The sequence below is a fragment of the Echeneis naucrates genome, chromosome 14 (assembly GCF_900963305.1).
Source record: "Echeneis naucrates chromosome 14, fEcheNa1.1, whole genome shotgun sequence".
NCBI classification, from domain to species: Eukaryota; Metazoa; Chordata; class Actinopteri; order Carangiformes; family Echeneidae; genus Echeneis; species Echeneis naucrates.
Window position 1 is genome coordinate 15,236,482 of NC_042524.1, and position 62,394 is coordinate 15,298,875.

Sequence of the window (62,394 nt, forward strand, 5' to 3'; positions counted from 1 at the left end):
GTGTGGTGAAAGAACACTGGCAGCCAGAGCTTGGAAAACCAAAATTAAACGAAAAACATGAACATAAAACCACCAAGGCTGTGATTTTCCCACGTTTGTTCAAATTTAGCATGTCGATGTCTGTAATGGAAACATGAGCACGCTGACAGTAATTGGTTCCTACAGCTATCATGAGAACTATATTTGGCTTAATGCTTTAATCCTTATTTGCTGCATTAAGAAATATAAAGCTCCATTCAGTCTGAGCGCAGACTGCTCCGCTCTGTGTGGGTTTACTGAGAATAATCTTATAAAAATGCACAAGCCATGCTTCCATGAGATTTGAGATGCCCCAGTAAAGCACAAGGAAGATCAGAGGAAGAGAGGGGTAGAAAGGGCTGGCTGACCCTGACTGGGGTCCCTTCTCAGATGGAGAGCTTGTTGTGAAAGTCAGTGACAGCCCAGAGCGCACAATAATCTGCCAGATCAGATGCTGCTCAACTTAGTTTCTTCTAGACTATGACTTGTAGCTTAATTATCCCCGTCTGTGGGACACGAGCCATCATCCTCTTACCACGGTTATCACTGAAAGATTGTGATGTCTAATTGACTGCTGGGTTGTGAGCGAGAGGTAATTGCAGCTATTCATGCATCTGATACATTTTGGTTAAATAACCTTGATTCTGTGAAAAGAGAGATGACTCTTCTGTAGATCAGACAGATGTCAGTTTGTTAATCTCACACCACATTTTGTTTCTAAACCTTCTTTTTTCTTACATGCTCTATGTATGTTTTGTAAAGTACAAAATATAATTGCAAAATTCAAGTGGAATAACCTGACAGCTGACCTACATTTGTGCCAAATATTTTCATTACAGCTATTAAAGGATTAGTGTCATGTTTGATAAGAAGATGAAATGGGAATTGGTCAAGGTCATGAACCAAATTTGAGTCCACTTATTGAAGATTAATGGCAAACTACATGAAAGTGTGTTCAGCAAAATGAGTTCTGATGAGGAAAATGGTGTCTTGAATATGATGGTGTAATAATCAGCAGGGCCACAGTCTGTATAGTGAATTCTTAGCTCTCCATCAGTGACTAAACTTAAGTTTGACTTTAATGAGGGAAGTTTGGTTCCATAGGTTGAACCTTTCTTTATGCCGTTAGATGCAGACATGACTAATATGAATGTTTCTCTTAATTGCATGACGCTTGAAAATATCAGCTCCAAAACTGTTGATAAATGAAGCCAAGATAAAAGCTCCCCCATCTTCATCATTAAACTAATGTTGTAACCTGCAGGAGCCTTGTTGTGCATAGCGTAGAGTCTTTCAGTATCTTTTTGAGCAACCTTAAACCATCTGGTCTACTTTTTTCCCCCACTAATTATTATACAGTGTCCACCCGACAACGTCTTCATTTACATTTTAATGTGTAGGGTTAATAGATTTATTCATTTCATTTGATAGGAAGCATATAGTTCAACATACTGACTGGTGACAAATTAAAAGAAAAGTGAACATGGTGTCAACTCCCTGCTCGGCTTTTTTACATGCATAGTATAACTCTAATAAAGGCTGCTTTTATCCTGCAGTTAATCCTTACTGTGGAGGATTTTTCATCTGTAGTTAATTTGACTTCAGCGTGTGTGTGTTGTGTGTGAGTTGACAGCCCCTTACAAAGAAACCTGACGGTCCAAGTTTAGATCGATGGTATTTTACAGCTGCCACTCACCATGCTCCTGGTAAACGCACTGCCTTCACTTTGGATATATGTGGAAAGAAGCTCTGAGTACAGCCTGTTGGTACATTTGAAGGCTAATTTGAGAAAACAAACTTGAGTGAAGCTCTCAAAGCCCCTTGAAAGTTTCTTTTTTTTTTTTTTTTTTTTTTCAAAATGTGACAATGATGGCAAAGGACAGGCTTCTTGTCCATTATTTTCAGAGCCTGAGGATGGGCGGCGAGAGAAGTCTGAGCCAACACCTCCATTAAATATGAAAATCAGAGTGTACGATTAACTGGGCTGGGTGGGTATATACTGTCTGATTCGTTTTAAGCAATTAATGTTTGTTTTCAGTTTTCTTGAATTTTTCTCAACATGTTATCAAATCTGAGTTGCCAACCCAAGATTATCCCTCATACTTTGAAATCAAAGCGTGTCTGAATGGCTCAAACTAAATAGATAAAGCTTACATGGAAGAAAGCGAGATACTGGGATATTTCTAAGGTGAATCATTTACAATACCATGGTGATAATACATGTTTGGACCTAGGCCTGATCAAATAATTATGAATTATATTATTTATGTTTCCAGGGTCAGGAAACGGGCAGCAAACACAGCTGCAGACCCCTCACATCCTGGACATAAACTCCTTAAACTTCTCCCTTAAGGCAGACGATACAGAGCGCTGTTTGTGAGAACCAGCTGCCACAGAGAAAGTTTCTGCCCCCAAGCTGTCACTCTGTCACACTTCGCAGTCAGAGTGCTGAAGTACACAACTGTAGTACACAACAATAACACACTGTTTATTTAATTCTCAGGTCATTTGTACAAATGCACTATTCAATATGCACAGTTAAATTAAAATTTAAGGTAATTTTTTTTTAGACTTTAATCTCTCTCTCGTCTTTCTCATCTTACATATTTACTTTTATATGTTCATATTTTTACTTTCATCTGCATCTATTTCCTATTTTAAAATGCTTGCATGCTGAGAGCAGAGTGAACCAGAGTCACATTCCTTGCTTGTGTGTATGCACAAACTTAAAATAATTCTGATTCTGATTCTGATTGTCATGTGTTCAGCCAGTAAGTGTGTAACCAAGTGCTTTAATCATTTAACCTATCTTTATTCATTCTACCACAGAGCAGCCGTGAACACTAGATGCATTGCTGTAAAAGATACCACTCAATAAACGAGAGACTTCTTTGATTATATTTCTGCATGTCATCAAACATCAGGAGGGGATTTTTACATGTCTGGCCTTGTTATTTTTTGTTGTGTCTTTGTTTATTTTTATTGATGACTTTATCATCTATTTTTATCTACCCGTTTATCTCATCTATATCTTAATTGTATTTGAAAAACAATTTAAACCCACCATGACGGAAGATGCTCATAAAGTGACGGGCTTGATGATGAGTGCGTGGAACATCACCTCTGTGGTGACAGCTTCACAAGCAGAGCTTTTTGATGATGGAACCATTGATCTCTGCGTGGGATAGGATGTCCAGGTGTTTTTTTCTGTGAATGCTCAAGTGCTCTACTGTCCAAGCAACAGGAATGTCAATGGCAATGATGTAATCTTAATATATATAATACTTCCTAACACTAAAGAAATGAAAGTTAATATTCTCATGTTTTTTTGACTACTTTCTTGAGCACTCGCATAGGCTGAGGCTTTGGGCAGAATTCATTATCTTAATGAATTGAGACTTCGTAAACCTGCTAGCAGAAAGGTAGCCTTCAGCAATTGGGGGCCAGTTTTTTGTATCATGGAGTAAGTTTCTCAGGGACAAGTGTGTTACTAAATAAAAGCTGTGGCTAGATTCTATGGATCTCACAATTCTGTATAAGTGGTCTCAATACAAACAGTCCCCCTTTGCCGCTGTTACTGCTGTTGTGAGTCATGGAGGCTGAAATGTGGAAAGGTCCAGACTTTTGCAGAGCACATACTGTAACATCCTCAGTTCAAGTCATGTCAGGGACCTTTTCTGTCATTCCCCCACCCTCCACTTATCCCCAGCTGTCCAATAAATGACCAAACATCCACCGAGGCCCCTGGTGGGGCCTGGCTTTTTTTTTTTTTTTACAACAATAAAACAAAAGCTTTGTCTTGAACACAGTGATCCAGGGCAAACTGACCTGTTGTCATCCTGACTCTGCCATGTTTTTTCCATCACTCTGCCATGTGACTGAACTGAATAAAGCTGAAAAACGCCCCAAAACAACAAAGTGTGGGTGGATTTATCACCTTTAAATATTAGAAAACGGTGACTCGCATGAAGGCAGGGTGTATAAATACCACACATATCAGCAGCACCACCTCAACAGACAACAATTGTAAGCCATTCTGTTCCAACAGCAAAGAGGGATGGCTAAAAGGGACCCCAGAACTACAGCCAAATCCCAACATGGGGAAATTGGCTTGGAGAATTCCTAATAGTCTGTGCCACTTTCATGAATTTACAAACCAGAGGATACTGGCCTGGAGTGTTTTCTTCACAACAGGTGCGATAAGCTGAAACAGTCTCTGAGTCCATGGGAGAATTGCCCTGTTTTTATTATTTAAGCCTCAAAGTAAGCACAAAATTGAACCAAATGAATGCTGGAGGAGAATATGCTACACCTCAACACATCATTCCTCACTCAGTCATAGAGTACCCGCGGGATGATCCCTTGGCATTTTGATTGATGTTAACACAGTGATAGCCAAGTAGTTTTCAAATTTAACCTCTCATGGGCCTGGTCCTATAGTGAAACAGAGCGACTTTCTCATTGGTATTTGCTTGTTCGTGTGACATTTGCCGCCAAATCCTGTCTAACCAAGTTAAAAAAAAAATAAAATATTGGTGTTTGGACCCTGGCCCTGTATTGGTCATAGCAGAGAGGTTTCATGCTTCTTCCTGTCATGGCAGTATGGTTAGCTACTCTTATTTATCAATAATAGCTCAAAAGATATTCACACCTAACCATTAGGAGAAGTACGCTTTCTGTCAGCTTCCCCTTGTTTTTCTGTGGGATGTCTTCAACATTAGGCCAAGGGGATATCCAAATTGAATATTAGAAAATGGATAAAAATAAACACTCAATTTGTCATGGACTAAAACAAATTTGAGAAATAGCTTCTTTTTTAGTGGATAGGCTAAAACTACGGAAATAATGAACAGAAGAACAAAACAAAAACAGAATACAGAAATACAGCTTAGTTGTTGAAAACTCCTGTATCAAACAAACAATACAGTCATGAAGAGAAATCATAAAGTGCGTGTTTTGAGAGTAAATACCTGACATACCTGTTAACACTGCTCGCTCCTCCCCCCACTGCCTTAGGGTCGTGCTGGCAGACACATGGAGCTCAGATGACAGGCTAAACAGACTTGAGCGGCAACACTACTGGGACACCATTGTAAGTGAGAAACAAAGGGACAGTTATAACCACAACCCCTGAGAGGGAGTAGTTGAAACACCTGGACCTGGAAATCCATTGTGGAGCTGATTCTAGTTACCTGGGAGTCTCCTAACCTGTGTCACCAGCTAACTTCAGTTAGGCTTAGCTGATGACAGGGCACCTGCGTTGAGGTCACACAACTCTACCGCTGCTGGATGATTATGTTTGTTGTGTTTTATTGTGTGCAGAAAAGATGAAGTGTGAGTCTCTGCCATAGTTGTGAGTGTTCTCTGTTTGAAGAGTTACCACCTTTGTGTCGATGTCAAGCTTTGTAAAAGTATGATCTGTGGCTGTTGTATTGTATCGCTACTGAATGTACATGTGCATGAGACAGTGGCTCTATGAGCTCCTATAAGCAGCAGCGGTCAGCTTACATTCAGCTATTTGAACTATTTAAACTGCCCACATGTGCAAATTCAGGACTATTTACAATTACACACTACAAAACTAGTCCATTAAAAAGACAACTGGGTCAGTCTGCCACCGCTGAGACTTGCAGACTTACGGACTTTCAGTATCTCTCTCAGCTCACGTAGGACACCCAGGTACTTCAGAAATACTAACATCCTTTTTAGTAGCAATATTTAAATAAGATGTAACCTCTCAAAATGCCCTTGCCTACTTGAATATGTACTTTTTTATGTGGACAAGGCAATTACAACGGCAAAAACAGAAAGAACACAAAACATCAAAAGACACAGCTTACAATCATACAAATATATGTTATTTTATTGAATAATATTCCATATTAAGATCTCTCCTTTCAATTCATATAGGAGTTCTTGTAAAAATGTACACAGGTGTGGTGGGAAACATGTAGTGAGGGCGAATCGAGGGCTTGGTACTGAGAGGGTGTCATTCTTAATGAGCCAAAGAACTGTGGTGTATGCATGCGTTGCAAAAAGAAAATAAAAAATCCATGTCAGACTCCACGATAAACAGTTACTGTTGCGTATCACTGCAGTGATTGCCTTTGTAGCCTGTAAATAATCTTGATTGTAGGTTGTTGGCCCGTTGAATTAATTTCCACTCCTTGAGTGCAGGCTGTTAATTCTCAATGCATATTGCTGGTTCTCTTTCCCGCTTTGCGAAGTAGTTTAAAAAAAAAAAAAAAGAAAAAGCCATGATGTTACTGCTGCTCCCTTTGGCTCTTATTGTAAGGAGTCCAATGTGTCTAAATCCCCGGTAACACTCGGGAGGTGCCTGAGGATTCAGGCCTGCTCTCTGTGGCTAATCCTTGCCAAGGCCCATTTTTATTTATGGCTTCTTAAAAAAATCTTTTGATATATATATATATATATTTTTTTTAACCAATGTCAGTTTTTTTTTTTTTTTGGAAGACAAGAAGATTGGCTTGAAAGACACCCAAGTCCTTAACAGGAGGAGAGGGAGGTTGTGGGAACTTTCTGGAAGACTTGCGTGACTAAAACTCTGGAGACCACCAAGGTCATTGCTGCGTATGGCAGGACACATGTTGGCTTCAGCAATGGTTACTCTGCTGTTTCCACTTGAATAAATTGCATCCCATAAACACACAGCTCAGTTGCACAGTGGGATTCAGTTTGGGTGAAGTTCACTCAAGAGGAGACAAATCATTTTGGATACAGTGCTGCCGTCTGAACACAAAAACACACCTAAGGGAACAAATGTTTGGGGAGAAACAACTATTGTCTCCTCCTGTGGAGGAAACCTGACCAACCAGAGCAAGACTATTAAAAACCACACAGATTATTTTAGTGTATTTCTACCCCAAAAACAGAAAAAAAAAAAACCAACAAAAAAAAAACGACAATGTACACTACATAGACTGACATTGCACACTGATTGCATTATTACCAAAACATAAATGTAAACTGGCAACATTCTGTACATTTAGGTGGTCCAGACAGGTTTTGTTTGTACTGTATATTAATCAGTGGAGTCACCTGAATACATCCTTCACATTGGTTGCATTCTTCAGAAAAGGAATATCAAGAGCAAAACTACCACACAAGCACAAAATAAATCCTGCGTTTCTTATTTAACCCCAAGGAGTGAGCATTGGAAAGTTTTTTTTTTAACTGTAATTTAGGAACTGATTCATATGGATTTTGCATAATTCATTTGCCACAAAACATTGGATAAATCTCAAACTGCCTTTTAACCCCAACCCTAACACCCTTTGATATCCTAAATTAAGTCACCCTTTAGCAACCACCTACTTCCATTAGAGGGAGCTAGTTATACACAATAATTTCCCTTTAACTTGTCAAACTGCTTGGCACGCATTTCATCTGCATATTTCAAACAGGGTTTGAACATGATGGCACCACGGCAGCGTGTGTGACATTGCACCGACACTGACTGCAGCACATCTGAATGTTACGCTGCTGGGAGCTGCGTTTTTTGGATAGTGGTGAGCAGCTGATAAATCACATCGGTCTTTTAGACAATTCACTGAAGGATCGTGTGAAATTTCGGCACAAGGAAAAGGGCAACCGACCAATCATCAGACCACGTGTAAAGAACGGCCTCTCACCACGGATGCACATTATTGTATGGCGCTGTACTGTATAGTAGTGGTAAAACGGTAGACTTACACTGTGATTAAAATGCATTTTTGGGTCTGTATATAGTATGCTTAAAATCAAATGCTTCCAAGATTTGCTCCAAAAAAGCTCCCTGGATGTTGGTTAGTTGTAGAGTGCAATAAAAGCTATAAATTCCTGCTGCGATTCTCAAACACTGGTGATGACTCAGCTGCAGTTTAGTGCTCATTATTGCCTGTTAGTCTCCGTAACTTTTTAAAAATTAGGGGGATTCCCTGGTTGTTTGTCACAACCTTCAAAAAAAAAAAAAAAAAAACTCCAATGGATTTTAAATGTATTAAGAAGTGAAGCACCAGTACTTACAGGGTGCGATGTGCTTCCAGATTTCTAATGATTTGCTCTTTTAGAAGGTCTCTCTTGGTGCAGGGGGTTTGTGTCATTAACCCAGACCCCTCGCAGATATGTGTCCTGCCGCTGCAGCTCACGTTTTCAGAAATAAGAGGAAGCTTTTTGGCAGATCCAGTGTACAGCTACGAGGAAATGAAAATAACTCATCCGTCTCTTGGCGTCCAGCTGCCTTCTTGGGGATTTAAAGACAGAAGTTGAACAACAGCACTCCGAGTTCATTATGAACGAATAGATTTCCCTCCGGCTGACCTTGGGGAAAATTTTGCACCCATCGCAGGGTGGCTGTCCTCTCATTTATGTTTTATTGAGTCTATCGATCATTGTTTCAATCTCATGCCCTTTCTTTTTCTCCTTGCCTTTCTGTCTTGTCTTACCTTACTCTTAATCACAGACACACACACACACACACACACATTCACTCACACAGACATACACAGATTTCATAAACTCATTGTAAGTATACACCTACACTGGAGAAACAGTGCTGAAAAGAAAGTAAATAAGCTGTAGGATGTGAGTGAGCAGAAGTGTGTAGAAAAGGGATTACTTTAAATCTCTCATGCGTGGGCACACAAACTATTATTGCACATTACCATCTCACTATCCAGGATCTGTTGAGCCCTGATGTCCCATAAACGTATTCTCAATGGCAAAACAGAGCACCATCTCACTTTTTCATACAAGAACAAAACTCCTCTTAATATTTCTTCTACGCGATGGCCAACTTCCTCAACACACCCCCAGCTGCCATTATCTCCTGTAGCATTTAAGAGCATAGCTAGTTTCATTCAACACCTGCATTCAAGTTGCCTTCATTGTGCTTACTTAACTTCCCCACCTTGCTCCTACCTTGCATGCATTGCAAAACCTTTCCTTTTCTTTATCGATGCTCTTACATTCTACTTTATTCCTCATTTCACAGTCAACATCGGACTGCTCCACATTCACTCTTCTCGTCGGTCTGACAACTTACTGTGGCACCTTTTGGCACAATAGTAAGCACTCGGCACTGTTTGGGATTAAGAGATCTATGGAGGAATTTAGATTTGTCCTTTGTTTCATTCTTCAAGCAACGAGATTCAAGCAACCGATTTATCTTCGCAAAATATAAATTGAAAGAGAGCAAATAAAAGTAAAAAAATAAAATAAAAATAAATAAGTTCAACAAAAGAGAAAGTTATTAGTAGTTGCATGCATCTATATAGACTGAGAAAAGAAGTGCCGATAAGTCTTATTTTGAGAGTCCCCTGCTGTCACTCAGTCACTGCTTTGCACCTCCAAGTGCTTTCCTTATATAGAACAGACTTAGGATCAACATTGAAATGTGAACTGGCATGAAGAAGCTCCAGATGGAACACAAACACTGAAAACTGTATGAGCGCTGACAGCTAAAATAAGCCTGTAACATCGTATACTACATACTGTGCTCACACTTTGCAGTTAGTAACGCACAGTTGGAAACCATACCGGGAGTAACCGAATGCACCGAGGAAAGGACGCTTTGGCTCATCAGAAATAGATTTAAAAGTCAAAATTCACTGCAAGGACAAAATATCAAAATTCAAAATGAACGATAATTCCCCCAGGAAAAGTGCAGAAAATTAAAAGAGTTAATGGAAAAAAATGCAAAGCCCTCCAACTAATTTCCTCCATAGACCCCCTGTCATAAATAGCGTACAGTGCTTTACATGCATCTTTGTCTTACACTCATTATCATATTCACATGCTGCATAAAACCCTGCCAAGAATCTTGCTTACTTTACTGCAGAAATTCCTTATCAACATTCTTCAAGAATACACCTGCTAATCCTTCACTCTCTCTAAATGACTGCCTTCGTGCACTGACCTCTTTGCAATGCAACACACAATTTCAGACTTGCTTTTCCTTCAATACAGCACATTCACTGAGCCTCTGTGTCACATTCAGGAACCCATCTTCACATTATGTTACCATTAAAATGAGATACCCTCCCCAATGCAGCAAACTTCAGCTTTGGCTGCCATAATAAGCATTTTTTAATCTCCCGACACTCTTTACCTGACATAGCTAGAGACTTCCTGCTGTCTTTGTTTGTTGGGGGTATCCATGCACGTTCATTTTGACTGAACATTGTGGTGACACTTTTTTGCCCCCCTCCCCCCTGCTCTCTCAGTGTCTAACCAGAGAGGACAACACCCAACAGCAGACAGCGCTGAAATAACCTGACAGCTCCCATTTAGTAGCATCATCTTCAAACAGCTCGTGGCTTATTTTTCTAATAGGTCTCCCTGATTGATAAACCAAGTGCAAGTAAAAACATTAAATAACAGCATCAAGCCAAAATATTAAAATCAATGGAAGTATGTTTTGGCGATTCAGTCTCCAGGGGAGGTTGCCCAGTGATCCTCCTTTGTGGTCTTTGTTTCTCTCCAAAGTCATAAAAATGCTGTGATGTTCCTCCACTTATTCACAGACACATCAAAGGACAAGTTGGCGGTCACGTGCAGCATCTCTATCTAACCTCTGCTCGGGCATTCACTTACACACAGGATCATACGTGGCATCTGTTCTGAAATAGTCACAGGGGTTAAAACACAATCAAACCAACACATTCGCCCAGACAACTACATTTTTGTGGGTGATTCTTCCGTGAGGTGATGTGATAAAGCCAGGGAGTGGATAAGCTGCCAGACATCCTCAGAATAACAAGTGCTCCAGCTCAGAGGCTCCTCTGGCTTTGATGTTTGGCTTCAGACCTGGCTTTATGCTGACAGCAGATGCCGAGTGAAGTGCACACTACAGCTCCTTTTTCATGTGACTTGGGTTCAGATCCACCCTGGATTTAAAACATGACCCAGTTGTTCATTTGTAGCTTTTAATGAGCTAGTGCAATAATAAGTGGTCACCTGGCGGAGCAGGAAGGAGTGTGTTGCTCACTCTCTCATTCATTATCATGCTCATTGTTATGACTTTTTTTTTTTTTTAATTATTATTATTCCTGCATGTTTGTATACATATTGCTCAGACCTTTTGATCCTATTAATAGGAATCAGGATTAAACCTGAAGTCGTTTTAAGATCCGTGTTATGGCTCATCTTCCCAGGAAGAATATTTTCATTTGATACTTTTGGCAGGCAGTGCATACTCACTTTCAGCACCATCATTTCTAACACTGTCACCACCATGCTATTGTCTTCATCTCCTTATTATCACCTTAATTTCATTTTACAGACTTTCCATAGTTGTGTCTTTTTTCCATCTGGTTATTACAAATAAAAGATTAAGTTCAAATATAAGAGCAAAATGCAAAAGCAAAGAACAAAATTTGGAGTAATTTTTTTTTGCTCCGCTGACCTGACCTGACCTGACCTGACCTGACCCAGGCTTCCTGCCGTTATCGTTCCTCTTTGAGCTCTCTCATCTCACTCTGAGCTTTAGTTGACCTTGGTGATTAGCTTAGCTGGTTGGCAGATGGTGGGTGGAAAGCTGGCTGAGCCACGCTGTCACCAACTTTAGGGCTCAAGAGGGGGACCCGTGGGTGAGGATTATGGTGCAGAGTCCGTGCTGGATGAATATACAGTATAACGGGGGCAGACAGTTGGTAGAAAAGATGAAATTGTCAGCAGGACAAAGGAGCTTGGGTATGACAGAGAAATGAAGGAGACTGTGCATTTAGGACAGCAAAGGGGGTAGAGAACAGTGGGAGGGGGAGGCTGGAGTAGCTCTGGCATGGGTGCTGGGCTTTCTTTCTGTGGTGAGTGGTGAGGGGGGGACTCCTCTCTTAGGCCTTCTTGGCTGCTGATGGACTGCTGACCCTTTATCCCTCAGCATCCTATAGTGCACTTCTGGATTATGGTGGCCAGTGAGGGCCATTTTCCTCAGCCACCCTCAATGCATAATTGGTGACTGTTTTCCCAGTGTCACTGCTGCCCTGTGTCCCACCCTCCGTCTCCTGTGCTATGAGGCATCAGCCTTGGGAGCTTCTTTCTGTCCATTCTTTAAGGACGGCGAATCTGATGTCTTCACTGTCTTCCGAGGGGGACTCACAGGTTCACTGGCGAGCTCATGCAGTGATGGCTCCTTGTACATGGCGACTGTGAGAAAAAGATGGGGAGGGATAATGATTAAGTAGGTGACAAATGGCTAAGATAAACTGGTTATAATTTTGCTAAAGTTACACAAAGGACACGAACCCTCTATGACTTTAGGCAGGAAGTGTGCAGCTCCTTTGGTCTTCTTTACTCGGTTGCCCTTCATGACCTGGCCATCACGATTGATACCGATATACCAGGAGCGACCAGACTGGGTCTGGCGATACAGCATGGAGGAGTATGTAACGTAGTAATTCTCAAACACACTCTCCTTGAACTTACACTCTGGAGTGAAGTGCTCCTGAAAAGCAGAGGCATGGTCATATCAGCAAGCAATGCACGAGAAGAAAAACAATGTGCAAATGCCATAGAAAAAATAACATTTTCTTTGTTTTTGTTGTTATTCTTTGAAAATGATCTATATGTGTATATATGGATGTATATGTAAGTACTAGAAATACACAAACAGTGAGAACAATTAATTAGATGACTGTTTCCTGGGGGAAAAGGTGAACAGAATTATATCTGGACTTGTGTTTCTTGGAAAGAACGAACAACCTGGTCCTTTGGGAACAACAAAAAGAGGGTACACACTATACAATGAGATACTGCATTAACATCTGAGCAAAACATAACATCCCCAAAGGAAGAGAGCGCTGAGGATGAAAAGCACAGAAACACTGACAGCTACATCAATACTAATTAAATCTACAAACATAAATTACAAACTCCACATATAAAATACATGATTCTGACATACATCTGCTTCAGGGGATTCACATGTTCAGAAGACAAATCTGCTGAGTCTGTAACGAAAAAATCTTGCAGCTAATGGGTTCAGTTTTTAGGAAATATAATCCTGTTCTGAACCAAATTCCTTTCAAAAAGACAATTGTTACGTTTGACGTTTTCTTAGAGTTATTATTTGTAGATGAACAGTTGAATTACCTCGATACCAAAGTGACATTTTGTACCAATGGTGGTCAAGCTGTTGATGTCTTATAGAAGAGCACTGCCTGCTGAAAGGGATCATTGTGATTTGCATGAAAAATTACTTATTATCAGACCTTAATCATCATAGTTACTATTTAATAGGTTCAGTTTTGGGTTATCTGATCTGGGGATGTGTGAGGTGGTTATCTGTTGTCACACTAGTCCTCGTAATGTATTCAGATCAATGTTCTATGCGTTCCATGCGCAAATAATAAATTAAAATATAGTAATAATTATAATAAAACAAATATTTTAGACAATTATATATATGGCCACAGTAAAAAGCTAATATGTGTATGATTTTTTTTAAACATCTCCAGCTTTTTATATTGCTGTAAACAGCCCTTTCCTCTGGAACAAAATGACAATATCCCCAGAGACGGGCTGTTTGACAGCAAGGGACAGTGTTGAAAAATTTCTAAATAAAACAAACTGATATTAGCTTTTTTAAGGGAATCTTTTTCCAATTGCCTGTAACACATTTTTACAGATGGCTCTCTCCGTAACAGCTCAGCCCAGCTTCTGTTAGCTCTGGTGCTTCCAGCTGCTCTACACTGGGAATCTGAATCTAATGCTGGTAATACATACCTCACACAACCCAACATCAAATAACCTGAACACCTGAAGGCATGGAAATATTGTGGTCATGGTTTTTAAAGGACAGTGGAGGGAACTACTAAATCCTCATACACACCAAAAACTTCTGATCAGGGTTTGTAAATACATGACTTTATGTTAAGGGGTTGTGAGTTCTTCAAAATTTTGGACAGAACTTATTATTCTAAACTAAAATTGGACTCATTGGTACTGTACTGTAAACACTGCAGATACTTGAGATGTGATTTTGCCAGTAATGACAATGACAATCTAATGACCCTAGGAATGTAAAACTTGAAAAGAGGAAGAAGGCAAGTACCATAAACAGAAACACAGATTATCCGGTGCGGGTACTGACCTGTGACTGGTGTGTGGAGATATTTTTAAATTTTGTAGTTAGTTGTAGAGAAGCCCGTGTGGAAACAATGCCACAGAGCATTTCAAATCAAACAAGGAATCATTTCAAACTCATATAAGTAGCTCAGGGCAGTAAGGCAGCATAGTGGTTAGCACTGTTGCCCCACAACAAGAACGTCACGGATTCGGTTCAGCCTGGATCCTTTCTGTGTGGAGTTTGCATGTTCTCCCTGTGCGGGTTTCCTCCCACTGTCCAAATTATCATGTTTGGGTTAACAGGTGACTCTATACTGTCCGTAGGTCTGAGTGTGAGTGTGAGTGTTTGTTGGTCTCTGTCTGTCTCTGTGTGTTGGCCCTGTGATGGACTGGTGACCTGTGACCTCACCCACAGTGAGCTGGGACTGGCTCCAGCACCCCCAGCGACCCAGAAATGGATAAGTGGTAGAAAATGAATGAATAAGTAGCTTGAAGTAGGGCTTCAGGATCCATAAAGAGAACTGAGAGTCAGTTAAATTTATATTAACAACATGTCCTCAACATGTCCGCATCCTAAATGCAACAATGTTCACAAAGGCTAATGTTAGCTTGGATAGGCAAACATGGCCATGGCTGGCTCCTTCTTGTCAGCCAATTCATACCACTTCTTGGAGACTGGTTATATGAAGGTGGATGCATGTGTGCATGAAGCAGTACTATAAATTATCATTTTTTGATAAGTGTCTGGTATTGCTACATCCCTATTCAGTTAAAAAGGTTGTAAACCACTGAATATAAGTAGAAAAATAAATTCCTATCTCTTTCCCCAAAAGAAAAGTATCCCTTTAACATAAACAACCTTTAAGTACTGTCAACAACTGGCTAAATCTGAATAGATATTGAAAAATCTAATTATTCAAACTTGGATCCAGTCCAACAGATGAGCTAGTCATTTTAAATGATCACTTTCCTGCAGCACTTCCCCTGCCTCTCTGTCCTCAACATAAGGACTACTGAACCCTGCATAATGTTGACTGGTGATATTAACGAAGAGCGACAGATATACATCTCTCTTAGTCTCCATCAGGGTCTCGGGCAGGGTCCTTTCCCTGTCAGAGAGCAAAGCCAATCTGCTGGATTGATTAAGTGAGAGCAGCAGGGCAGAAATGGCTGAGCGGAGAATTTCTCTGAGACTCCGGACGACAGAGGAGGGCCAAAGGATCACAACTTGGCATAGGCAAGCTTTAATAAAGAGCCAAAAGTAGATTGAGAAGACATAAGAGACCTCCAGTTTCACACTTATCACAGATCATCACCTTTCTCCTTCACTAGGAGGCATCATCTTTAGCTGAAATGACAGTTCAGGACTTTGTGCCCTTTCTGCATCCCCTCTTGTCCTTCTGCTCCACCACAGTTTATGCCCATTTAACAGCTGTCTTCTCACCATAAAAAAAACAAGCCCCTACCCTCACCTCGACTAACTCTCCCACTCCCACTGCCACCACGTTGCACTGCTATTTTAAGATCGTGGGACAGGTTTGATATCTCTTGCTGTGCTAACACAAAGAGGATGGGATCGATAGATGATCTGCTTCATTCATTATTAATCAGGCCAGAGAGCAAGAGGGTGGGAAGTGCGGGAGACAGAAGGGGAAAGGTAGGAGAGACAGGAAAGGGAGCAGAAGATCACTTGGAGAGGACAGAGGGGTTGCTGGGTAATAAAGGAGATTAGTAAGAGAGAGAAGCAGAGAGAGCTGTTCTTATGCATCTCCCCAAGGGCCAAATTGCTGGGCCAGTGAGGGCTTTAGTTGCCAGCACCCCATGATATGACACTCATGCCCCTTTGGAAAGAATACCCATCACTCCAGTAAAATACCCTTCAGCTCAACTTCTAAAATGACACCAATGATAACCCCTCTCCCAAGTCATCCTATAATTACCCTTCATAATCAGTCCTCTGAAATTAGCCTAACGATGCAACCCACATCTTCTGTATATCATTCAAGTAGTCCCAAAAGGCCTAAGAGAGGAGGGTAAGGCAATGAAATAAATGTCCTTAGAATCACAAAAATTTTCATGATAACCATACACAGAGGTCAATATACTTGTCTCTGACTGATACAGATATGATGCAGTAATTAATCTCAACGCATTCTACACTCACACTACAGAGACCGCTGTGGGGTCATCACTTAAACCGCCATCACTGAATAAATAATTAAGATGTGTTAAGAGTTGCAAACATCTAAGATGGTGGCAACTGCTCCCTCCCACGTGGTTGGTGCTGTTGTTAGAAATGAAATGAAAACCCCTTTCTCCAAGCATGACCTATTGAGCGACTTTGGTGGCGTCGCTTCCATCTGAATCCACATTCAAAGAACATCTTTGTGATGCAGAGCACCATCCCGACTGCCCCCGCCTCCACCCCCAGCACCCCGCCCACCCAACACACAGACCCACCTTCTTCGTCCCTCATGTCTGATTTCTACCATCTTCAGGAAGCTTAACTGGCCATGTCCCCATTAACTGGGATTGGACTACTAAATAAGGATAATACTGATATGACACACTGTAGGACTCGTAGGGCAGAGGTTTCCTGAATCTGACATTGCCTTGTCCTGCAGGTAATTAGGGTGGAAAAGCAGGAATGGAAGTTAAGACTAAAGAGATGGAGAATCCATGAATAATGCTTAATATTTTGTCTACTTCCACTTCATCATGCAGGCACAAGCATGAAATCAGAGCTAATGCCCCTGTAAATGTAGCTCCAGCCCTGGTATTCAGAAGCGTTTTTAGAATTCTTGACATGCAGCTATTTGCAGTCCCCTATTTAGACGCGGGGGTCACAGTGTCATTCAGACTTCCTGCATCTATTGACTGTCCCACCAGCTCCCTGGGTATACTATGGGAAGTGAAATCTGTGAAATCTGCGAAAACTGCCCAACTGCAGTAATCCCACCATATTCCCACTGTGCTGCATTACCGCTGCAGCAAACCACCCAAATGTAAAGCTCATTCACAACAATCCTTTGTTACGTAGACACGCATGCACGTAATCCGCATGCATCGCACATAGCCACCAGCAGAGCATGTTGCTGATGTTGATGCTGAGCCAAATGTAGATGCACTCTGACAAGCCACATTACATAAGTCAATAGGGCATAGACATTCTTATTAAGAGGGCTTTGCAGAGGATGAGACTGAAGGTTAATACCGTCTAACACTGCATATATACGGCCCGTCTCTGCTTTATGATAGCCCAGGGAGCCCTGATGCATGACAAGGGAGTAGATGATAATGTGTAGGGACTCATGCCTCTGCTGTGTTGACTGACAGCTAGAAGGCCGGTGTCAATAAACAGCAGCTAAGAGAGGAGTGGGAAGTGACATTTCCTTCTCTGACCCTGTGACAGAGGTGACCAGCTGCATGCAGCTTTTCATTTTATGCGACAGAGAAAATGGCTGTTGATGGTGCAGCATCGTGACCATGGCTATTTTGGACCTCAGAATTCTAGAGTTACATTCTACAATGCCCCTCAGACAAATTTGGAAGGAGGAAGCTGGTAAAAGGTAGGTCATGAGTCTATCAGTAAGAACAGCGTTCCCCCTTCCTTAAGTGCTCTTAATTGGCTGCCTGACAAAATGTCTTTGGCTTAAAGTTTCTGCATTTCATCTCTTTCCTCTTGCCAATTATTCTCTCTGGTACTTTTTCTAATGCCCACATTTTCTCCTGTCCTGTGATAAAAGCATTGCTATTTTGCTGCTGGTGTTGTCCTGCATCTCAATGCTACCCTCCAATGAAAAGAATGAAGCGGAGAAGGCATTTCATTCAGAGGTCTTATACTCTGCCCCTTTATATCTCTCACATGTCCACGTGTCTGTCTGATTCCCTCTCTCTGTCCCAGGCCTACGCAGATAACAAAGAATAATATATACTGTGCTGTATTTATTTATTGCATTAAAGGCTCCTACATGTTCTGCAACTGTTTGTTGCCATCTGTAATAGAACGATGCTCCCAGCTCAGCCACAGCAGTCAAATTAGAGCTGAGAGACTATGCAGGGAAATTCCTGCAATGTCATAACAGCTGCAGCCTCCTATATCTGACAAGCCTTGGTGTACATGAGCTAATTGATATGTATCATGAAGGTCCCATTTCATTCACAATCATGAATGAGTGGCCTGACGAAAATGAAAAAAGTAAGGGGAGAATTCAAAGTGACACGACACATTCCACTATAGATAAGATGGATCACTTACTTGGATAAATTGAAACTATGGAGGAGCCTAAATCAATTGATTATTTTCTTTATTGATTAATATGCAGAGGAATTGTATAAAATTATCTACCACAGTTTCCTAAAGCCCGGGGGGGGGGGGGGTCTGCATACTGCCTGATTTGTTTGACAAATAATTAGACATTAGACATTAGACCAGATAAAAACAAACAAAAAAAACAAAACAAAACAAAACATTGTAAATCCACATAAGTGGAGCTACGGACAATGTAAAAATTTAGTCCACTTGCAATTCAGCTTCGGACGTCCATCCACTGGGACTGAGTGCACGAATGACTGGCATGCAGACTGTGTCAGGATAGATGTTGTGACAGTCCACCAGCTGATCGAGATTTGAGCCGGTGGTCTGTTTGGCCTGTCTGCCTTTGCAGTGATCCTCACCAAAAAATGTAGTTTCTTCACTGGAGTAAATGCTGCAGTCTCCTTCACCTGAATGCTGCCTATATCACTCTGCCGTCTCACGTGTGGTTGGGGACTGTGTCTTTGTAAAAGACACTGGGAGTGTGACTTTGTTCTCTGCTTAGAACGCCATTGCACCACTGTCTACACATAGAAAAGAGGTATTTGCCACTGCATCATTGTTGAAAATGTGTCGATAGAACCTTTAAGTGACAGCTGATGTGAACTCTTGGCATCAACATTTATTACCTCTGTGCGGCACTCAGTGGTGTGTCCAAATTATTTTTTGACACCACGCACTAATTTTCACTTTGAGATGGGGTGTGATACTCACACCAGAGCCAGCTGTGGTACAACACTAGCAAAACAAAATATGCTTTGGAATTTGGTTGGCTTTAAGTTGACTGATTCTGATCTCTACGATAAAGATTTCAATCGTGCACAGACTTGCAAAGTGTAAAATATGCAAACATCTGCATGAAGGCAATAATACCTACAATAATAGACCAAGCTTATGACTAAATCTTAATTGGCAACAAAATGACTCCTGTGACCTTGTAAACACTCATGTAAGTTTCCTTCAACACAAACCATTTTCTCTCCCTGTCTCGCTCTCTGTGCATTTTCCAGAGCAGATACATTATAAAATGGGGCAGGAATGTGCCAAACTCTATTTTCGGATCAGGACCAGCCATTTCCTGTTGTTACTTACAGGTAGAGAAGCTGAGATTTATGTCTGAGGGAAGGCGGAAGCTGACTTCCGCAGTTTGTTTACAGAGCCAGGCCCAATAGCCTGATCATAATATGTTTGTTGGGTGGGTGTGAAAGAGGGATTCAAAGGGGACCTGTGTGTTATGTAAGAGAAAAAACAAAAACCATCAGTAAGCAGCAGAAGAAGCAGTATATGCATTTAGATGAGACGGTAGCTGGAGGGAAGTGACAAGCCACTCTGTCAGTCACCTGAGTTTCTCTGTGGGCGACATCGATTTGCTTAGTTATTATAAATGAAGCCATTCCTTGTTGGAGTCACATACTCCTTTGGCATGCTTTTAAATGTAAAAAAAGAAGAGAAAAGAAGACAATACAAACCAACTCCAAGAACACAAAGATGTGTATAAAAAAGGGCCAGCTTGTGTCACCTGAACCTCCCACTATACTAGCAGATTAGCACATCAGAGACACTATGGAGAATAATACAGGGTCATAAAGTCAGTCGTGCATGATTTTATATGAGGAGACAGCTGTTGTGCACCCCCTATATCAAGTCACTCTTCAGCTATATGTGTGCGCATATGTGTGCATGTGTGTGTCAGAGAGAGGAAATTCTCTAAAAGAGATCAGTGTGGGATTCAGGGCAGCTATTGATTGCTACTGAGGAAATCCCTTCTCCTCGCTGTTCACTGGGGCAAGGCACCAAAGTAATGCATGCTAATCAGCAGCTCAGAAGATAATAGGAGATGGGGTATTTTCCATAATTCAAGATTTAACTGACATATATACAGATGATGCTCTCTCATTTACATCTCATATACAGAAAAAAAACACTGCATTCACGGTTTTTGCAAACTATTTCCCATATGATCTGTTGGAAGCAAACACACAATATCCACAAATGTAGACACATGTGGTAAATAAGCTGTTACTTTTTACATTTAGCCCAAAATTACAACCATATATAACCCATGGAGCCATGGGTAGACAGTGTTGTGTTACCATACTACACACTCATGCCATTGCGCTGATTGAACTGACCATCCTGAATGACTCACCAGCTGTTCACACGAGCTGCAATACTTTGATATGATTCTTCTAAAGGCAATGGTCGGTGAATTAGCAAGGATAGTACAGCGATGCTTTTAGCTCTGCCTGAGGGGCTGATCAATCTGAAAACCCTTGGAACGGCTACTTGTGCTGTTTGAGGTGCTGAATGGATCAATGTTCCCGAAAACAATACCTGCGGCTAATGTGTCCCGATTTTATGTTGTGCATTTTTTTCTGGCTTTACTGAATAAGGCTGTTGTGGCTAATTGCTTGATGTTTCTCTGGCACTTTATCAGGCATAATTGAAATGATAGTTAAGAGCTAATGAAGTGCTTTGCAGTACTGAATAAATTAGACAAAACAAGTCATGACACTAACACAAGAGTTCTCTGTCTTTTCTCACCCTCCTGCTCCTGCTTTACTCCACTACTTTTTTTTTTTTTTGTGGCTTATAGTATCACATTAACTGTTTGGCAACATTTTACACTGGAAAGGTCCACCAGTAAAAAAGCAACATCCGAATTACACCAGGCTGTAATTTGGAGGGGTGGCACTTGTCTTAGAGCAACCAGTGACAGGATGTATTTTACAAGGCTGACAGTCAATTTAGATAATAACTGATAATAACTCTATCTGTTCATATTTCACAATGAGCTTAACTTGAGCATTGTCATACAACAATGACAGCAATGATATTACATCCATTGCAAGAAGCTGTTTTTTTTTCTTTAAATACAATGGTATCGGATCAGTGCTCTCTATCAGCTAGTACAAAAGTTCTGGTATCAGATTTGGCATCAGGAGGCAGAATTACAATCAATCAATTGGAGCTACTAGAAACTTGGCTTCAAGTGTTCCTATGTTGATTGTTGTATCGAAGCTTGTCACATCTTTCGAACTGAAGCAGTGAGTTGATTACACAGGATAAAAAAGAAATCTAAAACTTTCTCATGTACATAAACAAAGGCTGTTCAAACACTGACATAAACCAGTCTGTTCATGTAGATTCCTATCATTCAGATTAAGAAGAAGATCATTGCAAATATGTTTTCTTTCTTCTATTTCTTTCTATTTCCTCGTGCTGGATCCAAATCTCTCAGAAGTTTCTGCAGTCGAGAGGCCCCAGATTCTCCAACTGTCCCAGACATGTTCAAGTTTTACACCCACTCCGTCTCCATTCATCCCTCTTCTTCTCAAATTGTTGGTATACTAATGCAGGTCTGGCAGGATGTCTCCCTAACCTTTGCACCACATCTATCTGCTCTATCACCTCTCTTTTCCAAACATTCATGTACACCTGCACAGAACACATAAGAGTATTCAAAAGCCTAAATGTCTATCCTCAACTCTGGGAGTGCCAATGTTACAGCCATTAGCTATCCTACAACATATACACACACAACATATACTGCTCTGCATGGCAGTTTCTGACACTTTGGTATATTGTTATTTTAATAATCCATCTTTAACCGCTTTTTCCGTTTCCCAGTTGTGGGTATTCCTGAGCACTTAGCCTGAACCAAATCCACCAACTCTGCTGTTAGAAATACATTTTAATAACATGATGGTTGAAATATGAAAATAGGATTCTTCTGTACTGTATACACTTGTACTTACTGAGGTGTAGAGGTATCCTTCACTATTCATAGCGAGGTACAACCCTGTCTTTGCCCCTTGGATTGCCACGATCCGCAGTCCAACTGGAATCAAGTTGAACTGTGCTAAATTGGGGAATGAAGTGGGAAGGGGAGTGATAGGGTGTCGCAAAGAGAGAAAAGAAGAAACTCTTAAGATTGCGATATAAATAATAATACTGACAGAATATACCATTCTGTCTTGAGAGGTCCAAAGGCTGAAACGCTGCAGTATCACTGCTGTAGTTCTCTTCAGCCCAGATGCTGTGACCTCTCCGAGTTTATTTTTCGGTAAACACAATTCCATGTCACCTTCAGTTTGCTGTACACTGCATCAGAACATGGTTAATAATGGAGGTGCTCTGTCACACCAGATAAAGTTTAGAGCAAAGACGGTAAAAAGCAGGCAGGAAAATACTGTAACTGGACGGGTTAAGATTCAACTCAGCATGAAATAGTTGAGGTGTTTGAATGAGAGAGTGTGGAAGGTCAAACAGGAAACACAAAAAAATTATACTATGGAGGGAACACTGCATGAAAACCTAATTTAGATTGCTGAAGGTCAGGATGAAAATTCACGTAATCGTTTTAGAATCACTTCGAGCTTTTATTTGGGTTTATAAAGAGACTAAGTCAGAGATCTGCTGATTACCCTTCTCTTGGCCGATTCTGATTTTCCTTCCAAGAACATTACTGACTGCCATACATTTGGGAATTTTCAACTGCGTGCTTCTGTTAAAACAGACTATTAATGTAATAAAAGTATAGATGAAGGTTATCTCTCTCAAAAAAAAATAAAAAAACTAAATCCACGTGACTACCTTCTGCTTACAACTCTTCACTCTTGACACGGCTCATTAACAATAGATGATTATTATTATTGCTGCCATTAGCGAGATAGCATCATGCGAATGCGAGGTCAGCAGTGTGGCTGTGCAGCAGTGTAGCTGCTTCATGTTGTCCTTTTCACTTTTCCACAGCTCACTTTGGTCTCAAGCCCAGACGGTGTATAAACGTCTACATAAACTCAGGAGCTTAAAAGTGAAGCAGATACTGAAGAGCCTTGAACCTGTATTTTATCGAATGAGTATCTGGAAGTGGAGGGAGGGTCACTGTTGTGAATAGATGACAGATGTATAAAATGCCCCTATTTATCAGTGGATTTATTAACTCAGTAAAAGCTTTTTTTGCGGTCTTTTTTTAAATACCGATTATGGTTTTCTATTGAAATTTTAATCTTATTGAGTACACAGTAAGTCAGATTCACCCTCACTCCTCCCCAGCGCCACCTTCTCCTCCTAACATGGTTTCTTTGGTTATCAAAAAATGAAGACAGTGACAGTCAAATGACAAACTGGAGGCTTGAAAACGACAGCTCACAAACCAATGGGTGACTTCACAGCAGGCTGACACTTTCGACAGAGCTTTGTATCTTCTCCACTGTCTAAGATGAACTTCCACGTCAAATGCATGCTGCATACAGTTTGCAGCTGCTCTGTTGTGCGAACCTTTGTGTGGTGTGTCAGTGTAAATCTGATTAGCACATTTTAACGTGGTGTTCCTCTTTCTAACAGTATAAATGAGAAGAAATTTGACAGATGAACTGCTAAAATCCTAATTTCAGCTGCAGGGACCTATATCACTTTGGACATCAACTGTGGGTCTGTTTAACTCAGTGAGTACAGTGCAGCATTAACTCTGTTAAAGTTGGAGATTTGGCTCCCACTGAGAGTATCAGCTGTTCCACACTTAAGATGAAAACTGCAGGTGTTCTGCTCAGTTCCTCTGACTGGTGCTAGAGAAGGGACTGTGAATAATTTGATTAAAATGACACAACATGACCAGAAGCAAAGACATGTAGGCTTTACACCAAAAAAAAAGGGAAAAACTCACAAAATGAGCTGCTTTCATCTCTTGTGCTGTCCATGGTACCGTCGGGCTGCATCTGCAGGTAATATCCATGTTGACTGTATAGCCGGGTAACAATGCCTTTCAGCTGTGGCTCTGCAAGGGAACACAGGAGCACAGCGTTGCATTTGACAGGTAGCATGGAGCGATGTCAAGAGCAGAAGTAGTGTTCACTGATTTACACAACCTGATAAAGGAACGGATTAGTCTGATATGTCAGAATTTAAAGACACTAACCACAGATCTGTTTTGTTGTGAAATGAGAACAATGTTTATGTATGTTATCTAAAGCTTAAACAAGAATTTAGTATTAAATTATTTAGTATTAATGGTTAGTAGGGTAATACTGAATTTTTAATTGGTACTATTATATAGTCAGAATATTATTATTTTTATTGTAACTTCAAAACTAATATTACCAATACCAATTAGGATCCTAATGCTCTCAACTATCAGGTAGACCCTTATAGAGCCGAGGTACAACAGTGGCTGTGTTCCATCCTGCTGCGTTAAACTGATCTACAAACATTACATACAAGCCTTGTGAACTCACAAAGTGAGTAAGGTATGTTAATATGCAGTACTTTATTTTAGGTGCTGCTCTTTCATCTCAAGTATATAAATAACAAAAGCACAAACTGCCTCACAAATCAAAGTCACATGAAAGGCATCAGTGTTGAGGCTTAAGGGAGTTTCACCAGGGGGGAAGATGTCTGGCAGATGAGGCATGAGAATGATTGATCTCTGTTTGCTATTTATGTTGCATGTTTCTTGCTTGAAGTTACATTTCTTTCTAGAGTTGGAAAAATGTTGAAATTGTAGGCACAAAAATTTGAGTTAATGATTTTTGTAACAGTTTCTTTGTTAATTAGTGAATTGCCCAAGGGGGATTTTGGGATAAATCCCTTCACTCCTGAGACTATAACAGACAGTAAAATGAATATAAAACTAACCGATGAAAAAAGTGCATCTATAACTTAACCAAATGGATCTGTCCAAAGTCCCGCCACCAGCAGTATTTTTAGCTGGAGCCATCAGAGGATGAAGTCAAGTGAGAGAGTAAGTCTGTCTCCTGCTAAATAAAAGATATATAATCAGGAGAGCTGGGTGGTGGATGAGAGGATGGAGGGTTAAGAGACTGGTTGAATGTTTTATGAGCGGAGTCCCTGCAGTCTACTTTGGGTTCATTTGAGAAACAGACAATCTTTGCAGCAGCTCTCAGTGCCACCCCCGTACCTTATAGCCAGTACCCTCATATATGTGTTGTGGAAATCTTAAGTTGTCTCCTGAGTTCTGCAACTTGCTGCCTCTTTGGCAGTGTTACTCTCCCAGCAAGGAGAACCCCAAAAGTCACCCGGATTCATGTAAAGCTCAGTCAGTTAGTATAATCAGGGCCAGCCAAGTGACAAGTCTCCTCAAAGCATTAATAAGGGAAATGAAACATGATGAAAGAGCTGTTTATAACGGAGCTTCTGGAGGACTGAGGGCCACATGGGCATTCCTCCTCTGCTGAACTCTATCCATGCCCCCACACACACACCTCTGGGAGGGACCTAGGGCACTGTGCAATCTGCCTGTGTTCTCCAGACTAGCACAAGGAGCAAGAGAGTGACAGAGGATGCAGGAATGAGATCTGTAGGACTATTTCCCAAAGGAAATGTGCCAGGGTTGAAACATCAGTGCAACCGTGACCTACTCCCATTGTTCCATGCATGCATCTTTAGCACTCCCTGTCCTCTTGCTTTCAAAGCTACATGTCAAAACATTTCAGCATCCACTTGTGCAATCCCTTTTTTCCCTCCCCCCCCATTTCATATTCTTTGAGTTATATAGGCTTTCATCTCACCTAATAACATCATACATCATCCAATCAGAGCAGGAAAGCTGTTCATTACTTCTCTCTACATATGCAAAGGACAAAAAAATGAGAGAGAAGAGGAAACAGGAAGATCAGGGAGGAAAGACGTGAGCTGGGGGGACCGCAAAGGAACAGTGAATGAGACGATACCGTCATTTCATTAAGAGTGACGGCTGTATATCCACGAGAAATGGCACATTCAGGCAAAGATTCAATAAACGGTTCCTACAGTGCGGTGTAATCAAAACTCTCCCGCTCAGTGTCAGGGACACTAAAACTAATGTTTCACTTAGGAGAGCTGGCTTTAACATACACATCCTCATCCCAACACCAACGCAATAAATTCTGAGTGTAATAAAAGTGTGCTGCCCAAAAAAAATGTTATTCATAGATAATTAAAATGAGGGGGGAAAAAAACTGCTCATTTGGACTCTTGTGCTTTATTCCTTTAAAAATATTGCAAATTTCACCTATTTGGGCCCAACCTCATATTTGCCAGGAGTGGTCTAGTTGTAGTAATGCAGAACTGGAAGGTACATTTAACATTTTGGCCTCATTTGTCATAATTGTAGGAGCTTAACCAATTTGTATATTTGAATGTATAATTATAAAAAAAAATACTTATTTATTTACAGCTGCAGTGATGAACTGACTGATAGAAATTAATTAATTCTGACAATGGTAAAATCCAAATTAGAAATGAAAGTTTATTGATGACAGCTTCTTAAATATCTTTCGTTCATCTAACATTCCTGTAAACTGAATATTTTAGGGTATCGGGCTGTTGGTTGCGCAAAACAACATATTTGAAGACGTGATCTTGGTCTGCTGGAAATGATCAAGGGCATGTTTCACTATTGTCTGACATTTTCAACAAAGCAATCAATTGATTCATTTAAAAAAAATCTGTTGTTATAGTGATGGCGTAATTGCTATTTGTCAAGCAATGACAAATGTGCCAAAGATTATCTTGTGTACGTTGTCGGGCTTTAAACTTTTAATTGAGCAAAACGACAATGTTGTGATAGATGTGAGAGGTTACACAGAGTAACATTTTATGACTTCATACATGACTAATCCAATCATAGATTAATCAAGAAGATAATCTGATAATGAAAGCAATCATCAGCTGCAGCCTGAACTATGGCCAATGCAGCTGCCATGGTCTGTACAAGCAAAAATGCATGTAGCGTTGACTTTTTTTATTAATTTGCCGGAGGGGAATAACGATGACATCATACACTGCGTGACTGATTTAAGAATAAACCATTCTTGATTTTGGTGCAGTCTGACAGGTCCATTGGCTCACAACCATATTATATAAAAAAATTGTTTTGCCTGATTATCCTCATGTTTGCATCTGCCATAAATTTTTAAGACTTTTTTTTTTTGCCTCTATCAAGTCGGTTTGGCTATGAGGCTTGTAACAACATGCAAATGAACAAAAATGTGCATAACTGACTCAACTTAATGTCATCAAATAGCAGAGATGCACTACATCCCCATGCGTATTATGCCAACTGCTCCCATCTCACTATCTTGACCGCATCTGTGCAGATTATGCATTCACACACACCCAGATTCCTTTTTTCCACCTTTGTTGTTTGTTGTGAAGTACGTTGGCATCAGGAGTGTGTACATCAAAATAAACAAAGCTTCAACAAGCACTGTTGCCTGTGTAACATTACAATTTCATCATCAAATACAAATTAAAATGAAGTACACATCACACAGAACAAATATACCTCTGCCAAGGTCAAATTAGTCTTTTGAAGGAGTGAAAGGTTGGAATGTACAAATCCAAAATACAAATATCTTCCCTAAACATGATCGATGAATGCTGATCTGTGACCAATGTTAAGTAATGTAACTCACTGGCAATGTCTCTTTTCATTTAGAATAGGTAATATTAGACAATATGGCAACATTTTTGAACAACGCAGCTTTTTATTATTATGCTACATGTTTAATGAATAACCACTGCTATTATTTTTGACATTCTGAAAACAAAAATTTGTTGAACCACTCGTGGGCTATTCATTGGATATTTATCATGTTAATTGATGGTGATCTAATTATATATTTGGGTAAGCAACTCCATTGTTTGAAACTAGTTTGAAAAAAAGTCATAAGATTGTAAATACTGTGCTGCGTTACAGAGAAATAATAATAAAAAAAGTACAATTCAGTTTAAATTGAATCAGTTTTACAAAATTTAAATTTGTATGTAAAGCAAGACTTTCAGCAAAAGAGACACTGACTCTGAACATGCTGGAGCAACCAGTAAGCAGAACATAAATGTAAGGTTTCATGCTATGTGGCTATTTAGGTTACTTGCATGTTTCAGAGGATAACCCATGTTAAGGGCAAATAATGATGGGTGAATGTTGCCTTCAGAGTTTGTGTCCTGTCTTCTCAAGGTCTTCCTTTAGCCTTTTGAAATGATCTGACATTTTGTGTTCCCTGCCTGACTACCAGTATATAATAGTTGCTGCTGTTCATCATACCAAGTCTCTATGACCAGTTGTTATATCAGAGCCACAGGACTAGTTTTTTTAATGATGTCTGTTTAAGTGGCTATGCAGTTTGATTCTTTTTTCTCTGTGACCAAGACCAAAAGGTTGCTCATCGAGTAATGTTTGGTCAACTATTTTTAGGCAGCCATACTTTATCAAAGCAGCAGAGTGCCTCAAAACATTTGTTCCTTCATTTCCCTTAATGCGGCTGGACGGGATCTGCCATTAGACCTTCTCTGCCCCCTAAATTCACAAATGACTTTGTTCAAATGTTTGTATAGGTTGAGTGGCAGTTACTGGTAACTCCAGTAATGAATAAGCTACACTTTATGTGTAAAATTGGAGCAGTGCCCCATGAAACATAATTTCTTTTGTATAAACCACATACGGGTGAGTCCACGTTTCGAGCCAAGCCAACTTTTTTCCTTCACAAGCCCTGGAGAAATACACTGACAGATAGTGACACAGTGTGACAGCAGTCTACCTCAGGTTGGATTAGCAAAGCACACAGAGTTGTTTATACGAGCAAAAAGCCTGTGTTTGTATCATGAGGGTACATAGTGTGCACATGTAGCCTCCACTGCACCACGGGGGTAAACAGAGAGGAAGATAACTCCAAAAGCCACTGACTCAAAGGTCATATGTACTGATTTGGATATATTAGGGCATCCTTGTAATCAAACAGTAAGAGCACATTTTATATGGCAAAGGACCAAAAGCCATTATAGGTTTATAAAGAACACTAATGTTTGTATTATGATGCATTCTTTTCTCCTACTTCTAATCCACCACATTCATCCAACTGCTATAGTTCCACTTTATTTCTCAGATTGATTTTTTTAAATAAAAGCTTATATAATAAAATGTATTGCTAAGAATACGTCAAATGCAGCAAAGTAAAGCCTTTGGCAAAGACATTTGTCCCTCACAGGTAGTCCATTTTGTCCACATTTTCACATTTTTATACATTTGAACTTTTCCTGCTATTCTGGTAAAAAAAAAAAAAAAAAAAGAGTATTATCGTTGTCACACTCTTGATGGAGTTTGATGACACTTGGCTGGCCTCAGCTGCAGTTACCTGTACTATTATTTGAGTTAAAAAAAAAAAAAAAAAAAAACAATCTGCGTGATATCTGCTTTGACATGTTGTAGTCCTGTTGGACTCCAGCCTAACAGCATGCTCAAACCCTCAGTGAATATGCCATTGTTGTAATAGTGGGAGTAAAACCAACCTTTGTAAGGTCCCACTAAAGTGGTTTATATGCTATAAATCAATTTACAGTTTTATTTGTCATATTTTCTAACTGACATATTTGCTGGTTATCTTCTCCATCCCTCCGAGCACACTGACAGTATGAGAATGTGTGATAATGTTGGCCTGACACAGTCCACAACATATTCCAGGTATTCTGGAGCCAACCATGACCATACAGTAAATGCATCAAAACTTGGAGGGGGAAAAAAAAAAAAAAGTCAAGACAAATAAATAATCAACATTAACCTGATCATATGTTTCCTGTCATCTAGGGTGAGTTGCTTTCCCATTCTGTAGATAAAAAACACAGCTGGGACTGCACATTATCTCTCAGGGTGAGCACGCCTACACCTGCTCAGCACTTTGGATAAATATGCCAGAAACACAAAGTACAGCCTCAACTGCCCTGGGTATTTCCCGGCGAGAGGATGTGTGTGACTACATTCATCACTCCTGGGACACGTGTGGGCTTGAGTGACAGAAAACATTCACTGATCCAGGTCAGGTCAGTGGAGTGTGGGTCAGAGAGAGCTCCCTGTCTGTTTATGTACATCAGCACACAGGTGTTGTCAGCACACCCGACAACATGTTGTCTCATCAGCAGGCCTTTTTCCAAGTGACCTCTCTACACAAATGTGTGAAAAAAAAAAAAAATAAAGTGTGTACAAAGAGGCAGAGACAGAGTGAGAGCGAGAGAGCGAAGGAGTGCCTTAAGGGATGTGGTTTTAAAAGATAATGCATATGTACGATACTGAAAGCACATTTCCTGTTATCTAAATATGCAAATTCCTCATAGCATGCAGAGAAACATCAAGAATAAAATTCAATATTTGGTACATACCAGATGAAAATATGAAGATTTCATCAGCTGACAGATTTCTTTCTGTGGTTCTGGGAGAAACATTCAATTTGACATTTTCAGAAAGTGAGAAGAACGTGGATGAGTAAATAGGTGTAATGGGTTTTGAACAAATATAAAATATTATGGTCATAAGAGCAGTTTCTTTATTAAACTGGATATTTTTAATCCCAACAGAACTTCTGCACGGTCTACACAGGGATGCCCCTCATCAATTTACATTCAGCGCTGATAATCATTTTGAAAATCACCTGAGGGAGATTAGAACCGAGTCCTACACTAAAACCATTCACACAGCAATTATGCATGTGTCTGTATAAATGAGGTCAGTGCACATAAGAACCCAAGGTAATCATTGTATGCATCGCAGCTGCCATCAAGGACACTTAAACCCTTCTATGCAATGTAATTGCTCTGAAAAATAGGCAGTGGTTGAGGTTTATTGCTAATCAGCGCAGTGTATGGCTCGGTGTTGGTAATCATCACACTAATGTATTTATCTGGCTTGATTTGAGCTCAGTAATGTTGCTCACTGATCTGCCTCTAGCCGAGCTTGTCTTGATAGTGTTGGAGGTAATTACTAGGGGCCTGCATGACTGAGCAGCCAAGGGCATTTCTTCCTCTGTTCTGACCAAACTAAACAACAGGGGTTTTCCTTGGCTTGTATCTGGAGGACTCCCTGACTCCTGTCCTTTCTCAATATGATCAGCCTCACCTTCAGCTACGCTCTCTATACATATCCTTCCAACTATGTGTATATGCCTGTTCATGCTGTATGTGCATGTGTGCTGCATGCATATAGGAAAGTGGGAGCCTGTCTCTTGTGTAGTGTTTGATTCTGCTTCTAATAAAAGGAGAACATGGTTCCTTTTTTTTTCCTCTTTTCTAAACTGGGCCATGAGCTCTACAGTGCTGCTAGTAATTATCAATCTTGTGGGAAGATAGAGGGGGAGAGAAGGAGAAGAGCAACAGAGGAATGGAATCTTGAAAGCTAGTTAACAACATGGAGGCAAAACAGACGAAAGCACTTGGTTTGCCCAAAAATAAAATAAAGGGGAAAGGACAGCAAGAGCAGAAAAAAGGCCAATGATGGAGCAACAGAACTATACAAAGATACAGAGTGTGACAAGGGTGGGTGGGAGGAAGGGAGGGAGGGAGCGGATGGAGATAGGGGAAGACAGGTTGAAAAAGGATGTTGTGGAGAAAGAAGGATAGCTGGACAAGAAGCAAGGCTAAGGAAGGAATAGGGATGAGTGAAGTGTATCACATTGCCTGCAACTCCAACAAATGCCTCTTCATTTACATTCAGGGCTTCATAAATCATTTTTACATGACAATGGCATCTGTTCACACTAGTGAGACAGAGTTTTTCCAGCTTATTAATGGCGCTGACAGCTGCATGTCAAACACAAGCAGGAGCAAATAGGACTCACACTGCTTCCCTGACACACATTGAAAATTCACATATGTGCCTCATTAGCATGATAACAGGATAATATCAGTGACAGTTAACAACACAAACAGATTCAGGATTATGTGGTGTGGCCCAATCTTGTGGCCCCGTGCCTTCGACAATAATGTTATGTTGGTGGTTACTTTCACCACTGCGCATTTGCATGCGTTAAATAGGAAAAACAGAGGCACAGGAGCAAGACCACAGTGGCTAACAGCTCCCCAACACACCTCAACCATCCTTTTCCTATGGACCTTCCAGCAAAGACAAAAATAGGCACTTTAATATATGCAGAACAAACAAACAAACATTCCTCCACACTCCCGAAGGGATCCAGACCTCTGTCAGATCGTGTGATGATCACACAAGCAAACACACAACTAAGCTAAACTGCAAAGCGATGGATGAGGAATGACAAGGAATCAGTGATGCACTGGAACCAAGTTATAATATTAAGTTAAAAGACACTTCTTTGTTTTTAGAAGTATCTGTACTTTACTTGAGTTGTTTTATTTCTGCCGACTTTCACTTCACTACATCCAGTGTTGCCAAATGAGAGTGACGGTTTCCAGCACAATCACAACTTAAATTCCCCAATTCAATAAAAACCAGCCCAATATCAACCTAGCTGGAAACTGGGTAAAACCAAAACACACATAACAGGAAACACATCAATACCCGACAACTGCTTCAGTAACAAAGGATACAGTCAGACAACCAAACCTGCAGGGCAACAGCAAGAAATTAAATAAGAGCCACAGAAAAAAAAAAAAATAAAACACCAATAAAGCCTATTCACACTGTAAACAATAGCATTATGTACAATTGAAAGTGCCATAAATAAAAATCAACAAGGAATGAAACTACATAATGAATTACAATGCCAAAAGTGTATCAAATGTAAAAATGTAAAAACCTAATACAGATAATTGACAAAATGTACAAACACAGGCATTTAATAGCATATGATTTCATTTACTAATAGTTTCAGTCAATCTTTTATTTGTATTTTGGAAGGTTGTTAAGCTTACAGCACGCACACTCATTTTTGAGCACATTGATCAGGAGATGCTACAGAAGTAGCATGAGTCGGTCACAATTAAATATATTAGTCGAAGGGAAAATAGGCTGTACAGATTTTTTCACCTTTACGCAGAATCAACGTCTTCTCTTGACTTTGCACACACTGTAACTTTTTTTTTTGTGTGGCCATGCTCTGTATGTATGTATGTATGTATGTATGTATGTATGTATTGCAAAAGGATTTCTGTGTTACAATACTCGCAACGAGCTTTAGAGCCTCTCTTTCCTTTCCACATTTTCTTACCCACTTTGGCATGGCTAACCCTGTTAGCCAAATCGTCGCTGCGCCGGTTCAGCGATCTGAGCGGAAGGACAGCTTCCGGTGCAGACACCCGTCATGTCAAACCCCCTCCGATCACTAACATCATTGGATAAAACTCGTGTAAATCAAATGATTGTTTTATTTGACTGTAATGCGGCAGCTTGTGCGGTAAAATCGATTTCATAGCATTTTCAAAACCGCCATATGTATTCAAAAGCAGCCCAGTTTTCATCTCCCCCACCGAAAACCCGCCCATTCTTCTTCTGGGAACACCGGCTACGTTTCCGAAGTAAAACGCAGACTTTAACTGCACTACATTTCCCATAACCACCACCAAAAAAAACGAAGGATAAAAAAAAAAAAACACGTGTGCTGAATCAGGGTGGTCTGTGTAACAGGATTGTTGTTCCTATGTGTTCCGGTGGACATTGATGAATGTGACAACGGCTGGCCGTAATCTGTGCTGAGAGATTGTACAAATAAATAAAAGCTAGAAGTAAGCATTGGGCATTGCTTTAAACGTCCACTCTGTAAGGTTTAGTTCAAATACAAACGGAACAGAGTGAAACATGGCGGCAGCGGTGACGAAGAGAAATGCAGTTTGAGGAAAACAGGTGTCGCTAGCTAACGGACTGAACGAGGCGCCAAAATGGAAGCGCTGAACAACCCGCCATGTTTTAGACTCCGACAATTTAGCGAAGCCGTGAAAGGATTGGAAAGAGGAGATGACGCTGTACACGGACCTCACCATGCCGGACGTGGAGGAAAGGAAAGCTGCTCTTCTCAGCGGCTAAAGACACCGAGTGACGGCACGTCTGAGATGAGGACAGTGGGTGCCATGATGGCGCTGTTTGACCGACACTGTTGAAAGGTACTGATTTTTCAGGAAAATATTGGCAAATATTTCACTGAGTGGAAAAGGCTGGCCATTTCGGGGACATTAGAGACTCATTAATAAGAGAGATTTGTGTGCAACACAAATAGCTCTGAAATGAGAGTGAGACTATTAGGAGAAGAAACCCTGACTCTGGATAAATGTTTGCAGATATGTAGAGCTGCAGATCTGTCAGAAGAGAACAGCAGCACGCTGCAAGGACAGACAGTGGAGGAAGTACATGCACTATAACAGACTGACAAGAAGAGACTGAGCTCTCCTGTAAATTTTGAGGTAAAACTCATGAAGGAAACTAAAACAAATGCCCAGCTTTTGGCAAAAAATGTGGGAAAGTAAACCACTTTGCAGCACAGCGCAAAACAAGACCAGAGAACTGCAGAAAATATAAAGTTCATGTTGTCATAAAGCGCGACAGTGACACAAATGTGACAGAGTGACAGAAGTGAATGAGAATAGAGCGACTGCAAATCAAGAGGGGGACAACCACAGTCACGAGTAACGCTGCTTTGCTGGAATGTTGACTGACAAAAGACTGGTTAATTTCCAGATAGACTGTGGCGCAACATGCAATATCCGCCCCATGCATCTCATAAATCCGTATACGCAGCTGGAACACTCGCAGAAAGTGCTTGTGATGCATAACAAAACCAGGATGAGCCCACTTGTTAAATGCAACGTCAGAAAAACCAGAAAGTGTACAGACTGGAGTTTCAAGATGTGGACCAAAATGGAGGAATGCCTTTTTTGAGCAGAAAGGCCAGCGAAGCAATGAAGCTGATAGCTGAGAATATTGCATTGAAATTGACAATAATATGCTGGCAATTAAACTCCCAAAACACAGAGTACCACTTGCAATAATGAAACCTCTGAAAGAGGAGCTTAAAGATCGTGAGAAAGCAAGGATCATATCTCCAACGGAAAAGAGTACAGACTGGATAAGCAGTATGATTTCAGTGACAAAGCCAAACAGGAAACCACGGATCTGCGTTGACCCAAAGCCACTGAACTGAGCTCCTTAAAAGGAGCCACTTTCCACTCCCTATAATTGATGAAATCCTCCTGGAAAAGTTGAAGGCAAAAGTATTTATTGTGTGTGATGTAAACCACAGATTCTGGCATGTAAAGTTGGAGGAGGGGTCAAGTTACCTTTCTGCATTCGTCACCCCAGTTGGTTAGTTCTGTTGGCTAAGGATGCCATTAGGAATTACCCCAGAACCAGACGTCTTCCAAAGGAAGCTCATGCAGATGCTACAGGACTTATCGGCAGTCTTAATCATCGCGGACGCTGAACTGGTCACAGGGGGAGGAGCGACTCGAGGAGGCAAACATGAATCATGACAGGAAACTCTGGCTCTTTCTAACCAGGTGCAGAGAGAGAAATCTCAAACTGAACTCAGACTATTTCATCAGACGGTACCTTACATTGGACAACTACTGATATCAGAGGGGACTACAGGTTCATCCATAAAAGCTACAAGCAATCAGGGAGATGCCATGGGGTACAAAGACTGGCAGGCATGGTAAACTACTATCATGGTTTTATGACCACCTGTCAGGTGACTTTGAAATTTTAAGAAAACTGACACATAAAGAAAACGTGGGAATGGAGTGATGTCCAGGAAGATGCATTTCAGATACTAAAAGAAAATAACTGAGACCAGTTTTGAAATAGAAATAGAAAATGAGTGCTTAGTGGTAGTTGGTGGGATAGAAAAGTTTTGTCAGTGCACTTTTGGGAGGCCAGTGACAGTGTAGAGTGACCACTAGAAAATATTCACGGAAAACCTCTACTTAGTGTACAAAAGAGACTGCAGTGCATGCTTCTCAGGCTGCTAAAGTACAACATTAAATTGACCAATATGGCAGGCCGAGATATGCTGTTGGCTGATACTTTGAGTAGGGCATGTATACCTGAGAGCATTAAGACTGATTTTGAGACAGAGGTGGAGTTTGTAAACATGATTAACTACTTAGCTGTATCTGCTGAATGACTGCATTGCATTCAAGCTGCTACACAAGAGGATACAAAGCTGCAGGGGGCTGATAAAGCTGATTCAGGCAGGGTGGCCACAGCATAAAAGAGACATTCCAATGGACATACAACATTACAACTCATATCAGGATGAGTTGAGTTTTCAGGATGGCATAGCATTCAAGGGAGAGAGAGCAGTGATGCCAGACAGAGTCAGGACCGACACAACTCAATGTATACACTCGTCACACTTGGGAGTCGAAAGGTGTCTCCGGTGGGCAAGGGTATACTGGAAGGGTATGAATGACTACATAAAAAAACTTTCATCTCCAAATGTGCTACAGGTCAGTGGATCTGAAGCACCACAAGCAGACACTACAACCTCATAGCATTACACACAGACCCTGGGCAAAAGTTGGCACTGACTTTATTTTCATTCCATAACAAGGACTACTTAATAACATTTGACCATTCCAACCTTTGGGAACTAGATTGCTTGCTTGACACTAAGAGCAGTACAGTCATCAGAAAGCTGAAAGCCCACTTTGCACAACAAGGAATACTGGATGTGGTTATTTCTGAAAACGGAACACAATTTGCCTTTCGAGCGTTTAAGAGATTCAGTCAAGTGTGGGAATTTGAACTTAGATAGCCTTCACCTGGATATGCTCAGAGTAAACGGGAAAGCAGAGTCTGTGGTGAAAACAGTCAACTTCTCATGCAGAAAGCTGCAGCTGCTCGACAAGATCCATAACTGGCCATATTAGACCATTGCATAATCCCAAGACAAGGTCTTTATACAAGCCCAGTACAGAGACTTTAGAGCAGGAAGACCAGGACAATTCTTCCTGTAACAGACAACACACAAGGACTGATTTATAAAAAAAAAAAAAAAAATGTCAAAGACAGGAGAAATATTACAATCAGACTGCAAAAATCACAGACACTCTTAATGGGGACAGTGGGCGAGTGCAACTGTTTGACCCAGATAAGGTCTGGAAATCAGTGAAGGTGATTAAACCTGGAGTCCTAGATCACATGAGGTTAAACTGGAGTCTGGAGGTGTCCTGAGAAGAACTCATCACCTCAGACACAACTACTGCACACCAGACCCCCATACATCAACAGGGACTGATATAAATGCCACAAGTGACAGCAGCGGAGCACGTTGAAACGGGACCAACAAACTGTCGTCAGGTTATCAGGCCCCACTACCTGAAAGACCATACTCAGTAACAGTGTTGTTTCAGGACTTGAGACACAGGAAAAAAAAAAAAACAAAGGAGTAGCAAGATGATGTGCTCAGACAACATGAAAAGGAAAAAATAATAGTCTGTTAAGTTACACAATCTCTAATTATCAAAATTTATGATTTGACAAACAGTAGTGGGGTTTTATGTTGTACACTAAGGAAATGTTGATATATTTTTTTTTTCCCCCAAAAGTTATTCCTAAGTAATATTCATTATTGATAAAGAAAATGTGTATATTTTGTTGAAGACTAACCTTGACAGGCATAGGGGTTATTTGTTCGAAAGAAGGGACTTCAAACTAAAAAGCTGTAACAGTAAGATTGTTGTTCCTATGTGTTCCCAGGGACACATAGGAACAACAATCTTACTGTGTGAGATCTTAGAGTGTGAAACCTGTGGATGGGTGACGCTGGCTGGCTGTACCTGTGTTGAGAGATTGTTCGAATCAATAAAAGTTACGAATAAGCATGAATATTGCTGTCCATTCTGTAATTAGCGTAAATACAAATGGAACAGAGTGACAGGACATCACATCACATCACACATGCCCTCAAAGCCCCAGTCTATAAAAAACCAAACAAAACAACAACATGTAAACTGCTTGCTGCCCTGCAAATTTAGGTGACATTTCTCATCATTTTTTGCTTTTGCGATCCATTAGTATGTACCCACAATTAACGAAATTTAACTGGAATTAACATTACGTTAAAACAAAGGCCAAGTTCTGAAAAGTTGAAATGTCACATTTTGGACTTCTGGTTGGAGATGAGTAAGTTTAAACAATTGAACAATGGCTGAAGGTTTACAATACAGACTGTAGAAAAGAGATTAACGGAGCCTCAAAGGGCATCAAGGCTGTCAAGGCCCACAGCACAAATAACTGAGACTGAGGTATATATCATGAGTTGAGATTGGTATTTATATTATTCACCAAGTTGTCCTTTTGAAAAGGTCAGAGTGTCACTTGCTGTGACTTAAGATATATTTTAATAAACCTTACCTTTTTTTTTTTTTTTCATTTCTTTTTTGCGCTTTTTGCCTTACAACCTGATCTGAGTTCTGTTGTTGGTTGTGCTCTGTAGATTTGCTGCTGATTGCAGCTTGAAATGATAATGAGGTCTTAAAATATTTCCAGCAGGCTTTTAAAAAGTCTTAAAAAGTTATTGAAATTCACTCCAGGTTTTCCTGCATTTACCCTGAGTGGGTGTGGTTGTGCGTGTACGCACTGAGGGCAAACTGGCTCCACTCAGCAGTGCTGCACTGTGTAGTCCCCCATACTCAGTCCTCCAGGCAAAAGACCCAAAACAAATGATTGCCTCACATTTTGGCTGGAATCGTACCAACTTGTGTTGGTGTAAAATATGTAAATTGTTAAACATATTTTTTTCAACATCTTTTAAACATCTTTTTTATTGACATCATTTACTTGTTTAAAATATTTTTAAAGTTTAAGTTAAAAGTACATTTAATATGAAATTACTTTTGATACTCAAGCACACGAAATATCATATCTTTTAGTATTCTAATAGGTGACTTTCACTTTTACTCAAGTCATTTACCAGTAAGGCTTTTGGGCACTTTATATAGGATTGTGAGGAATTCAAACTTTGCATTGATTTCTCTTGCTTTGATACAGTCAGATGTTCCCACACAGAAGGATAAGAAGGAAAGCAGGAGTAGAAATGATTAAGAACAGTTTGGCACCAGAGGAGTGAATCCATTGTCGATTTCAACCAAACACTGTCTGAGATTAAGTTTAGCTGACACAGTTTTAATATTCATATTAGAATAGAAATGCTCAGGCACAGATGCACAAATACACATGCACTAAAAGAAGTAGGTAAATAAATACTCTTGTAATGTAAATGTACAGTAAACATTTAGCTATGCTTGACTAAGCACTGCAAACCCTTTCAATGTAAAGGTGATATTTTGATTCAGGGCATGCCCGCGGCTTGGTTATACACTTGTCTTTTTAAGTCTTTCTCTCCAAGTTGCGTTGGTGTTTTCAAAATGTAGCATTTCATGTCAAGAGATATTTTTTCCATGCTGTTGTTGGGCAGCATGATCAAACATGTTCATCCATTTCTTTTGATGAAAAAGTTGCTCAGAAACGATCTCCCCTTAGTCTCTTCTCCGCCTCATTAGTCACACTCTGTTTTCAGATTCAGAAATGAATCAAGCATCTGGATAATTTTTTTTTTTTTTTTTTTTTTTGTGTGTTCCCCAGAGAGCGCAGAACCAGCAGCTGCCAGTGTGCTGAAGGATGCTGACCTCCTCCTGCGGGTGAGTCTCTTTTAATTTTGGCTGCACTCATGTCTAAAAGTCATCACAGGAAAATCTATATTGGCCAGATTAACTGTTGTTCATGATTTTAATCACACACAGATGCGTCCTTTTGGTTTATGAGTAGCCACATCCGGCTTCTCTTTTTGTACATCTCCCATTCATGCCCCCTCTTCCTTTCACACTCTTGTCTTCTCATCATTACCTCTCTAGGTGTCCTCGATCCTCATTGTCTTTCTCTTGTTAGAGGTAAATTCAATCTGTCCTTGTCAGCTTTAATCAAAGCACCCACATATTCAATTTAGTGGGTATGTGTGGGAGGTTAAGGTGGTATCCTCAGGACAAAAGGAAACAAAAAGGTTCTTTGTACACACAAGCCTCCCCTGCCTCACTTTGAATAAGACTTAAGGCTATTGTCAGTTGCCTCTCTACTACTGAATATTTTTTCACAAGCCAGGTCCAAACTCCAACTGCATTAATACAGAAAAAGAACTGGATTCTTCTGACGCCCTCATGTCCACCAACTTTATTTATGGTTATATAAAGCTTAGAAATGAAAACAAATCCATAAGTATATCCCTTTATCTTTGTTAGATGTTTCTATTTTTATATTATATAAGAAACCCTAAAAGATGAAAGCCCAAACTTTGTCATTGTGGTTTAATCTGATTGGGACATGCTGGACAGAGTTTAAGCACTGAACTAGATCAGCTACTTGTAAACATCAGCAGCTGCATCCTCATTCCTGTTGACATTTGGTGCCAGATATTTTAGATGTAACTGATGAAACAAGGTTGGTTCAAGGCCGAAAATCCCCAGACACTGGTGGGATGACCTCAACCGCAATCAAGCACTAATCTGTTGTTTGTCTTGTGTAGTTGCAGACAAACAGAAAGCTGTCTGGAAATCTCTCTGATTTTGATAAAGACTGGAAATCATTTGAACATTTTTCAACAACCCAGTTTTGGCACAAATAGAATACTTCATTTGATAAAAAAGTTACAGGCGTTTTCAACAAACTCAGTTTTTTTTTTAGTTAGCCTAAAAGGTATTTTAATGTCATCTTTAACTACTTTGGCACTTTTAGCTATTTGGCTTGCTTCTAAAAGTTTTTTTTAATGGACATTCAAGTCCAGTCTTTCATGACGTCCTGATTCTTATACTTTATTATTACAGGGATGTTAAAAAAATGTATCACTTTATGTATTCCAACCCCAGAAATTATGTGTATTTAGAACATCTGCAGTAGTTTTCTGAGAATGATGTTGTTGTCAGACTATAAACTTTGAAACATGCTAAAAACTATTTTATATTCGCAGTGAGGGGCTGTTTAATTAACCTTTAGAGTAATTTCTGAACTGTTAGTGTGTTATAATATTTTGCAATCTCAGAATGGGGTTAGGGTCTGACTGTTGACAAAATTCTGCTCAGTCAATCCTAAAGTCAAGGTCTACTAGTTTGTTTGGGGGAAACAGATTAACCAAAAAATGTATTGCTTCTGGAGAAGGCTGCTCCAGAAGAAGAGTATATATATTTTTTTTTAAATCACAATCAATGTGTAGAAGTCTGTCATCAGTAGCACTCAAATCTTCTGCGATGTGAAATGCAAACTGGTCTAGCTGGGCCAGAAAGTTGTGGTTTATGCCAAAGACACAGAGCAAAAACTAATGGAGGGAATAACTTTTAATAAGTTTGTTGCCAAATGAGTTAATGGAAACCCAGGTCTGTGGTCACACTCCCTCACTTACCCTTACCAGCAGGACAACATAACAATTCCTCTCTATCTAGCAAATATAAAAACATTATTTACAATTCAAGCATGTGCAAGCAGCACACTGTCACTGACTGGACCCATTCACTCAGCTTTAACCAAAGAAAACACCATTTTTTAAATAGGAGAAACATCCTTGGCTTTCAATTAAAGACAACCTACTTTTGAGACAGATTATTAAACAAGAGAAGAACTTCATGTCTGAAGGAAGCTGTTTTACACTGTGACACTTCATATCCAGCCCCATGAATTCCCATCTCATCTCCTTCTCCACATGCTGCCTCCATGACAGGCTGATTCACAGCTCTTTTCCGTCCCTCCCACCTTCCCTTTAATCTCTGCTGGTATCTCTCTTTATTCGTCTTCCTGTATTTTTGATTCCCTCTTTATCTGTGTCCACCCCATGGTTTCCATCCGCCTCCACCTCTTGATACATGTCTTCTTTGAATACAGTAATAGCTTTACTTCTTTCTGTAAGCCTTTGTTTGCCTCTGCAGACTTGCCCTACCTCCCTGTGTCTTTCTCTCTCTCTCTCTCTCTGACCCCTGTCACAGTCAGTAAAGTTCTGATGAGAAGCTACCTAACACTGCATTGTCTGATCAGGTGTTGTTGAGTAAGCGAGTTTGCGGCCCTGATCTCTTGGGGTCAGCTTAATGCTATCCTCTGCTGGATCTCTCCTTGTAACCCAGTCTGCTGCCCACCGGCTGGGGCTTACATTTGTGCGCCGACTGTTGACTGGCCCCTCAGTTGCTTACATCTACAACATACTACAGTACACCTCCATGCCAAAGAGCCCGCTACAAGATCTGCACTATATTTGTGTGCATTAGTTTCTGATGAGTCAGGTAATAGTGTTGCTATTTTTAAAGCATATGTGTTTTGTTTTGGGTTTTTTTTTTGTTTGTTTGTTTTTTTTTTTTTTTTTTTTTTTTTGGTGTTACTACTGTCAAGTCTAATCACATTTCCAGAGGTGTCCTTTTATGGAGCACATCTGGCTCATTTTTAATCTAAATGCCTGCTATCCGGCTCCATGCACACACATGTTGTGTGCTCTTACTCAGGGGACGGCTAAAAGGTGATAAGCAGGGGCAAGTAGTTCGATATCGCTCCCTTTTCAAGTCAGATTCCAACTTGAACAAACTGAGAGGGTGATTATTGATTAATTGCTATACATTAATGAGCTGAAATTATCTGAAAAGAGGGCAGCAATGCAGATCACTGACAGCTCTAGATGGGGGCCTCATATAAGGTAAGCCAGACAGATGTTGTTGTTTGTTGTGGATCTCATCCAGTATGAGATTTGTGCCAGCCACATATATAAGCAGAAGGGTTTATGTTCATCTCCAACATTTCAGTAGGCTGTTGCTTTATGGCAGTAGTAAATATAGTTTGTGTGATGCTGTGATGCTATTATGACAGTTGAAACTCTCCTCCTCTCACAAACCACAGATCTACAGAACTCTGTGATGGCTGTGCTCATTTTACAAAAGATATGTCTTTGTGTTGCATGAATGTAGAGGCATAATCTCTAATCTCTAAGACTTCTTCCAACCCACAGAACTTTTCAAAATATATATAATTTATAGCTCAAGATCTGTTCAAATACTACTCAAAGTGTCTCAAATGAGGCAGATTTTTCTATCCTCAGTAACTCACAATATTTTTGTTAACTATCCTGTTGTTCTTGACATGAACAGATCTACAGCTACAGGTCTAGCAAGTTTGCTTGTGTAGAGCAGGGCTAACAGTGACTTAAATCATTCCCCGTGGACAAACAGCTGCTTGCTGAGAGTGAATAAGCAGATTTGTGAGTGATTCGTTGTCTATAATTTATCTTTTCCTACTTAGTCTGCTAGAAATTACATTTATATACAGCTAATCTCCAACTGAAAAATGTGTTTTGAAGGAATAATAATGAGGACCAGATTTTCTGTTGCATAATATGTTGTTAATTAACGTGTTTAATTGTCATGTCACACTGCGCCTTATAGCTCAGACAGCAAATAAGATTTCTTGGGGAAAGCCAAGTCACTGATAACATTCTCACAAAATCATGATAATAACTGGCTGTATATGAGCAGAGAGCCTTTTCATTCAACTCCATAATCAACCACTTTTGTCAGTGCAACACCACACCAACATCTGGTATAATTTTGTAAATAACTCAAGCCCCCTTCACACTGGACAAAAATCCCACCAACATCCACTAACATGTGGCTTTTATCTTCAGTGTGAAAGAGGACAATCGCCATCGGCCCTGGATCAAATGACTCTCTAACATTCACAGGTGTCTATTTGCTGCAACTCTTTCCAGCAGTGAGGTGAACATGTTTATTCCCACCCCTTTTCCATTCTAGCCGTGCAAGCCAGCTGATGGTGCCCTTTGCTCAAGGCTTTAAGTGCACCCCCAAATACGTTTAAAAAGCAGACATTCACCAACCAGAGCCTCTCATGTGGCTCAAGACTCCAACACTGACTGGAGCAGCAACCTCTGTGAGACTACTCACCTACTGGCAGACTGAGAGGAATCAGTCGTTTATAGCATTACTTTGATCTAAAATTCATTTTGAAAAGCTGTCCAGGCTATACAGAACAGATGTAAATAGTTTCCACAAGTCTTTCCAACAAATAAAGCTACAGTCAACAGAGTGTGCTATCATTCATTCATCTTTTTATTTGGGGCATTGTGGTGGCAACACAGAGACAGAGGCAGCAGGCTATTTACCCTTAATGACAGCGAGATATATGTACTCATAGATGTATTGAGCCTGCACCGAAAGTTTTTGGTATGGAAGTATTTTTTGTCTCCTACAAGTATCACAAAGTGGCCCTAAACAAGCCGTCAACTTTAACAATCACTGACAGAACATATTCAGGTCACCAGGCTTTCCCATGCTAAAGTTTCTTCAACACCATACAGTATATTATTTCTACAGTACATCAGTCCTTTGGCCATGAGGCACACTTCAAAGTTTCTGCATCACAATGCTGCTTAAAGCACAGCAGATTCAAAGACAGTAGTGCAGAATGAAATGAAAGTCCTCATCAAGCACAAAGCTCTGCTCATCGCTCATCATCCTCACGTTCAATCTGCTCAGATGCAGTCTCTAGCTGCGGGGAGAGGGGGGGGGGCAGTCTCTTCCTCAATCAGCCATGAAAGTATGTCGCCTCTTGATGAAAGATGTTTGTTCACTGGCATTTCTGTAGTATGTATAATTTAACTTAAGCATACTACACTAACCAATCGTAACGAATGAAGCAATGCATTTCTCAGGATTGAATTAAATAATTAAAATGTCTACTTTCAATACTTAAATGAAATACTTCAAATACTTTCAAAAATAAATGAAAAAATTGTTTTCTGAATTAGTCATAAAAAAATCACTCAACTGAGGAAAAATTGCCTTCCATTAAATGTTAAACTGAGCAAGGCAGTGTATAATTTATGAACGGTAATATGTAACCTGTGTAACAACAACACACTGCATCCGCAGCCTATCTATTTTTAAATGTATTCTTTGTGTAGGGGCACGTTTTTTTTTTGTCTTCCATTAACAAGTTTTGACAAGAGTGTTGGCAACACATCACGAACTGACACAGTCATCCAGCTCAGGTCAGGCTTTACCCAGATTTGATGTGTGCTGGAGGTGTGGCTGTCAAGATGCCATTATCTTAGAAATGTTTACATACATGAAGCTGATGTGACACTGTATTGTTGACTTGTCAAGCAGAATTTACATTTTTTTAAATTGGTAAAGAAATTTTATCGTAATGAAAGACCAAACAAACCTCATCAAGTCATCCACTAAAATATTTAAATTCAAAACTAACCAATAAATCATGGCTTCAACAACAATTTTGTGTCCATGTGACGGTATCAGTGTGGATGTAATCTGTATTATATAAAAAGTTCAAAACCACATCTTTACACACGGAGCTTTTGCTGTTTCTTTAAAATTTTATGTTGGTAAGTAACAATTTACCCCCAGTTCAAAAAAGCATCTTTGTTGTGCAGTTGTATATAATTTGGTGATTGGAAATTGCCAATTCAGCTTCATGGGGAGAAATGTGGACAGTTGGTTTTGAGGTTGCACGATACACACATATGCTTAAAACTGGAGGCATTGCTTAGAACTGCAGTGATAGTGTCTACCTTGTAGTTGTGTGTGATTATTTTAGGATGACAAAAGCCCCATTAACATATCAAAATTATTTCATCTGAGTTTTACATTGACTCAACAACTTGTTTTATTTTTATTTGATTATTTGCATTAACAAATAGCTGTTTTCAATGGTCACTGTACCGACAACAACTGCTTAGGTGAAAGTATCAGATTTTATTATATATGACAGCTGGAGATATTAAATAGATATGTTTTCGTCAATATATTATGTGTTTAAAAAACAAGCTGTGGGGTTGAATGGCTTCTTTTCACAAATGGAAGTGAATAATTTCAACACATGCTGACAAATTTCAGCATTTGATGAGTTGAGAAATTGAAATCTAAAGAAATGAAAAGCATGAAAAGCATCCATTTTATAATATAAACATATTTTCATAAATATTTAATTGTAAAAATTGTAAAAAAAAAAAAAAAAAGGACTTAAAAAAAATATGGACCAGTGTTGTTTCACCTTTCATTTCCAACCAAATATCCTAAGATGAACAAAAGCAGGGGAAGATGAAAACAGTGACTCACCTGGTCTTTTGTCATTTCGACCTTTTCGACCCCCACATAGTCGTACTTTGGAAATCAAGACCAGGATCTGTTTCTGGCACAAGGACTTGTTGCTCTTAGGGCAGGGCTTGCGCTTGTTGGTTACTGGTCTGTTGGCATGGTCGTCCTTGACCGCCCGTTTCTGTCTAATGAGAGAGCTGGCGAGAGCTGCCATTTTCCCCCCCCTCTCACCTTTGGGAGGGGGGTGCCTTCCTTCCCAGTCCCCCTTTTACTGTTTTGGCTTTTTCTTTCCCCAAAAAATTAGAGTTGGACGGATGTTTTACTGAAACCCCCACAAAGGAGATGGGGCTCCTTAACGAAGAGTTTAGTTTGAGGGTTCCTTTGGAGATGGAAGTTCACATACAGTCCAATGTAAAGCCTCCACTCGTACTCTAAATCAAAATCTGACACTAACAGCACATGGAAAAAGTGCCACAGTCACATTTTAAGGTTCAAAAATGACAGAAAAGCCAATGTTAGAATGACTCACTTTTAACAAGGCGGAGATGAATATACTTCTACCCCTCTTCCCCACTCATCTTTTACATCAAAATGCACCACAGTAGTGAAGTGGAAAATCTTATATTGCAAAATCACTAACCTACTTGAAATAGGCAATTCCAAAGAAGAGCTGCTCAAATGACTTTACATATAAAAACACTTTTACTGAAGAAAAGTGAAGTCATTTTGAATGCTAAGAAGCTCTTAAAAGCACGAAAGAAATCAAACTGTTTGTCACCATTTGTGCAGTCCATGGAGGTCCAACTTTGCCTCCCATTTAAATGTGGCAGCATGGAATAATGAGCTGAGAGTCTAGGCGGTAATCCAGCCGACTTAAATCCAGAGGTAGAACAGCAGGCGGGACACTGGCTGTCTTTGTCAGAAGGAAGCCGGGAATGGAGCGGAGACATGGACACAGACAGAAGGAGATTCCTCTTCTGCCTCCGATGGCACACTCCTTTCCCACAGTCCTCACTGAACCCCCTCCTCCCCCTCTCCTTCTCCCTCCACCTCCTCTTCTTCCTCCTCCTCCTCCTCCCATCCAAAGTCAGTGAGTGGTTGTGAGAGTATGTGTGCGTGAATTCCAGCAGCCACCATCAGTAGAGGTGACATTCATGAGCGAGAGAGAGAGAGAGAGAGAGAGAGAGAGAGAGAGAGAGAGAGAGAGAAAGAGAAAGAGAGAGGGCGGGGGGGGGGGCAAAAAAGAGCAAGGCAGACAGGAGGGAGGGAGGTATAGAGGCTCTGATGTGTGAGAATGGGCTTGGTTATGATAAGGCAAATGAAAAATGTGAGAAAGGTGGATAGTGACCACTTCACAGAGGCTTTAGTTTAATTTGTTGTTAAATCATTCATTTTGACTGAAACAGAGAGACAGTGCCAGGGGAGGAGACAGAGACGGGGGGTGGGGGGTAGCTTAAGATGCAGATTGTGACAGTTCCAGTTCTCCATCTTCTCGAGGGGAGCGGCGTCACCCATGTGCTGCCGTCCTGTCAAATGCACCCACACATCCTCACACAGCACATCAGCATATTTTCTAGTCTTCCCTGCTCTAATTGTGTGTCTCTGGTGTTCCCCCCCCTGACGTCCAGTCAGACAGGGGTAACCTCCACAGTCTCCCCGTGAGCTTCACATAGGAAATGGAAAGCAAAAAAAAAACCAAAACAAACAACAACCAAACTGGTATTTAGAGTTAGACTAGTGGCATACACTAACCCTGACAGAAACATGAGCTTGGACAGATTGAGTTAGACTGCTAAATCTGCAAACACACACACATACACATGTACACACATTCATACCAGCTGGGCTCTCCCTTCGCTCGTTCCCCCACCTTGCAGGCATACATGGTGTGTCTGTTGTTTTGCATTGTGTACACACTGTTCCCTCATTTGTTCTGCTTCCATTAAGGTACTACTTCACAACTCAACATCAATAATCAAGTAAAACACAAATGATCAGTAGAGAGCATAAATCATGCTGACATCAGTTTGCACAAAATATTGGGTCCTGGTAAAGGACAAATACGCTGTAGTCAAGCATTTCTGACCTTGTTTAGTTGCAATTTTGCTTTACATTTTCCTTCTGCAGAAATTAGATGGACTTTCGGAGGAATAGAACAAGAGGCAGGTCGTGAACAAAAGGCCTTGATACACATGGTTGATTAATCAAAAGCACTATTAACATCTTTGCGCTGAGCTCTCAGACTCAAACCCAATAATTCAACTTATTTAAGAGACAATCAATCTAATTTTATTTGGCATGGCACCTCTTTTACCAGCTAATTGCCAGAAAAAACAGCAGTGGAAGCAACTTGAAAATGCAAGGTCGATTCAAATTGTTTCCAGCAATGCAGAGCAAGGTCCCTGTCTATCAAGGCTTGATTGACAGGTGACAGGGGATGTTTGGTCTCCACGGAGGGACGAGGGCACAGCGGGGGCGGAGGAAAAGGAAACACAGATGAGATAATGCACTTTGTATTGATGAGGACACAGAATAGAGATTTTTCTCCTTTTCTAATGGTTGCCCTCCCTGAATCCTCCAGCCATCTTCGGCCACACGCTCATCTCCTCTCTCTGGGTTAAGAATCCGCCTCCTAATGGACAGCACATTATACACATTGCCAATGCTTATACTCCTTTTTTGCTTTCAGTCACAAGCACATGCCAAGTTCCACCAAAAGAAAGCTAAGTAGGGAATTCTTGGGACACTATACAGTCTCAAAGTCTACAAAAGTTTCCATCATTGTAATGACATTTCCTGCCAAAAACTAAGTGGAGCCATTAAGAAGAAATCCATTTCATTTCTTCCAAAGATCTATCACTTGTATAACCAGCCAAACTAACAACTAATCACCCATTACCTATGGACTATGTTACTCTCATTAGTTAGTTCCGCTTTATTACCATAAACGTTTCATTTTTTCAGCATGGCTCCTAAACTCACATCTAGAATTACTCTGTGAGCCACAGCAGACACACTGTTAAGTTTGAGCTCTCTCGTGGATCAAAATTAAGATAAGAAGCATTCTGTCACATGTTCCTATATGAATTATTGTCATCTGAAGGCACAAAAGGGGATTAAATGCAGATGTTTTGCTGAAGATGCCACATGCCACAATCCCCACATATATATGAAATTTACATGGAAGCCGAGGGGTATTAACATCATATCCTCTTTTAAAGCGCTTTATGATGAAATGTTTTTCCCCGGATAATGATTCCCAGGTTTTAGTGCATTGCGATTTATCTAACAAAGACTTCTATAATCTTTAGTAGATGAGAGAGATGAAAACAAGACAGTTAAAGGTTGCAAAGTTGGGATTGTTGTTTCCACGATAGTGTGCCTATTTGTATCCGTGACTGAAAGTAACCAAATGCACATTCTCAAACCTTTCCATTTAATGCCACCTCATATTTCAACTCAATTAGCTTCATGCTGTCATTATTTTTCAGATTAAGATTTTATATGAAAATATATATGGGCAGTACAGCAGCATAGTGAGTGAGCCTGGTTTTGCTCCTGAAACCCCCGTGACCCGGAAAGGAAAGCTAGAAGATACATGAATGAATGAAAAATATATAGAGTAAGCTTGAAAATATTACAATTTTAAAAAGTGCACTTATTTTTATCTTTTCCCCTCTGAGCTTTTTTGGACATTATCAACAATATTTATCTCACAACATCTCAGGTCAATCTTGTGAGCCCCAGAGCTCTATACTACCAGAGCTATCTCTACCTGCAATAACAAGAGAATTACACAACAATCAAATTATTTTATGGAAAATCCACTATAAATAGGGTTTTTAATGCATGGATTATTGTATTGTATTTGCCCTTATACTCCAGGAAAGCACCTCACAAATACAACTTGAGAGCAACCCTAAGTACCCTCCGACTTCACTGCTGGATAGACTAAGTCTTTATTGTGTACAATGACTGCTCTCTTTGTGGCGGTGGAATTTTTTATATCATGGCACGTACTGGAATCATTTGCTCATTAATTAAATGGCCAAATAAAACTGTCAACTATGTGATTAGCCATTGAAGTCAATTATTCAGCAGGGACACAAATATTTACTGGTGCGAGCCTCCACAATATTTGGATGGTGAGCTTTTGTCTCTTTTATGTGACAGTTAATGGAATATTACCCGCTTCTGCACTGTTGCTTTGACAAAACAAAGACGTGACCTCAAACCTTTGATCTAGTTGTAATAGTTATATTTCCTGACCTTTCATTCATCCATCTTCTACTGCATATTCACTTCTGGGTCACAGGGGGTGCTGGAGCCAATCCCAGCTCACTCTGGGTGAGGGGCGGGGTCACCCTGGACAGGTCACCAGTCCATCACAGGGCCAACACACAGAGACAGACAACAACTCACATTTACACTCAGACCTACGGACAATTTAGACGCAAACATGATGTCTTTGGATGATGGGAGGAAACCCATGCAGGCAATGGGAGAACTCCACACAGAAAGGCCCCAGGCCGGGAACCAAACCCATGACCTTCTTGGTGTTGTGGGGCAATATTAAGTAAATTATGTTAAATAATTAATAGAAAAAAGTGACAGAAAAATTAAAACATTTGGTCATTCCACTATAAAAAAATTAATATTGCAGAATGCTTGTTTATTTAGCTTTTATTGCTTATTATTTACTAACTCACTAGAACAATAATGAGACTGCTGCTGAATGTCTTTAGTATGTCACTCTGACGTAAAATGATTGGAAGATAAATGAAATAATCAGAGTTTAGACACACAGGCATGCTTGTGTGAACACAAAGATGCACAAGCAAGCTCACAAACAAAGCCAGAAAGAGTTAAACACATCAAAACAATTGGCCTAGTTCTGTTTCTTTCTCCCTCCTCTTTTTATCACTCTCTCTCTTTTTCCTACAATCCCCTCTGAGCTCATCACGCTGTCCGCAGATGACAGGAGGTATTCTTCGTTAATCCCCCTCCATTATGCGACCATGTGGAATCGTAGGCCTGCTCCTTCCATACAGAAATAATATTTCCAATGTCCATGACCCATGGGTGAGTTGCTCATTAGCTCTGAGCTGCACATATCAGTTTCAGTTACAATTTTTACATAGCCCTGTTCAGATCGGTCTCTGGTAATTAGTTTTTAATTTTGAGAATTAGTGTGAAAAATAGACGGATGCAGATTCTGCTCTTTTCCAGAAACATTATCTCCTGATTTGATTTGAGCGAGTCTGACAGACTTTTTAATGTTTTAAATTTTTTTTTTTTTTTTTTACTGCTATGCATGTCTCAGATTAAATTGTGATGACTTACAGTATACAGTGGCCCAGAGAGCCCATTGCACTGCCAATGAAAAGCACATGCAAATAGATAAAACAAATTATGAAAACATCTCCAGTTTCACAACATATCTATTACAAATACAGACAACAAAACAAAACAAGAAAAATAAATGCACAAATGTTCAGCAAATTTAATAACACAATAACACAACCCAATTCACATACCCACTGCAGATATTGACAACACAATGCAAGTGTTTCCAGGGGTCAAACAAGTGATGAACTTGGCAAGAACACACATGTTCAATACTGTTTACTTTGTTTCATCTTTGTAAAATAAGATACATTTAAGCCTATCCAGATTCCGCCTGTCACCTGTACAGGACCTCTACTTCTCACTGTTGGTGTTTTTGCAGACAGTCCAAAAGAAAAGGGCATCATCTCCTCAAATATTTTTTGACACATATTTTTAAATCCAAGTGCTTTTATTTTGACATGAATTATTTATCTCGTGGCTTCCTGTAACACATTTCAAATGATGATAACTACCATAACTTTTTAAACTAGCTGTATGAAAGTGACATTTTATCAGAACATTCAGTTCAGGTCATTGTAGCAGCAATCATAGAGAGAGAGAGAGTATGTGTGTGTATCAATAAACCATAAGAATTAACAATTCCAGGCCAGACATTGTCTTTTCCCCTTACCTTCATCTTCAGCATTACCTGTGGTAAATTCTCAGCAGGTAAATCCACATTATCACACCAGACTTTCTCAGGGTACGTGAGAACTGCTTGATGAATGTAGAATTGGAAGAGCTCTGTGTTAGTGCACTTAGAGCTCAATGTCACCCCAGCCTGTTCACGCAGCGCCACGCTAACCCCTTTTCACTCTCTCCTGTGTGATCATCTCCCACAGCGGCAGCTACTGTTGCGATGATGCTGTGACCTCCTCATGTGGTGAAAGCCAAAGGGGAAATTTTATTCATTGTTATTTGACCTTTGTCTTCACGGATATCCGGAAAGTTTCTTCTTCCCCTTGACTTGCAAAATTCGTATTTTGTCATCTTTTGGTGTATAAAGCTTGTTTAAAAACTAAGCAAAACTGAAAATCGCAATAATAGTAAATGAAAACATTGGACTTCAGGTAAAGTTTCAGTCCTTCAGCCAGGTCCTAACTTTGGTCTGAGTGGAGTAAATTATTGCCTTTTTATCCTTTAAAACTAATTGTCTGTCACTTAGCTTGAGTGCTTGTTGAATTCAGTTAATAATAACAATTTTTAAAGCACTTAAATGTGTCACATTAACAAACGTCCTCGAAACTTCCAAATGCTTTCATCAGTTTTGCTTAAAGTTATTGGCTGCACGTAAGAGACAAGTTTAACTACAGTGCCAGATGCAACAGTGATGTTTTAGTGTGATTAATGCATGCCCGGATCTCTGCTGTTCAGTCCTAAATCACTTTTGTCCTTCCCCACAATCTTCCCTCCTCATTTCTCTAACACTGAATGAAAACAGGAATAGGCCCATGTCAGATTAGTATGACCTTTCATTTCAGGGATTAGGAATGAAAATGAAATGTTAAGCTACAAATAATGACTCTTGATTTATGAGCCAATCTCACTAGAAGCGAATCTCACCATCCCTCCAAAAATGTTCTCAGGAAACACAAACACTGCAGAAATATACAAATCATAAGTATGTTTACGTGTGTGTGTTTGTGTGCTTGTGTGTTCAGTCGGCACAAATGTATGGTAATGCCGCAGTTTTTTTAGGATGTATTCATGCATATATGAAGAGGATCCACAGAGAATCGAAACTAAGCAGGAATGCAGGAACAAGATAGTTTTGTGCCAGCAAAATGAGGTCACATAAGTGGGTTTTGAGATTGGCTATGTATTCAGTATAAATATTGATTTTGTGTTTCTGGAGGCCTCCAAGTGTTCCATCAGCCTTTTTAGCCTTTCTCTACTTGACACTTTCTGCAGACTGTAAGAATAACTCATTCAGAAGTCATTCCAGAGATTCAGAGCACATTATTGCCTACCGGTTTGATGGTTTCAGAAATCAAATTTCTCTTTTTCCATTGGCACTGGTGACACCTACCGATACCAAAATTAGTGAACATATCAAAAGCAAAAATGCTAATACTGTAAAGGGTTTGCAAGCTGCTGGGAGAGTCTGATGCAGAATTGCAGCTGGGATGATGGAGCAGAGAAGTGGTAGGTAAGAGCTGGTACTGTATGTCCTTGGGGTTATCAGATTGGCACCTCCCATCACAGATGTTCAGCTGAATTAGGATCATAACACCTCGAGAAGGCACAAAACTAACTCCTGCCAGCAGAACCCTCCCCGCCTGCTCTCAGCGCTGAGCAGTTTTATGTCAATATTTAATATTAATTTACAAATGTCCCCCATTCAATGCAAAGGTTCTGTCGTTCTTTAAGGGAAGCTTAGCTTTGTTCAATTCCTGCTCAAGTTGCGTCACATCACAGCTTTGCACTCATTGGTCTAGTATTGCTGTTTTTTAAAGGATGCATGATGCAAACATGCCAAATCCATGAAAAGATTTTCTGGCTTAGTCAGTCTGTGAAACAACAAGCAGACAGACTGAGGAGCACAATAAACATGCTGCATGTAAGATCTGACAGAAAAAACTTTGATGTTTTCTTCAGAATAAAAGAAATATCGAGCACTTGCAAAGTACAAATGTTTCAAAATTTGCTTTTAGCCATGGAAGCTACAAGGCCACTTTACTGACCCCAACCTCACAGGGCTGCTTGCACAGCTGCTTACTTGAATTTGGAAAATGCTGCCTTGTCTCCTTTGCAAATGATTCTTAGTTGCTGCTACAGTATTGTTGGTGCAAAAACTGTAAATGACTGAGATTTGGGCTGTCTGGCTGCAGTGTGAGTGTGATTAAATGTCTCTGCATCTGAAGAGTTAAGAAAGTAATTTAACTTTTGTACAGTTACGACTGGCAGAAGAGGTGTTCATCCCGGAGCTGTGTTCAAATATAGCGACATGTCAACTACTCTACAGTGACTTAACTTTCTTAAATTTGACGCAGTTTTATCTTGCTGCAGCCTTGCTCTCCTGTGTGTCATTGATACCAATGCTGTGGCTTTTTCTTTATGGTCACTACAGAGCCTTCTTCCAGCAATCTTCCTCATCTGTCATGGATATCAGATGGTCATAGCAGCCACTGAACAAATCCACTTAAAGCCCTCCATGCTGTAATTATTTCCAGTGCTTCCCCTGACTTCCCTGCAGTGGAATTAGAGGTAATTAAGGGTACAGATGAAACCAAATGTTGTTATTTCATTTTTAACCTTTATCTGCCCAGAGTGTATGAACAGGATCACTCACATATTGATACTTGTGATACAACTGGGCTCATCTTATTAACTTTCCCAGAAATTGGCAGCAATGGTTACTTTGCGTGCTGTGCTTTCAAAATATGGCAACCTCAGTGCTAAAGCAGGCTTTAATCTTTTCCTTTAATTGAAAGTAAATTTGAGAGCTTTATATAAAAGCATTAGTGGTTGTGATATATAAGGAAATGGATATTTTTAGTCAGATTACAGTTTGAGATATATGGAACATGCAGGATTACAGCCTGGCAGGATGCTGCAAACAGACTGAAAGCTTCAGAACATGACCTTTCCAGATGTGGAGAGCGACAAGGGCGAGAAGAGATAAAACAGAAGCGTCGAGCATGGCTGACCTTTTTAAACACAAGATAATCATCTGGAAAATGAATGGCTTGAGTAGTTGATTAAATTAGGATGACAGGATGTTCACAGGTGTCTAAATAAACATCATGTGTCATTATTTTTGTAGCACATCTTTCATGTGGGTTGATGATTTTTAATTTACACAGATCCACTTTCCACATGTCAAAATAAAACTGTGATGCAGGCCTTTCCTCAATACCCAGACACTGTTACAGACATCAATATTGGTGGCAGAAGAAACATAAAGTATATAAATGTTAACTTGTAAATCCCAAATTCCACGTAAATGAAAAATATATAATGGATTGTGATGTTTCTTGTACAAGGAAAAATTCACATGAAATCATAAAGTGCCTTTCTTATGATCAAAATGATTGCAAAGTGGGGTATCTAAGAAATCCAATTGTTTACTCCATAGACCACATCCATGTGTCAGAGTAGGACTCACTCTATGAGTTAAAAGCAACCGTCCTGACTGAGTTATCAAAAACATTATCAACATCTCTCATTTCATAAATAACTGAAAATCCCCAGCTGTAAAATTGAGCACTTTCACAAGACACATCTTATTATATCTGTGTTCCATAATGGAAGATAAAGATTTTCCTGGTGAGAAAATAAATCACAGAATCAGCAGTTTAGCTCCTCTTGGCTGTGCAGTTTTATAGCTTCAGCTGATTGTTTAGCTTGTTGGTTCACTCTCATAGTGCCATTTCCAGCAACAGCAGTCAGCTGCAGTCACTCGAAGGACTGGCAATATCATTTGAGAACTCGGAGCTGGAGCGTCTGTTTCTCGGCACCTCTAGCAGGTCATCAGTGCAGAGGTCAATTCAATCAACACCTACTCTTAATTGCACCTCTTGGTGAATCCCAAATACTCCTCTGCAGCCTGGTAGATAGCTGAGCTGAGAGCTCCTCGTTTCACTGCTACCCTTCACAAGAGAATACGCTTTGAAGTTTGAAGCTCCACACCAAGACAGCCTTTGAACCTGTGGGAAACTGCAGTGGATTAATGGATATTGCAGTCAAGTGCCTTGCTTGGGGCTTGCTTGTGCTACTGTGAGCAGACCACGCAGATCTTTGTTATTATCAACTTAGCACAAGTCATATTCCACATATGGCCCAGTCAGAGCCAACGCCAACGGCTGCTCTGTTTGTTTTTCCGATGTGAAAGAAGGGTTGTTATGACAGAGCCATGCTCAGAGCAGCTGTTAGCAGGAAGGGAGAAAGTCATGTTTCAAACTCCAGGACGGTGTGCATCGCCAGAGTCCATGGGGGCAATGCAGCTGTACCACAGACTGTAACAGCCATTAAATTGTCAGTAAAAACTGTTTGTTACTGAATTCCTGCATGTCTCTGAGTTCAACACTCTCTCTCCTTTCTGCTATCATCCGTTGAATTTGATACCATATTTTGGAAAACTTGAATCTAACTGTGACATCTGGGATGCATAAATGTTCAAACATAAAATTGGCTGGCATACGATAATTAATTACCTGCTGTGATATGAAGACAAGAACACATGCAATGACACACACCCACACGCAGACACACACACACATAGATCAGGACAGTGTTAAAAATAATTTCCTCTTTGCTCCGTAGGGTCTGCCTAGCAGGTCACTGAACAAGCACTGCCCCACCCGTGAAGCAAAATGCATGTGAGAGAAAATCTAGAAAGTGCTCTTACAAATCAGAAAAGCAAAATGTTGTTTTCACCAAGCATCTCCCCCCTCTAGATGTTTAGAGGTAAATCACTTGGTGATACATATCTATATGTATAGTTGTGTAGCTATGGATTTTTATGGGTCTTAAGCCTGCAGAGTTTGAGATTAGTGAGAAATATTTTTGATCATGAAGACCAGGTTTTATATAGTTCAAATATCCACCATGCTTACTCCAATGTGAGTGCTGTGTTCAGAGATTTGTGCATCACGAAAGCAGTGTGGGTTAAGTTTAATTTAGTGGTCAGAGCAGGCTGTTTATCTCACGTGAGCCAACTTTAAATCCGGCTTTAAGTGTATTGAGGTATAAGCCAGTCCCCATTTTGAATTCGTGTGTGTGTGCGCACATTGTGTAGAGCACCTGTGCCAACCCCTGTTGTGTTATTTAAGTCGATGAGGGAATACATTATAGATGAATCAGTCCTGGGTCTGCAGAGGAGTTGAGGTGAAGCAGGAAACAGAAAAAAACACTCAGGCCAAGGAAGAGAAACTGGAATATGTTTAATTAAACGAGGGACTGCTTATTGCTTTCGACTTCTTTTGCTGTTAGTCATGTAATTTAAGAAAATTAGTTCAAAAATGAGATCATGACATGCTAATATTTACTATACACAGGGAAAGAGCTTATCCCAGCATGCATTAAGTGGCTTGCCAGTTCATCAGAAGGCTTACACAGATTAACATGATCACAGTCATGTTCTCACCTCTAAGGAAGCAGCACCTTCATGCTGAGTCAACAGAGCAAGTCGCTGACCAACCACGATGTTCAGATCCTTTAAAATGCAGCTTAATTAACACCCGTTCGATGTAGCCAAGGCAGTGGAGGAGGATTTTCCCTCTGATGGAGCTGAATTTATCAGCTGTTATTAATGTAACTGCTGAAATGGGGCCTTGTGTTATGGAGATCATGTAGTGAACTAGAGTCTATGGTGTCTAATTCTTGTGCCCTCAGTAATCAGCCCTTGGATATGTATCCATGCCACCACAGCCTAGGTGCCTTTCAGCCAACACTGCGGTTTAATCCACCAACTCTGTCCTCTCAATTCCCGTGGACCACAGCCAAATCCTTGTTTACCCCTAACCCTCATCTGTCACCACATTAAGCCTGTCTCTCAAACAGAAGCCCAGACATTGCCTGCAATTAAAATATTAATGTGATACCTTTTACTCTCGCCATTAGATACACAGAAATATCCCCGCAGATGCTTCTCTGTCACAATAACACAAATGGTTGTGTGGGGACTGCATTCACAGTGCAGATGTGCTCATGCACACAGTCACACACACACACACACACACACACACACACACACACAGACCAAATGGTTATTTATATCAGCTAATCAGAAGAGACCAAACTGTGGATGCGATTGTTTCTCATTGACTCTTAGATGCACAATGTGTAAATGTGTAAATATCAGTCCTCCCTGCTTTTGCATTGTTTGCATTCTTTTTTCTTTTTCTTTTTTTTTTTACACACTAGACACTGCGGATTTGAAATGGGGGAGACTCAAACATGCTGGGTGTTCTGTGAGGATGTACTTATAGATACTGTGCAACTTTAAGCCAAATTCCAGCATTTGGGCATGATAATATTCTCACACTGACAATGGTGACATTTTTCAGGTATAATGTTTAACCTATTCGTTGGTAGCATTGGTATGTTAACATTTCTCCAGGTACAGTACTTGGACCAAATTAAATGGGAAATTCATCTGCTTATCCTCCAAAACCTTCCACACTACTAGAACAGATCTAATGTTGGTAAGATTGACTCAGAAAAATCAATAGACGTATTCATTGATATGATAATGGATATGACTTGAACCATCCTCAGAGGTTTCTCCTTAGTGATTATTCGTCTTCTGTTTACTGCACAAGAATTCCTCTGAAGTTCAAAATCGTACCTTAAAACTCAGAAAGCTGTTTGTTACTGCCATCTGTGGAACAAGGAGTGATGTTGTAGGTCTTGTTTTAAAGTTGAGCAGTAAAAATTTACACCTTAATAATGTGGAGTCTGCTTCTAAAATACACCTCATAAGATTTTGGTAGTATTACAAATTGAGGTGAACTTCAAGTCACAGATTGTTGAAAGAGGAGTCATAAAGTGCATTACACCAATACTTGTGGATAAGGCTTATAAACCTGAACATTGGAAGCCCAGTCTCCATTAAAGATGGACAGTTGATTGGTTTAAGTTTAAGGTGTGCTCAGATGTGGCCTCAGTTTTTCTTTTCGTAACTACTGTTTATTGTTTATTGTATTCTACGTTGCTTTTATTGGCTCATGGGGGAACACTCTGGTCTGAGAGGGTTGTTTTTGGTGGGGGGGTTACATTTCTATCCTGGTTTTGGGGCTGCAGCCCATCTATCATCTGTCATGGCTTAAGGAATAATTTTTCACGCTCTGCCAGGAGTCTGTTTTCTTTTATCTCTCTCTTTCTTCCTCTCCCCATCTGTCTATATACAATCCATGATGTGTGGCCCATTTCCTGAAGTCTTTTTGTTAATATAATAACATTTAATAGGGAACCTCTTAGTTTATCATGTGTTCTATTTTTGGTAGTCATTGGGCAACTCCTAGAATGATCATAAATGTCAGCAATACGCACAAAGAGGATCTAAAATTGCAATTAACAATGTACTAGGGAGGAAATGTCGTATAGTGCAGTATGATAGTCTCCTGCTTGAGCTGCTCACGTAGGAATAATACAGAACATGAAGCAGAACGCAGGAAGGACTGGTGCTGAAGCACAACAGAGTAAGAGAGATGATGCAAGCAGAGAGGAGAGAAGAAGTCTGAGAAGAGCAAAGAGTGAAAGTTGATAGAAATGAAAAACTGATTACTTATTACCCCCTTGACTCTTAATCCAGTTTACAATAGTCGACTTCACCAGGCAATTTTACTTCAAAGGTTTTGAGCCATGGCCAATTATGTTGCATCCAAGAGTTTCTTTTTGAATTGAAAAATGTAGTCAAAGAGAATACTAATTAATATTAAGTCAGAGCCAGAAAATAAATCTTAGCTAACTCATGAACCTGAATATGTGTCATTCACTATCAGCTTTGTAAAGAGTGGGCAGATGAGCTTGCTGTAAAACTCGGTGAACAGAATTGCCATTACCATTTTAAAGATTTATGTTATTGCTGGAGAGCAAACTACATAAATTCAGTTCCATTTGATACTCAAGATGCCCAAATATGCAACACAAATGTTAAGTTCTTTTTTTTTACATAATGTTCACTTTTAGCATCTGATTTCAGTTTTGTTTTTGTTTTTTATTTTTTGTCTTTTCATGAAAATGTGTACCGGTTGTGTGTGACACTAAATAAATATTTATTTCGCTTTCAGCCTCGTTTTTATCACATGGTCTGATTTTAATGTCATTAGATTTTGAGGCAAAGATTTTTGCTTTTTTTGTGCACTGTTATAATGACTATAGGTCTTTATTGCCAGGTTTGTAAAAACGATACCATCCATGTCATGCTTAGCTGCAGTCACACAACAAACAGAAGGTAGACGGATGTGTAAACGGTTGACCACTGACAGTGATCCTTTTACATTTTTTTTAATCAACAGAAAGGACCTAATGTAACTTTGACATTATTTCTGTGGGTTTTTTTTTTTTGTTTGGTTTTTTTTTTGCTTGTTTGTTTGTTTTTTCTTTTTTGTTTATCTCACATTTTTGGCCTTCTTGTCTATGTTTTTGAGGATCTTTGATGAATTGATCAATGACACTGAATTAAAGGTGCTTGATATTAACAGAGGCCGTCAGGTCAACCAGCTAAATGGACCTCTAAACAGCAGGACTGAATGCTAATAAACACACATCTGCATGCAAAAGGTGAAAGAGAAGGAAAATGTAGATCAGCCATTCACTGACCACTGTAAACTGCCCCTGAAGCCCTGGCAGCTCCCGCTTTTTGTTCTCTCCCCAGAAACTATTAATGCTCTCGTTGTGTTAATGGAGATTAATGCCCATGGGCAACAAACAGACGTGCAAGAGCAAAAGGAAAACATGAGTATTGGTGTAGCGGTTGTGTGGAGGTGGTGGGGCACCTTGTGTGTGGGTAGAAACAAGGATGGACTAAAAGATGGATCGGTTTCATTACATGGGGAAAAGGAAACACTAAAGGTTCTGAGGTGAAAGGCACGTTCATGCGTCTGCAAAATGGATCCTCCCCCAATAAAGCAAAGCGTTCTCCAAAAATAATTACAGTTTATTGTCCATCCTTCTTAGTGTGAGAGCGTTATTGTCATGTGGTGAAGAGTATAGAGGAGAGACTGACTGCAAACAGGCTCTCCTGCAGGCTGGGGTATGTCAGACCTGGTGGAAACAGCGTTTGAGTGACAAGACTCGGGATGGTGTGCTCAGTGGGCAGCTTTGGGGACACGGAGGATGCGGCCGCTCTTATATAACTTAGCTGTGGAAGACTGGGACATCCAAGCCGTGAGTCCACATCATGGCCCGGAGAACAGAGACAGGACCAGACAGACAGTGTTTTGTGGGGGTGGGGTGGTGGTATTGGAGGGGGGCACAGCAGAAAACATTCCAGGAAACTCAGAGGCATAATCTTCTTATCCATGGCAGATTGGTTCAATGTGTGATGTGCGGCGTGTGCATGTGTCCATTTGTGGTTCTGTGTTTGCGCACGAGAGGTTTGTTTGTCCTCGTTCGCATCACTCCTTTCTTCTTCTTCCTTTGCTAGCCTCTTTTCCTTCCATGTATTTGACCCCAACTTTATCTACATTTCCATATTCAGTCCCGCTATATTTCATCAGGCACACTGGTCGAAAATCTGTGCATCCGCCTTAGTGCTTCGCTTCCTCTGTGTCGGTATGTTCTTTCCCTGCAATCACACGAAGAAAGTGACCCCATGTAGATGGGAGAACGAAGGGAGGTTTCTCCCCGAGACTGCTGGTGTTGCTTTGCCCCTGGCCATGGTGGGGATTCATGTGAGAAGGGGGGAGGAAGGGCAGGAGGGAGGGGTGGGGGCGGTGGAGGTATGTGCTGTGGACCAGATTCTGCTGATTGTAGGAAATTATACCCTTTAATTTCACCTGCAACTCCAAGAGACAAAGGCCTTGAGGGGGAGAATAGGATAAGGAAGTATTTCACAGAGTGATAAGGGGAAAATGGAGACAGAGAGGGAAGGATGAAAGGGGGAGAGAAGATGGACATAGGGGGCATGGGAGGGGGTGTAACACTAGAACAAGGTTTGGTGTGAAGCCAGTCAAGGAAGACAGAGAAAGAGGACCGACAGAAGAGACTCAGCCACTCAGAGGAAAAGTGGTTCTACTAAAGAAAACCACAACCTTAAGGATCGCCCAAGCACACACACAAACACGCACACATACACTCCTAGACACCTATACCCCCACTTCTCTTTTTAACACCTC

At 40.3% G+C, this 62,394-nt stretch overlaps 1 protein-coding gene across 4 annotated transcripts; it reads right to left on the bottom strand.

Annotated features, from left to right (window-relative positions):
* Positions 1-12,025: 12,025 nt before the first annotated feature.
* fgf11b (fibroblast growth factor 11b) lies at positions 12,026-46,436 on the bottom strand. 4 transcript variants are annotated; one of them, XM_029520238.1, is made up of 6 exons: positions 46,212-46,436; positions 44,021-44,042; positions 24,066-24,176; positions 22,156-22,259; positions 12,262-12,460; positions 12,026-12,162 (listed from the first exon to the last, which is right to left on the bottom strand). In XM_029520238.1, the coding sequence occupies exons 1-6, from the start codon at positions 46,434-46,436 to the stop codon at positions 12,026-12,028; spliced, it is 798 nt and encodes a 265-aa protein (XP_029376098.1). The 4 variants fall into 4 exon arrangements, with proteins under 4 accessions (XP_029376098.1, XP_029376099.1, XP_029376101.1 ...); XM_029520239.1 differs by lacking the exon at positions 44,021-44,042 and having other exon boundaries at positions 46,244-46,436; XM_029520241.1 differs by lacking the exons at positions 44,021-44,042; positions 46,212-46,436 and adding an exon at positions 28,330-28,351.
* Between the last annotated feature and the right edge of the window lie 15,958 nt (positions 46,437-62,394).

Bases quoted from the DNA above. Each gene is read 5' to 3' on its own strand.
- fgf11b (XM_029520238.1), bottom strand. From the start codon at position 46,436: ATGGCAGCTCTCGCCAGCTCTCTCATTAGACAGAAACGGGCGGTCAAG. The intron at 22,260-24,065 runs GTGAGTTTTTCC...TCCCCAATTTAG, and splicing joins AGATGAAAGCAGCTCATTTT to CACAGTTCAACTTGATTCCA. The intron at 12,461-22,155 runs GTAAGTACAAGT...TCTGCTTTTCAG, and splicing joins AAGGATACCTCTACACCTCA to GAGCACTTCACTCCAGAGTG.